This window comes from Lissotriton vulgaris, chromosome 5 (assembly GCF_964263255.1).
Source record: "Lissotriton vulgaris chromosome 5, aLisVul1.2, whole genome shotgun sequence".
Classification (NCBI taxonomy): domain Eukaryota; kingdom Metazoa; phylum Chordata; class Amphibia; order Caudata; family Salamandridae; genus Lissotriton; species Lissotriton vulgaris.
This window is the reverse complement of record NC_141693.1, coordinates 1,197,335,235-1,197,406,896: the sequence shown is the minus strand read 5'-3', so window position 1 is coordinate 1,197,406,896 and position 71,662 is coordinate 1,197,335,235. Positions and strand designations below refer to the sequence as shown.

General features: G+C 48.4%; 1 protein-coding gene across 1 annotated transcript; it reads right to left on the bottom strand.

Moving 5' to 3' along the window:
* Positions 1 to 14,365: 14,365 nt before the first annotated feature.
* On the bottom strand, positions 14,366 to 22,337 carry HMX2 (H6 family homeobox 2). The gene is made up of 2 exons (XM_086920304.1): positions 21,788 to 22,337; positions 14,366 to 16,397 (listed from the first exon to the last, which is right to left on the bottom strand). The coding sequence occupies exons 1-2, from the start codon at positions 22,041 to 22,043 to the stop codon at positions 15,880 to 15,882; spliced, it is 774 nt and encodes a 257-aa protein (XP_086776430.1). The 5' UTR covers positions 22,044 to 22,337; the 3' UTR covers positions 14,366 to 15,879.
* Between the last annotated feature and the right edge of the window lie 49,325 nt (positions 22,338 to 71,662).

Here is a 71,662-nt window from a genome sequence, read left to right as displayed (position 1 = left end):
TTTGGGGGATTTGGTGTGCCATGCAGTTTCATCTAGGGCATTCCTGATGACCTTGAAAGAAAGGGCTGATCCTCCCCTGAATAATCTATATCAACAACAAGAACGGGCTTGAGAAAGTCAACTGCATCCAAAAGCAATTGTGTGGAGAAAACCATTAGGTTTTTGAAAGGAACCCTTACCCACTAACCCAGTTGGTGACATGCTACATTATTGGGTTCCTACCTAAGGTGCCAAGTGCCTCCTAGGTGTGCTTAGACGCCTGATTACAGCGGGGTTATACTGTGTGTGTGGGTGTGTGTATAACCCATGCTGTGAGGACCGGATCGGTTCTCATAGCGTGGGTAAACACCGACAGAAGCAGACAAACACTATCTTTGTGAGGACCAGTGCATTAGGAGGACCGGTCCCAGTAGTGTGCTGAGCTACTTTGGAGTAAGTGTATCAAAAAAACTAAAAGTGCAGTTATATTTGTCTCAGTCAGCATTATAACCTACCCATCTAGCAAAGCTCACTTTGTGTGTGTGTGTGTGTGTGTGTGCGCTGATGATGTGACTCTCCCAGAGACACAGTAGAATGTCCAGGGTGGTTAATTCTAGTTCCTTAAGAGGAAAGTCAGTCAAGGGGAGGAAGAAAGGCGGCAGAAAAGGCTCTCCTATAAGAAGTCCCTGAAGAAAGACCTTCTTCCAGAATAGTGTCTTAACACACTACCCGAGGCACTTTTCATGTTAGGCATGGTAGGGGTTGCAGGATCCTGAAATCAAGTCCGACCTAGTTGAGTCTCCACTTGGGATTGTCAATCACTTTTTGTGAGGAGTGGACCTTAGAAGCGTGAGCTTTTTCTGGGCCGCCAAGAACCTAAGATGTGACACAGAGTCAAGGAGGTCCCTGTCGCAGGCGGGTGACTGGGGCACGTAATGTAAAGTGGATGAAAAAAGGTTTTCCATTTGGGAAGTCAAAGGAGAGCATGAAGAGGCCCCCTGGACCACTATCTGCGTTTCCCAAAGCCGCTCAGTGTGGTTCCCCTTTCTGAAGCAAATCTTGCCCCAGCTCTGTGTTGGGATCTGATCAATGGTTTGCGAACATTGATACAAATCTTTGCAAATTGCAGAAGCAACATCTAAATTGCGATGAGTCTCAGAACACCTTTTGTGAGTTGGAAACATTTTTCTAACTTGCAGAATGTAGCACAAAATACTCGTTTGCTATGGCAAGCATGTCATTTTGAAAATCACTGGATTTGTGACCCAAAAGTGCTTTGCACCTCAGGCCCTTAGCGCTTTAGCAGGGCACCTCGCACGTGGCTCATGTAGAACCAGGGCACATGTCGTAAAAAAAGAAGTGGGGGAACGCTGTCATCGGAAGTGACATCACAACAAGAAGTGACGTCACGAAAGTTGCCGAGCTCCTCGTCCCAGAGAGGCCAAAGAGTGAAGTCCAACTGTTTGGAATGGAGGAGGGTGTCCCACCAGTAAAATAAATGGGGGGACGCCGTTCACCCGCGTGGTACCCCTACTCGAGCCCTGCGTAGAACGCTGTTTATCGTTGGGTGGCTCTCTTTTAATATAACTCCTGCCTTCTATGTTGTCTTGCTTACAACATGCCCCCATCTGCTAGCCCAGGAGCCGCGTCCGTCTGAGCTGCGCCCCTCTGCACCGCTCCGCAGCAGCATGGGCACGAGCCTTGCTCGGCAGGGAGACCGCGGCCTCCAGGAGTGCGACGCCATATACAAGATTAATGAGTGTGTAGATGGAAGGCAAATGAACACTGAGGCAGAGATTGCATCGAGATTGTTATTTTTGAGAGCGTTTGTAATTTTTGATGAAGAGGATAGACGAGTATGTCAGATAATGACAGCTCGAAACAGCAGCCCGGGAATACATCACAGTGACATCTATTGCTAGCAGCGCGCGCGGCTCTGGGAGCTCAATGAGCTGCAGGAGAGGGCGCGCGCAGCCAAGAGGAGTCGAGTAAGCTGGCATTTCAAACGATGCATTTCAACTGCCGGTGGCTCTAAACGAAGGAATGGATACCGAAAGGGAAGGTCTGTGACCAGAGCCGGGGCGGCCTTAAGCATGTGTGAGCTGGGCCTACGCCCAGGGCGGCGCAGACTTCCAGAGGGGGGCAGAGGGGGCTGCAGAAGTCTCACTGCGACCTGGGACACAAAGATAATTAACGAGGACGAGTGGGAGGGGGCGCAAAGTTTGGTGCCAGAACCGACCAGGGGCCAACTCGCCTTCCATGCAAGAAGAGACAGAATTTGAAATCCAACAGCAATGGTTTCTTCTGTGTTCATGTGGATGAATCAAGACTTGTGTTGTGTTTAGTTGTGCTCAGGAGGGCTCCGCGCTGGAACGTTGGCGAGCAGAGCTCCACCCAACGGTTATGTGGAGACAGTTGGTCATAGGGGCCCAGAAGGAGGTTGTGCTGTTCGTTGTCTCCAGCATCATTGTATCTTACCATTTATTGATGAATACATTTTACACGGAAGACTTACCTGCTTCCCTCGTCTTTCATCAAGGTTTTTCCTCCTTTTCTTTACGGTTTTTCTCTCAGTGGGGAAGGGCGCTGAAGCGGAATAGACTCTGGCTCCCGGGAAGATGTTGGTTGTAGTTGCTGGGTTGCAGTTGCGGCTGCAGCCCTCTTCGGAAGTGGAATAACCAGTTTAGACATCTGAACGGACCCATTTAGCCATATCAACAAACACAAGACTCATACACCATAAGGGGATCCAACAAATCTTTACCACAGTTACTGTAAGATACTAGCACCCCAGAGGCACTAGAAAAACTTGCCCGTGACTCCTCTGTTGTCATTATAGCAGGATAACAAGGACAACATAGCAAGGCATCACGGACAATGGGAGGGAGGGGCGGACAAGCCAATACAAAAAATGGGAGGGAGGTTGGGGCAAGACCACACTGACAATAGATGGAAGGGTTGGGTGCATGTCAATATGGACAATGGGAACAGGGAGAGCAAGAGGGTGTGAGCCAACATGGGCAGGGAAGGAATGAGGAGGGGAGAAGAAGTACACAAGGAGTCAGCTGAAAAAGATGTAACCTGTTAGAGTGCATAAACACAAAGAAAAAAGTAGAGCCTAAAAAATTTGCAGTGGAAGGGCACAAGTAATGCGTCCATGCTCCAGGGGATGAACAAACACACAAAGAGGAAGTAAGTCTAAAGCAGCTGACCAATAAGAAGCTAGCAAATGAGTATGACAATAAAGCCAACTAATGGTAATCAATGGGAGGAATCTAAGACAACTGATCGAGCCCTAAAAAGAAAAGACCACCTTCTTTTCGTAGATATTCCAGTGCTTCTGTCAGCAACACTCAAGTTCCACTTCATAGTCATGAGAATAAGGAAACATATAAATGGCTGTTAGGAAAGTACTACTATATTTCCGAATAGTCTGTAAATATCCTGCTCAGTCATATTTGGAAAGGTTCTAACATTTCAAAGGATTTTGTTCACAACACCTGTAAGTAACATACAGCAGTAGACACACATTGTGTACAAAAGCAAATGAAAGACAGTGATGATAAAAATATGTTAAAAAAGGGAGCATCTTAAAAGTTTAAGAGGATCAAGGATTATAAGTAGAAATGTTAGAATTATTTCCACAGAACTCTCTCACACATCACCTTAAAACAGTGCTAGTACATTGCATCTGTATGGTTATATTAGCAGTGGCCAATTACCTAGAAGAAAACTCCAACAACATTGTTTATTGCCACTGAATCACATAATAACAGAACATAATGATTACTTTCAAGGCACTCATTTTATCCAACGGCGTAGTTTGACTTATTGAAATTTAAGGCTTGTGGGCTACATGAAATTGTTCGTAGCAGATGCATAACCCCTCAAACGAGTAACGATGATCAGATTTCTTGACCTGCAGCCTACACAGGAATCTTTACACCAAACTTTTGAACACATTGAGCTATCTTAAGAGAGTTGGAACCAGTGACAGTACTTAATATGCAATCCTATTTTATATAGCATGTCACTTTTCCATGTGCAGTGATTTGAGTCTGGAATTTACATTGGTACATACTGTCAGGAACGGAATGGATTGTAACAGATGATTGTGTTTCCATCCCCATCACTAGCTGCTTACACTACTCAGGTCATGCTGCCCTCACATAAGTCTCCTGCCTTCACTTGTAGCTTCCTGCAGACCAAGTTCCAAGTTATCGGTGTTGTGCATGAGTTAAGCCTGTATTGCTGCTCCTCAAGCAGTATTTGTATTGTGGGTGACAAAAGCTACCTCTGTGTTCGCTGTATGAGAGAAAAGCATATGATGAGAGAGAGGGGAACAGTCGGAACACCGCGGTCTTTTCCATGAGTGTTCTGACTCTGCAAGCTCTACTACGCATGCCTTAACCGCGCATATGCCTTAACCACGCATGTGCGTGGTTAAGGCAGTGCACAGTAGAGCTTGCAGATGGACAGAAGCAGGGAAAAAGCCACATGGAGGTAAGGGAGTCTGGGGAGTCGGTCGGGGTATATTTGTGGGATGGGGTCGGGTTGTTTCGTGAGCTCGGGGTTGGTCGGGTTATTTTAAGTGAGGGAGAGTCGGGGGACTAATATGGGATGGGGGTCGAGGGTTGTTTTGTGGGCTGGGGTGGGTCTGGGTTCTTTTAAATGGGTCTGGGGGTGTGTCGGGGTACTTTTGTGGGCTATGGGTTGGGATTGTTTTGTGGTCTGCGGGGAGAATTGGGAATGTTTTGTGGGCTGGGTAGGTTGGGGGTAGATTTGTTATGTTATGTTATAAGTTGATTTGTAGAGCGAACAGCTACTCAATTGAGTGTCCTGGCGCTTGAAGCAGGATGAAGTCAAAACCCTAAAATGGAGTCACGCACCTAGGTCTATCGCTGGAACAGCCACGTTTTTAGAGATTTCCTGAACCCCAGGTGATCCTGAGTTAACCTTAGGTCGATGGGTAGATTGTTCCACAATTTGGCAGCTTGCACCTGGAAAGAGCGACCCCTGATATGTGCCCGAAAGTATCTGGGGGACCGAGCCAGTTGCAATGCTAGTGACCTGAGGGCACGATGAGGGTGATAAAATTGAACTCTTTTTGTGATGTACCCTGCACCTAAGTCGTGGAGGGCCTTAAAAGCCAGGACCATAGCTTTAGAATGAATTATCTTGCGGACAGGGAGCCAATGATGAGACTTCAGCTAAGCAGCCATACGGGTTCTGGGACCCAGCATGAGTATGGCTCTGGCCGCGGCGTTCTGAGTCACCTGAAGTCTAGTCAGTAGATACTCAGGTAGACCCAGATAGAGTACATTCACGTAATCCAGCCTGGACATTATCAAAGCCTGGACCACTGTTTTTCTGTGGGTGATGGACAAGAGGGGCAGAAACAGTTTCAGCATCTTAAGCAGGCCAAAACATGACCCAGTCACAGATTGGATCTGTGCCTGCATGGAGAGATTTTCATCAAGCTTCACCCCCAGGTTTTTCACTGTCTTAACAGGAGACGTGGGAGGGGACATGTCAGCGGGCCACTAACTGCGCCAGAGGTTGCTAGGGCGGTGCCCAAAGAAAATAATCTCCGATTTACCAGTGTTGCATTTGAGCTGGTTGTGCTGGAGCCAGGAGAATACCTTTGTAAGGCAGTTGTTAATCATGTCGCCCCTGAAGTCTATGTCTTTGCCACTGGTGAAGAGCAGTTGCGTATCATTGGCATATGATACGATCTTTGAACCGTAGTTCTCAGCCAGAGTTGCTAGGGGTGTCATGTACAGATTAAAGAGGATGGGGCTCAGAATTTGTGGGCTGGGGTGGGTCAGGGCAGTCTACCTTCTGACGGACGAAAGCAGGGAGAGATTCACTGTGAGGTAAGTGCTGCTGAGGGGGTAGGTTGGGGTACTTTTGTGGGCTGGGCAGTCGGGGTTGTTTTGTGGGCTAGGGTGGGTTGGGGGTAGTTGTAAGTGGGGTTGGGGTGGATTGAGGTATTTTTTTGGGCTGGAGGTGGGTGGGGGTAGTTTGGTGGGCTGGGGGTTGGTGATGGGTAGTTTTGTGTGCTTGGGTTTCGTCGGGGTAGTTTTGTAAGCTGGGGGGCCAGGTAGTTTTCTGGGCTCTGAGGTGGGTCAGGGTAGTTTTCTGGGCTGGAGGGTGGGTCAGGGCTAGTTTGGTGAGCTGGAGGGTGGGCCAGAGCTAGTTTAGTGGGCTGGGTGAGTCGGGTAGTTTTCTGGGCTGGGGGGTTGATCGGGGTAGTTTTCTGGGCTGGGGGTTTGGGCTAGTTTTTAGGGCTGGAAGGGATTGAGGCTAGTTTTCAGAGTTGGAGCATGGGGCAAGTTTTCAGGGCTGGGGTCAGGGGCAGTTTTTAGGGCTGGGGTAGTTTTTTTTTAACTTAGGGGTTAGGGAAATAGTCCTCGGGGGAAGGGGAATGGGTAGTCTGGGTCGTTTTTATGGTGTAGGGGAGGGCGGGGCAGTTCTTAGGGCTGGGTCATGGCTGGCCAGGGCCTGGTTAAAGGACAGGATTGAGGAAGAGGGTTTTAGGCATTAGGGCAGGGTAAGGGCACAGCATGGGAGTTGGGAGGGGGTAGGAGTATTTGCAACTCAGGTCGGGAGAGCGGTGTGGGAGTTTGTGCCTTAGTGCGGTGAGGAGAGGAGGGGAGTGGTGAGCTTAGTTCCACATACCCCTTTACGATGCATGCCTTTACCATGAAAATTCATGGTAAAGGCATGCGTGGTAAAGCAATGCATGGTTAAGACGCAGTCGTTATTAAGACTGCGTTGTTTAAGCATGCGGGGTTAGGGATGTCGCTGTTCCATCACACAACTAAGAGAGAGATAAGGAGAGAGCAATTACTTAACTTCTTGTGATATGCTGCAAAGTTTTTTTCAAATTTCACCATTATTTGAACATTGTAAAAGGTTACATCGCATGGAGTAACAGGACCATTCCATTTTTTGCTTACTGTTATGACGTGGCATAAAAGGTTTGAAGACAACTACCTAAGGATCATAACTATAATGATGTCCTTGAACTAAGGAAAGACACATTAGTGTCACTGTCACCATTTCCACTTTTCCGCTTCAAAAAAGATTAATTGAACACTACTGCATGAATTTTGTTTGAAAGTGAACAGTACTAACCTGCATAGCTGTGCTGTGATAAACAGCCGCCTGAAACTGAACTCAGACAAGATGGAAGTCCTCATCCATGGACCATCACCCTCTGCCTGGGACGACTCCTGGTGGCCCCCGGCCCTGGGCAGCGCACCTAAACCAACGGACCATGCACGCAACCTGGGCTTCATCCTGGACTCCTCCCTCACGATGACCAAACAAGTCAACGCCGTCTCATCATCCTGTTTCAACACCCTGCGCATGCTCCGAAAGATCTTCCGTTGGATCCCCACCGAAATCAGGAAGACGGTCACCCAGGCACTCGTCACCAGCTGACTGGACTACGGTACCACCCTCTACGCCGGAACCACAGCCAAACTTCAGAAAAGACTCCAACACATCCAGAACGCCTCCGCACGACTCGTCCTGGACATCCCCCGACACAGCCACATATCCGGCCACCTTAGAGACCTGCACAGGCTCCCCGTCAGCAAGAGGATCACGTTCAGACTCCTCACCCACGCACACAAGGCCCTCCACGACCTGGGCCCCAAGTACCTCAACAACCGCCTGACCTTCTACACGCCTACCCGCCAGCTACGATCAACCAGCCTCACCCTCACTGCCATTCCACGCATCCGCAGAGCCACCGCCGGAGGAAGATCCTTCTCCTACCTGGCAGCCAAGACATGGAACTCCCTCCCCATCCACCTTCGGCTAACCCAGGACCATCTCTCCTTCAGGAAGCAACTCAAGACCTGGCTTTTCGAGCAGTAACGGACCCCTCTCCCCCAGCGCCTTGAGACCCTTCCGGGTGAGTAGCGTGCTATACAAATGTCATGATTGATTGATTGATTTCCAAACTGCACATATTATAAGGATTTGCAGGGCTTGGGTACCACCAATATTTTATAAGTGCCTACGGGTCGGGTCATAACCTTTCACATTGTTATTGAATGAACTGTGCAAGGCTTATGTATTGCCAGACGTCTTCTTTCAGAAAGACAAGGGGAGAAAGAGTGATCAATATCTATAAAGGGAACCTAGGATTGTGGAAAAAAGTAAAATCTAGTAATTGGAGGGAATTCCTCTTATCGGAACTAGGACCCTCACACAGCCAGCCTGCTAGGTGTCATGCTTCATCATTGGGTCTGCTCCTCGTCCGGTCGGTGCTGCAATACCCGAGTGGCATCCATTATGGGGCTCTTTGGCAGAGATATTTTGTTCCTTCCGTAAGGTGCAGTGCATGTGAGGGGCCTGGTGAGTCTAGATGTATAGGAAAGTTAGGTTAAAATAGGAGGTAGGAGTCCAGCCAGACTAATTTTGATGAGCGTGGTTCCTCTCCTAGTTAAATATAAGTGTGGCGCGCCCCTGAAATTATGTTACAGGGTACCGCGTATGTTGGTCAACATGTTTCTTGCCTAATTGTCTTGTGGACCGCAAGTGGTCAGGACCAGTATTAGTTAATTCTACAATATCAGTAGTAGTCGATATAAGAGTGTGAGACCACAAACAGTACCCTAAACAGTGTGGTACCTGTCACTTTAAACAAGGAACCTGTAAGAAATTAGAAGAGAGAGTAACAACATCAATTTAATGGTACCCATCAGACAGTTAAAAACATGCCCGTGCAGCACTCAACGGTGAAGTTAGCATGCTACAGGTTGGTGTGCTGTGACAGAAATGTAAGGCGACAGTTTACAATAAAACAAGTGGCGAAAGGATCTTGAACTCACTCCATTGTGGTCATTACTACTCAACTATGTGTTTCAGCAGGGGATGACACTGTAAAGACTAGTGTCCTGTAAGTATGAAAAAGAAGAGTAAATCTTTGGGGACCTGTTTCATGACGGTAGTGTGAACATTGTCTTACCACCTGTCACAATGGTCCATGGTTCAGGGGGGCATGGATAGTGTGAGGTGTCAAGGCGTGGAGGGAATGTGTCCCACTGTCAGGGTATCGATAGAGGTTTTGCAAAAGAAACGCTCACGCATACCGGAGCGGCATGCAACAACTCAACGGCAGCGGCACAAAAGTAAGTGCACCGAAAAAGACTAACACGGAGCCTCATCAATGCACCCGCATTGGGTCGTAAGCAACCGTACGCTTCCGTAATGACATGGGGTTCCCGAATATCACCGTCTTTGGCCCGAAATTACAACAAGCACCTAAAGGATTCACCGATGAGCCTCATAAACCAAGGTATAGCTGACGAGTGGGAGGCAAAAATCTGTTAGCGGCTCGTTACTCACGCGTCTTCTCCGTGCATTCGCGGAGGACCTACCCCTCACGCTGCTGAAACCGTGCGGTAACTGCCAGCCCAGCCATGGCGGTTATGAGCTCCTGGTTTAGGAATACTAGAGTGATATCCCAAGTTCTTATTACAGAGTTGAGGTGCCAACCATAGCGTACGGGCATAACAAAACTGGGTGGTATTATAGACTCAGGATTTCTATGTTAGAGGACACAGATTGATAAAGGCAAGTGAAGTATCATTTAAAGAAATCTTAGGTGAAATTCAGTGTGTGACAAAGGGTAATAAGTAGTTCTCATTTTGTGAAGTGGTGCCAAGGAATTTCCTCATCAACCCTTCCTTGTTAGAGGCCAATCGTAAAACCCATCTTTGTTCAATACGGAACACTGTCTCCCCACTCATTCCGGGATGTGCTTCCAGAACTACCCACTGCAGGGCATCTGGTGTGCGGTTCATCATTTCAAAATGTGTAGTCATTTTGGTGTTAGTTGTGTGTCATCTGAAGTTACTTTTGTGTTCTGTAATGCGTGTCTTGATAGGCCTGGTGGTCATGCCTATTTACTGGAGTCCGCATGGCAGGTTAACATGTGGATACAGTTGATGGTGTTGCAATTAGTATGTCTCCTGAGTTGCAATCTGAATCCATTAGAGAAAACAACTTCTTTAGTGGGTTTTGTCAGTGGGCAGATTATACATGCCCCACATGGGTAGTGACCCACTACGGGTGGGAGGTCCCACAGGGATCTCTGTGTGTTGGTGTTAGAGATCCCGGACTAGTATGTATCAGCATGTCCTTCAGGTTCTGTGTGCGTTTAAATGCAAACCTTAGGACTGACAGATTAAGAGAGCCAGTGTTAAGAATATCCCAATTTTTTCACATGATGTTCCAGATTTTGTTGGAGTCTGGGGTATATGTAGTGACGCATGTGAGCACTGCACTGGAATCTTTTTGTCTTTTCTCCAGCAAGGCTTCTTGGTTATTGTTTCTGGCCCTTTTGAGTGAAAGTGCAACATTGCTTCTAGGATATTCTCTCCTATGTAAGTTAATTGCTAAGACATCTGCCTCTGTACTGAAGTCGGTGACGGAGCTGCAATTCCTCCGGATCCGGAGGAACTGACCGAAAGGTAAGTTTTCTTTCAGAGCTCTCGGGTGGTGGCTGCTGAATAACAGTAAACTGTTTCTGTTTGTCAGATGTCTATATAGTGCAGTACTAATCTGCCCTCCATCAAGCCGGATGAGGAGGTCCAGGAAGGGAATGTTGTTGTCAGAGATAGTGCTAGTGAATTTGAGATAAGGGTTCAATGTATTGATCTAGTGACAGAAGTTGTCTCATTCAGACCTGTTCCCTTTCAAAAAATGAGAATATTGTCAATGAATCTCTTCCATAGTACCACATTCGTGAGGTAGGGGTTGGACGGATTGTGAATTGCCCTTGCCTCAAATGCAGCCACATACAGACATGCCAGACATGGTGCGAACGTGCTGCCCATGGAAGTTCCCTGGGTCTGATGGTAGAGTTGTTTCTTATAAGCAAAGCAATTCTCAGTTAAAGCCAGTGTGGCACACTCAAGTACCAATGATGGGGGGTGGAAAACTCCCAATCCATTGATGTCAGCGCATCCTCTATCACGCTCAACGTCGCACATTGTGGGATGTTAGTGTAGAGGGCCTTAACATCCAGGGTGACCAAAAGGTCAATGTCTTCTGAATGTTGGACCCCCTCGATCATGCGGAGGACATCGGTGGTGTCTAGTAAGAATGATGGGATTTTTCTGACCAAGGGTTGAAGGAAATGGTCACAGAATCTGGACAACAGTTCTAGAATGGATCCGATCCCCGAAACTATTGGTCTACCAGGGGGAGGTGTGACCCTTTTGTGTATCTTTGGTAAGATATAGAAGTAAGGTGTTTTCGGGTCCTTGGTATAGAGGAAGTCAGCTTCCTTTTTTTTCCATCCCTCCGTCTCGCCCGTGTAAACCATTGTGGCGATTATGGTAGCTAGTCTGGGTGTCGGGTCATCTGTGATGGGAGTGTAGTATCTCCGATCACTGAGTTGTCTCTGATATTCTGTATCGTAATCAGTGGTTGTCAGGACAACCGCGGCCCCTCCCTTATCTGCTTGCTTTATGGTGAAGTCTGGGTCATCTGCCAGCTTCTTGACAGCCGTCAATTCAGCTGCAGGGAGATTGTGATATGTAGGTGATGAGGTATAGCTGTTAAGGTCCTTCGGTACAGCCTGTTCAAATGTTAATACCTCTGTCTGTACCATACTCCTGTCAGGAGTGAACGTAGATAGTTTGTGAAGCCCAGAGTCAATGGGGGGTGTTTAGTTTATACTGGAAGTAGGCTTTCAGGCGTATCTTGCGAAAAAAGCCTTGCACCTAACAGGTATCACGGAACTTGTCTGTTTTAGGGGTAGGTACCTAGCCCAGGCCTTTTTGTAGTACAGTCTCTTCAATGGGAGTGAGAGTCCTCAGGGAGAGATTAACAATCAGTTTCTCTTCCCTCTTGTCTGACTCGTCGTCTCTACTGAGAGGGTAGGTTGTCCCTGCCATTGTACCCTCTTCTGATGACCTCTTCTTCGACCTCTTCCTCAAACTCAAACTTCTCCTACCCGTGCGTATATCTGCCCTTCACGTTTCCCCTGGTGACCACAGGTGATTCTGTTCAAAGTGTGGTTACCTGCACAGACCGAATATGGAGCTCTGGTCTAGTTACCCACACCACTGGCACAAGGAGCACCCATTGACTATTTGACCAGCACTGCTGAGAGTCATTTTGAGTGGATTTGTTGTTACCATGGAATCTTAAAGACTATTAAAAAATATGTTTTTTTTTAACTGGTAAAAATGCTGAATAAATGCATTAAGAGTTTTCATTTAAAATATAAATGATTTCTTAGGGTGAAAGATATCATTGCCTGGCGCCTGCAACTGTTGAAGAATATGCCTGCTTACTAAATCAATAATTATTTTAAACATGCCATTATCATCTCCCCAGAAATTACTCTAATGACTATGACTGTCATGTTTTTCAAGATGTGCTAAAAATGAAATTCTCTATAGAGTGAGCATGGGTCAGCCACTCCTGCTACGCACAGTGGTATGCTGTGATTTACACCCCATAATGTTTGTAGCTCACCAGCGCTGGTTCTCGCAACACCGGCAATAGGTCCCCCTATACTGGGTCTCCCGCGCAATTTACCTCCCGCCTTAAGTGATTGAAGTGGGTGGGATCTGAGGAGCACATGGTGCCAATACTTTTTTTTATTCAATAAAAATAGTCCCTCTATTTTTAACTTTGTGGCTCTCTGGTTACAGACACAGGCCTCTGCTGCACATTAACTAGTAGAGGTTTCACAATTAATGATAGTGCATTTCCCACTGATGAACCTAATTTGCATTTATTTTAATTTAAGCTGTGCGGTATTTTATATGTAGACCTGAAGGTAAATAAACGAAAAAGTTACAAATATTGTTTTTTTTCAGCCACGTCTTTGAGCCCAACCCCACTCACCCCACCTCAATTACACGCTTCATAACAGTTCCCTTGCACGCTTCATCACAGTTCCCATACGTTTTTAATGCACATCAACCTCTGTCCTGCTTCCTTTACCCCAGTCCCTTCGTTCCTTAGCCAATGCTCTATTTCCCTACCTACCATCCCCCCTTCCCTCTGTCCATTCTGGAGCAGCGCCTACACAGGCTCCAGCCGAACCCGCAGTTCCACCAGACCGCTATAGAGGGCGCAACAGCCTTCCTCAACAACGAGCTTTAGGGAGAGCGAAAGCTGTGATTGTGTGCGACTTATTTATTTTACACTCTGTCCTTCTACTACACCCGGGGCGCCCCAACCTACCTGTCTCTCCCACCTAAAGCACCCCCTGAAAATTCCCAAAATTGCAGGATTCAAGACGGCGCAGTGGCTTAAGGGACCCCTGTGGCAATTTCATGTGAAAATAAGTGTGGTCCGGTGTGCGTCCTGCACTGAATGACGGCTCCGCGGTGCCCCAGCGTGCAGGTGGTGGAGGGGTTGGGGAGTTCGGGAACATCCCCCACCCCGTGTCCTTCGCTCGTCTCTACCGGACGGGGGGTACAGTGCCTTGGTGGGCACGGACCTCCAGCCGCCGTGCTCGTCTTTCAGACTGACCCGAAAGCCGACCGTTTTGCAGCAAAGAAAACTTATAAAATCACGCACTGGCGTGGAATGATAGTCCCTCCTGCGAGTTTAGTTCGGTAATGTGATACATAAATTAACGCATGGATGTGCAATATTATTTTAACGCGGAATAGCAAATAAAGTCAGATTCCCTTTTCATGTGTTTTTAAATAAGTCATCAAATCCAGAAAATCAAGTGCAAACACCTGTCAGATCCGTTAATTTCAGGAGCAAGTATATGACTAACAATTAATTATAATTACCGTGTTTAATATATAAAATAAAATAAAAGGTGCTAAACGTGATAAGAGCTATGTGTTTTAATGGAGGTTTTGCGATCATGCCACTTCGATTATTTTTTAATAATACTGTTGTTGTTTGAACTTTTCTCATGCAAAACTGAGGACAACAGCCACATATTTATAAGAAATAAACCCTTAAAATGTTCAGCTTTTCCAACAGTCCACGCCCCCGACTACCGCTCGGTGTTCGTCAGCATTCATACAAATCTGAAATAAAATAGATAACATACATTTCACAATTTTAGGCTTGGTTTTCGTTATTTTTTGCTTAATTTCGTAAGCCCCTCTTTTTCGTCATGCGAACAAATTTGTGGTGAGATTAAGCGTTGCATAAACCATAACTTTATTTGAAAAAAATATTTACATAATTACATTCGGAACTAGTCCGATCCATTTGGCTGCCTCTGGAATGAAATACTTAAATATACAACTTTAAGGTCCGTTTAAATCGGGCCGCCTCGTGAGCCCCGCATATACATCTACATAGGCGTGGGTACAGTTTGCACGTTGTGCCGCAGCACAGCCCCGGTCAGCGGCACAGTAGGGGGGGGGGAGGGGGTTATAAATAAGGACGAAGGATACACACGGTGTAGAGCGGTTTCAGAAGCACACTGTCTTCATAATATGCGTGCACGCGGGAGGTGGACGGCGCTGCTTTGCTTCCCACGAGCTGCAGGGGTGGAGTGCTGAAGCCAGACTCGAAGTGGGGGTTGGGGAGGCACACCGGAAGTGTCAGGGACCTGGTTTGTTTGTATTGGTTTCAGGAGTGTCCCAGGGACTTCTGGATATTTTGGAAGATGGTAGTGGCTAAAAAGTGAGATAAAACCCGAGCATTTGGAGGTGGGCAGGAGAGGGTTGGCACTTGTTGTGGCCTTTGGAAAAAATCGTGGGTGGTGTAACTAATGGGTGAGGGGGCATATGGGCGGTAGAGCTTGTGGGCGCTGCCATCTGTGCACGAAACATATGGTTTGCAGGAACTGTGGCTGATGTGGTGTGATTTGGTGGTGAAGTTTGAGGTTGACTTGCGGTGGAACTGTATGTGTGTTGGAGCTTGTGAGTGATACAGCCTATGTATGATGTCACTAGTGTGATATGCAGTTTATTGGGGGGGGGGGGTGGAGTTTATTGAAGGCAGTGGGGCCTGTGTTTGATGTAAAAAAGGTGAACTTTATTGTGGTTGGTGAAGCATGCTGTGGATGATGGGTCTGTTGTCAGTGGTGGAACCCTTGTGTGGTGAAGCTTGTTGTGCAAAGTGTTATGGGTGATGAAGCTTGTTTGTGTGCCTTTAACTTGTTAGTAGTATAGTTTATTGTTGAGGTGGAATTTGTGGTGGAACTCGTAGGTTGTGAACAAGTTGTAGTTGGTTGGACTTCTGTATTTCTTGTAGGTGGTGGAATGTGATGGATGAATGAATTAATGAAACCCGACTTATATTGCGCTACTTAGCCCGTAGGGCGTCAAGGCGCGGGGTGAAGTTTGTTGTGAGTGGTGGAGCATATTGGTAAAGAGTAGGAGGTTGTTAGTGGTGATCTATGATTCTAAGCTGAGAGATGGAGACATTGCAGATGATGCATTGGCGTATTAAGGGGTGTAGTAGTGTGGTGGGGCTGGTTAAGCAGCAGATGCATAGGTGAATAGTGCCTTTGGGTGTGGAGGCTAGAGAAGATCCCTCAAGTGTCCCCTGATGTTGGGGTAGTTGGTCAGTTAAGACTCCATTTGAGTGGAGGTTGCAAATTGTTAGTGTAGACTCCGGTTGGCTTTTGGAGTTGTTGCTGGTTGGCCTCAGCTGCAGTTGGTGCTGGAGGATGCAGATGTGTGGCTTGGCCCCATCTGTTTGTGAGGGAAGCAGACACCTCAACAGGCTTGGTGGAGAGTCAACCTTACTGTAGAGGCGCCTGATGATGTCCCGAATCATACATAAGGTCACATCTGTCTTAGTCAGGCATGTCCCTGCTTTTGCCCAGCAAGTCCCCTAGAAGTCCAGCTTTTGTAGAGGTCATAGAGGGACCCACAGCTACCTAGCTTCATAAATAATGAAATCTCTGGCCAAGTTTTTGACAGACATGCTCCCTCAGTAGTCCAGCTTGTTGTAGAGATTGTACAGGGGCAGGGGCATGCTGCTACCCGGGTAGTACAGGGGCGTTGGGAAGGCGATGGACCGGGGCACTGGCACCCTCAGAAGAGAACTGTCCCTGAACACCAGTGGCATGCCCACCAAAGTCTGTGCCGAGGCATGGGCCATGTTGGCCGCCTCGAGCTCCGCGGACAGCTGCCGCTTCCACTTGTTCCTGCGGTTCTGGAACCAGGTCTTGACCTGGGTCTCGGTGAGCTGCAGGCTGGAGGCCAGGCAGGCCCGCTCGGAGCTGCTCAGGTAGCGCTTCATGTCAAACGTGGACTCCAGCTGGTAGACCTGGCTGCGGGAGAAGACGGTCCTGGTCTTCTTCTTGGAGCCGCCTTGCCTGTCCCCTCCATCCCTTTGCCGGTCCCCAGGGGAGCCTGGGCTGGAGTGCCTCTCGCTCTCCTCCTTAAAGTGCTGGTGGCTTCTCTCAGAACCGGAAGACAGGACAGCGAGGCCCACTTTCACATTACCTTCGAGGGAAAAGAAAGAAGATCACGTTATCACCAACAAGGGCATCTTTTATCACCATCAAACCACCTCAGTGATAGAGTGGTTCAAAAAAAAAATCAGGCAAACACAACCAAAGTAATCATAACCCGAAATGTTTAAATGTTATTGAATATGTACACAGAACAAAGCCCTTACAATAAGGCAAGGCGTGTAGGCATGAGTGAGGTCCAAGTGGAAGGTGTGATTATGCAGATTTTATGTGTCACCCTCTTGGGGCAGGGCCCAGAGACATTTCCAAAAGATGTTTAACAGTCTCCTACATGAAGCTTGTCAGTGTCACTGAGCAGTCCGGTTTTGAAAAAAAAGGAATATATAGGGGTAAAAAAGAAAATTATAAATGACATGAAATTAAATAATATAGGGATACAAAAGTGCCAAATCGTCATTTGTAATTTGTAGCAAAAGGAGCTACTGCTACAGTGCAGAATATCAGGAGGGAAGTATTTGTATTAGTTAAAACAAGTAATTAAGACAATTGTAAATGAATGGCAAATCATTTGCTACATTTAAAACAGAATTAAGTTTATGGCGCACTCCCCAAAAATCCATGGCTACCCGTTCAAGTGTCATTAGTTGTATCTCTGTTTTTACGGGTGATTCTTGGACATATTTTTTTCATCACATTCCATGTGAGACTTTTTTGGGATTCGTTTTATTTTAATTAATTAAATTAATATATTGGGCTGGGGACCGCTGGAGACTGAAGACATTTCTTAATTCTGTCTCCTACAAACTGGAGAATCTTAGGGAGTTAATACTCGTGATGCATGTTTTTTTTTAAACACGTGTCGTGTTAACCAGTTCTAGCACATGCTGTTGTTATGGGTGAAGCAGTGTTTGTCCGGCTAACCGCGCGCTCGGGCCTCGGTGTGCACGGGGAGCGCAGCGCCTAGAAACGGACGAGGAGCTCATTGTGAATCTGGACCTCGGTTGCGCGTACAAGACACACTATGAGCACGACACATACAAGGTGTCGGAGATCACGACGGGGGCCGGAAGCACCGCAAGGGCAGGAAGCACGGCGAGGGCACGGTGCATAAGGAGCTCCGTGTGAACGGGACGTGCAGTGTATTCTCTCCGCGCACAAGAATTACAGGCGCTCAGTGTGACCCACGTCCAGCGAGCGCGGAGCATAGAGGATGCATAGAGAGCTCAGTGGGCACGGCGAGTCCAGCACGTGAAAGGTGCTCGCTGTGCACCTGCGGGCACAGGCCAGGGTCAGCAATGTGCACAGGGATGGTAGTGTGAAGGGAGATGCTGATTTTGCGTAGAAGGGCGGGCGGCTCAGGGTGGCAGGAGATGGGCACGGTAGGCGGAAAGAGGGCAAATGGGGGTTAATAAGTATCAGGGGCGGGCTTAAGGGCAGGGAGCAGAGAAAGGGCCCGGGGTCCAGAAACATGACTCGGTTAAAAGGGCCGGAGGAAAGCCGAGGGCCCAGGGACAAGGGCTCGAGAACACGGTACGGGGCAGGGCTCGGGCGATGCTTGTGATTAGAGCGCAGGATGGGCCCAGGGATCGGCTCCCGAATCCGGAATCACGTGGAGGGCAGGGGATATAGGACCCAGGCCATAGCTCACGGATTGGGAGGCCATAGGCAGAAATCACTGGATGGTGTTTATCGACAAGGCTCGGCACAGGGCTGACGGACAGGGCCCACAATCAGACATTCTGGGCAGAGTCGACAAACGAAGCTCAGGGCTCAGAGGCAGGGCCCAGGAGCAGGCCTCAGCAGGCCTCAGCAGGCCTCAGGGAAAGGGCTCGTGTGCTTGGCTCGGGTGCAGGTCTCGGGGACAGGCTCAGATGCAGGCCTCATGAGCAGACATCAGAGGTAGGGCTCGTGGGCTTGACTCAAGAGCAGAGCTCAGGAGTAGGCCTCATGGGCAGGAATCACCGGATGGTGTTTATTTGCAATGCTCATTACAGGGCTGAGCTATAGGGCCCAAAAGCAGGCATTCTGAGCAGGGCCGAGAACCAGAGATTAGGGCCTCACGAGCAGGGTTCAGGTGGAGGCTTCCAGAGCAGGCCTCTCAGGGGCGGGACTCAAGGAAAAAGGGTCATGGGATTGGATCAGATGGAAGGCCCATGAACAGGCCTCAGGGAAACAGGACAGGAAAAGGCCTCAGGGGCAATGTTCTGGAGCAGGCCTCAGGGTCCGAAATCAGGCTGGGGGTCTCAGGGAGAGGACCCGTGATGAGCAAGGGTAACACACCCACAAGCATTACAAGGGCCTGCTCCTCACGCTTCCTGACCGGACTGGCCATTACTGGTAGAGGCGTGCACCTCTCACCCACAATTTGTATTATATCAGTGTGCTGAAGGTTGGTCTAGCACTGATGTCCCGGCGTAGTTTTATATACTAGATTTACAAATGCCAGTGGGGATTCATGTGGACCAATAACACATATTATTATCTGGCCCAAGTGTACTGAATTACACTGATTCGGTCTTTATTGTAACCGCTCAAATGCCACCTTTCATTTTGTTCCCATCGTCCAGCATAACAGAGTAGTAAAACAGTGCTTACTGCCTCCAAGGCTCCCTTCTAGATTCAGTTTACAGGGCCTGCTTATTGTGGCCTATCGGGCAGCAGGGATTGCACTCCCTGCGCTCTGGTTATGGCGAAACTACTTTGTTTATAAGAACCGCACATAAAAAAGAGAGCTCAGCATGCAACATGCAAGCAGGCAGGGGCACAGAGTGTAATGTGCTGTGTATCACCGATGCCTCGCAAGTGGCTTCAGCGCTTATGAGTCATGACCCCTCCTTCACATTTCTCTCGGTGGGTCTGTCTGTCTGTTTTATGCCATCTTTTCGTGTGCAGAAAATGTAATCGATGCTCTTTAATCAGAACCAGAGCGCAAGGAGTTAAATCTGTGCAATGAGACATCTCATTAAACAGGCATCGTAAGCTTGGGGTTGCTAAGTGTGTGTATATATATATACATATATATATACATACATATATATATATATCTATATGTACATATATATATATATATATATATATATATATATATATATATATATATATATATATATATATATATGTGTGTGTGTGTGTGTATATATGTATATATATACATACACACACACCCATACATATATATGTGTGTGTGTATATATATATATTTTTTTTATTTTTTGATCAACCGTGTATTGACATATTAATAAACCACCATGGCCAAAGAAGGGGTATTTTCTAAAAGTGACCAGGGGTGATAAATATAATAGCATGCTTTTACTTGGCGCTTTCCAATAGAGATGGTCATTTCTAAGTGCCTTGAATAGCAGGCCTCACTATTACTTTTTTAATGGCATACAATGTGCCAACCTTGAGGGGCTGAAACTTGTGGCATGCAGATCACGCAGATGCCAGGCGAGGGCACTTAGCTCCTACCAGCTCTAAAAGGCATTCTTTTACTATAACACACATACCGTACACTCGTCTCTTTGAATTTCATGGTTTAGTTGGTATTAAAAGATTCCTTTATAAACAATAAAATGGCTACTGAAAGTAGCAAGTGGAATGATAATCGCTGGATGCCTGTTCTCTGCTGTCATTTACATAAGAATTGATATTTTTTCTGAGCTGTTTCGAAGCAGTTTTTGCAGTATTCAGGTAATAAATACTGAACGCGAATTTAAACAGTTATTAGAGTGTGTTTCCTTTCAAGAGAGGATGGTCTCTTCCATTTCAAATTAACACTGCGCGTGCGTGCACGTGTGTCTTATATGTAATTACCGTTTTAACTCACATGGTCTGTGATTTTAAAACCCCTAACACGTATATCCTAAATCGTTATAATTTTAAAATGTTAAATATTCGCCCGAATCGAAAATATTCGTGGATTACAGATTGCTCCGATTGCTGCCAACGAACACCGTAGCTACTGGGGTTCTAGTCTGGTCTCCTTACCGTTTGTACGTTACATGCGTTTGTTGTGTGCGCACACATACACATATTATATAGAAAACGAAAAATCTGTGTGCGCGTGTTTAAAATTGTGAAAACGAGCATTAAATGCACTGGGTTAAAATGTGGTTTGCAATGGGAGATTTACTTCCAGCGTGCCAGTGAGATTTTCCCACTAGAAATAATAATAATGAATGAATTTCGCTGCTGTGGTGCAGGCTCTCAGGGGGCGCGCGCACCTGCGCCCTCCCGGGATCCCTGACAGTGGTATGGCTGGAGCGGCACACAGAGGGGCCATGGGGCGCAACCATTGGTGCACGCAGGGGGAGCAGAGGGCAATGACAAGCAAAAGGACAGGGCCAATGAGGGGCAATGGGCATTTCAAAGCGTGTGCACAATGAGGGGTACACGCCGTGAGAGCAGTGGGCATGCGGCCATGGGGCATGAGAGTGAACAGAAGAGACATAGGCGACCATTACAAGCACGTGGAGGGGGCAGGGAGAGGCACAGGCGGGCATGGAAGAGGGACACAGGGAGGCTTCCAAACACTATGAGGCGAGGCAATGAGAATTAGGAGGCGCACACATGATGCAGGCAGATATGTATGTGACAGGACAGTGACAGGTGCGGGCTGAGCGGAGACCGGAAGAAGTTCAGGCCGCAAGAGGGGAATGACAGGTTCAGGCAGAAAATGGACAGTGAAAGGTTCGGGAAGAAATCGGACAGTGACAGGTTAGGGGGCAACGGGGACAATGAGAGGTTCCTACAGAAACGGGGAAGGGGCAGGTTGAGGCAGAAAAGTGACAGTGTGAGATTCGGGCAGAGCGTGTGGCAATGAGAGGTTCGCGCAGAAATAGGATAGTGAGAGGTTCGAGCAGAAAGAGGAAAGGGACAGTTTCCGGCAGAAATGTGACAATGTGAGATTCGGGCACAGGGGGCAATGAGAGGTTCACGCAGAAATGGGACAGTGGGAGGTACGGGCAGAAACGGGACAGTGAAAGATTCAGGCAGAAAGGGGAAGTGAGAGGGTCAGGCAGAAAGGGGACAGTGAGAGGTACGGGCAGAAATGGGACAGTGAAAGATTCAGGCAGAAAGGGGAAGTGAGAGGGTCAGGCAGAAAGGGGACAGTGAGAGGTTCGGGCAGAACGGTGGTTTTGGGTTGTTCAGGTAGTAATGGGCTGTGAAAGGTTCAGGCAAAGAAAGGGCGTAAGAAAAAAAGAGGCCGTCGGAAGTCTTCGAGTCAGTGCAGCAGTGGCCCCCGAGCGAGACGCGCACAGAGACGGGTGCAGAGAGTGAGGTGTGAGGGGAGAGGCAGGGGAGCAGAGGGCCCGAAGGGGAGACAGGCAGAAAAGTGCGCAGGCGGGGGTGCAGGCATATAAGGGCACAGTTAAGTACACACGCCGTGAGTAGGCATCACACAAAAGTAAGCACACTTACCTGGGCAGGTGAGGGGGCTGCAAGGCGAGGAGCTCCGGCCCCTGCCGCCCGCCTCGGGGCAGAGACAGCCTGCCCCCCTCCAGCCCTCGTCCGGGTCCTCGTCGTCCGAGGACAGCGAGGGGCTGCTGCAGCGGCCGGTGGTCCGGGCGGGGCCCTCCGCGTGGGGGGCGTTGGTGGTGCCCTGCAGGATGCTCTGGATGCTGAAGCTGGACAGCGGTCCGGAGGGGCACTTGATGACCTCTTCCTTGGTGCTCATCCTGGGGGCATAAGAGAGAAGCGGAGGTGTCAGTCCTGGGGGTCAGCTCAGCCCCCCGCGGCGGCCCTGCTTCCGCAGGTGGTCCCAGCGCGCCCTCCCTGGCTCTGCCCTGCCCGGAGAGAGCGGCGTCCCTGCCCTGGGTGCTCTGCGCTGTGCTGAAGACTCCCTCTGCTGACCAGAGACTCCCCGGGGCTGGCAGCTCGTTGCCTGGCCTGGGGAGGTTTGTGGGTCCGACCCTAGTCGTGCCTCCACAGCAGTTTTCCCGGAAATGCCTGCTCGTTTCTTTGCTGGAGGTTTCTGTCCTGAGCGTGCAGGGCCAGCAGGTCGCCCCCTGAGCTGCAGGTCTCCTGCCCGGGCCGGCTGCGGGTTGCCTGGGCGGCCGGCTCTGCTTGTGACCCGGGCTGGCGGCTCTGCTCTGGGGCTGGCTGCTCTGCCTGCTCGGTCAGGTGTTGCCTAGTTCGGGAGGTCGGTGCCTGGGCTGGCAGGCTACGCACACTGCATGTTTCCCCTTCACATCCCTCCTGATCTCAGGGCTGCTGCCTCGTCTCCTCATTTGCATGAGGTTTCGGCAGCGGAGGGCCAATCACAGGCCGCCGGCAGCCCGGAAACTTTAAAACTGCACAAAAATCCCTGGCCTGGGGCAACGCTGCGTGCGCAAGGAGGGTAACTTGATCTGGACACCACTGCTGGATTACCGGCTCCGACGAGAGAAGCCCAGCTGGGACCCACGCCCCACCCCCGCCCCCACCCCCACGCACCCCCAGGGCCAACAGCACCCCCTATGGGGGCGCGAGGTGACAGGGGCGCACGATGCGATGGGACCTTAGGTTAGCTTGGGAAATGCCCCCATCCCCTGTCTTGGCACTTAAAATCAGCCATTATTAGGGAGCAGTGGGGCCCTCATAACCCGGGAACCTGCCACTGAACCTGCTGCACAACTGATAACTACGTTCCTGGGTGGCGCATGACCAGAGCCCCGGTGGCAGCTTGTCTACATCGTGGAGTGGTGAGTTTTGACACAGACCTCCTAACTCGCCTCAGTAGCTACATTCAGCTATCCCTTACTGGGGGTAGAAAGGGGCTTAGCTCACCCACAGACCAATGGTAGCCCCGCCCACCGCAGGCAGTTTATTCCCCCAAACAACTCCCCTCTTTCCTCGCTGTGTATTCCGCATTGACAACTCCCTCCTGTGTATTCTTTAATAGAGCTCCTCTTAGCTGTGAGTACCCCTCTACAGACCACCACACCCAGCTGCGCAGTCCCCAGAGCTCCCCCCCCCCCCCGTTTAACCCCAGTGCTGTTCCCCCACCTCTGTATATTCCACCCACAGCCACTCCCAGGGCAGCGCCTCCCACTGGCTGAGCTTTGTCCACGGCAGTTCCTTATACGAGTCGTGTACCCTCCTGTTGAGTTCCTCCTCCTGGCGTGTTGACCACTTTGCCCCCACCCCCCTGTGTTTGCCCCAGGGTAGCTCCCCCTTCTGGCAGACCTGCCCCCTGTATGCGCGTTCCTGGTTCCGCACTCACGCAAGGCTGCGTGTCCCTCGCTCGCCCTTCCCTTTAGTGTATTCCCAAGGACAGCTCCTCCTCCCGCTGTGTATTCCCCTGGCGGCTCCCCCAATGCCCCCCAGCCCAATATGAAGCGCCGTGAGTTCCCCAGTGTAGCTCCTCATCCCAGCGGTGGATTTTTAGGGGAGGTCCTCCTCGCGCTGTGCTTTCCCCGGGCAGCTACAGGCCTCGGGCTCTGTATGTTACTGGATTTGCTCTTTTCATGTACATTTCCTTCCGCGTTTTCAAATGAGGTAGTACCAGAAGCTACGCACAAACCGTTGTTGACGTATTGTACAGCGCCTTGACGCTCACGGAATACGCAACCCGATTTGTAAGCGCTCACTCGCTGCTGCTCCGTTCAGGGGCTCTCTGCCGGCCGCCTTCGTAGCAGGGTGCCCGCTGCTCCCTCTCCGTCCCGGCTGCTCGGATCGAGGAAGTCTTTGCGTCTTGGGACTTGCCGGGGACATGAGAAGCCCACACGCTGCTGGCGCCGGGAATCCTGGGCCGAGGCATTAGCGAAGGTATCGGTGACCTCTGAGTCCCCAACCTCCCCTCTCCTCCGCACACAGGGGCGAGAGAACCCGGCTCCTGCAGCCTCCCCACAAAGGGGGTATGACAACTCGGCTCATGCAGTCTCCCCCACAGAGGGGGTGCAGAGGGCCCAGATCCTGCAGTCTCCCCCATACAGAGGTATAGAGGGCCCGGCTCCTGCAGTCTCCCCCACAGAGGGGTGCAGAGGGCCCAGTTCCTGCAGTCCCCAACACAGAGGGGTGCAGTGGGCCCAGCTCCTGCAGTCTCCCCCACAGAGGGGTGCAGAGGGCCCAGTTCCTGCAGTCCCCCCCACAGAGGGGTGCAGAGGGCCCAGTTCCTACCGTCTCCCCCACAGAGGGGGTGCAGAGGGCCCAGTTCCTGCAGTCTCCCCCACAGAGGGGTGCAGAGGGCCCAGTTCCTGCAGTCTCCCCCACAGAGGGGTGCAGAGGGCCCAGCTCCTGCAGTCTCCCCCACAGAGGGGGTGCAGAGGGCCCAGTTCCTGCAGTCTCCCCCACAGAGGGGTGCAGAGGGCCCAGTTCCTGCCGTCTCGCCCACAGAGGGGTGTAGAGGGCCCAGCTCCTGCAGTCTCCCCCACAGAGGGGGTGCAGAGGGCCCAGTTCCTGCCGTCTCGCCCACAGAGGGGTGTAGAGGGCCCAGCTCCTGCAGTCTCCCCCACAGAGGGGGTGCAGAGGGCCCAGTTCCTGCAGTCTCCCCCACAGAGGGGTGCAGAGGGCCCGGCTCCTGCCGTCTCCCTCACAGAGGGGGTGCAGAGGGCCCAGCTCCTGCAGTCTCCCCCACAGAGAGGTGCAGAGGGCCCAGCTCCTGCAGTCTCCCCCACAGAGGGGTGCAGAGGGCCCGCTCCTGCAGTCTCCCCCACAGAGGGGGTGCAGAGGGCCCAGCTCCTGCAGTCTCCCCCACAGAGGGGGTGCAGAGGGCCCAGCTCCTGCAGTCTCCCCCACAGAGGGGGTGCAGAGGGCCCAGTTCCTGCAGTCTCCTCCACAGAGGGGTGCAGAGGGCCCAGTTCCTGCCGTCTCGCCCACAGAGGGGTGTAGAAGGCCCGGCTCCTGCAGTCTCCCCCACAGAGGGGTGCAGAGGGCCCAGCTCCTGCAGTCTCCCCCACAGAGGGGGTGCAGAGGGCCCAGCTCCTACAGTCTCCCCCACAGAGGGGTGCAGAGGGCCCAGTTCCTGCTGTCTCGCCCACAGAGGGGTGTAGAGGGCCCGGCTCCTGCAGTCTCCCCCACAGAGGGGTGCAGAGGGCCCAGCTCCTGCAGTCTCCCCCACAGAGGGGGTGCAGAGGGCCCAGTTCCTGCAGTCTCCCCCACAGAGGGGTGTAGAGGGCCCAGCTCCTACCGTCTCCCCCACAGAGGGGGTGCAGAGGGCCCAGCTCCTGCAGTCTCCCCCACAGAGGGGTGCAGAGGGCCCAGCTCCTGCAGTCTCCCCCACAGAGGGGGTGCAGAGGGCCCAGTTCCTGCAGTCTCCCCCACAGAGGGGTGTAGAGGGCCCAGCTCCTACCGTCTCCCCCACAGAGAGGTGTAGAGGGCCCAGCTCCTGCAGTCTCCCCCACAGAGGGGGTGCAGAGGGCCCAGCTCCTGCAGTCTCTCCCACAGAGGGGTGCAGAGGGCCCAGATCCTGCAGTCTCCCCCCACAGAGGGGTGCAGAGGGCCCGGCTCCTGCAGTCTCCCCCACAGAGGGGTGCAGAGGGCCCAGCTCCTGCAGTCTCCCCCACAGAGGTATAGAGGGCCCAGCTCCTGCAGTCTCCCCCACAGAGGAGTGTAGAGGGCCCGGCTCCTGCAGTCTCCCCCACAGAGGGGTGCAGAGGGCCAAGCTCCTGCAGTCTCTCCCACAGAGGGGTGCAGAGGGCCCAGCTCCTGCAGTCTACCCCACAGAGGGCCCGGCTCCTGCAGTCCCCCACACAGAGGGGTGCAGTGGGCCCAGCTCCTGCAGTCTCCCCCACAGAGGGGTGCAGAGGGCCCAGTTCCTGCAGTCCCCCCCACAGAGGGGTGCAGTGGGCCCAGCTCCTGCAGTCTCCCCCACAGAGGGGGTGCAGAGGGCCCAGTTCCTGCCGTCTCGCCCACAGAGGGGTGCAGAGGGCCCAGCTCCTGCAGTCTCCCCCACAGAGGGGGTGCAGAGGGCCCAGCTCCTGCACTCTCCCCCACAGAGGGGTGTAGAGGGCCCAGCTCCTGCAGTCTCCCCCACAGAGGGGTGCAGAGGGCCCAGTTCCTGCAGTCTCCCCCACAGAGGGGTGCAGAGGGCCCAGCTCCTGCAGTCTCCCCCACAGAGGGGGTGCAGAGGGCCCAGTTCCTGCAGTCTCCCCCACAGAGGGGTGCAGAGGGCCCAGTTCCTGCCGTCTCGCCCACAGAGGGGTGTAGAGGGCCCGGCTCCTGCAGTCTCCCCCACAGAGGGGTGCAGAGGGCCCAGCTCCTGCAGTCTCCCCCACAGAGGGGGTGCAGAGGGCCCAGTTCCTGCAGTCTCCCCCACAGAGGGGTGCAGAAGGCCCAGTTCCTGCCGTCTCGCCCACAGAGGGGTGTAGAGGGCCCGGCTCCTGCAGTCTCCCCCACAGAGGGGTGCAGAGGGCCCAGCTCCTGCAGTCTCCCCCACAGAGGGGGTGCAGAGGGCCCAGCTCCTGTAGTCTCCCCCACAGAGGGGGTGCAGAGGGCCCAGCTCCTGCAGTCTCCCCCACAGCGGGGGTGCAGAGGGCCCAGCTCCTGCAGTCTCCCCCACAGCGGGGGTGCAGAGGGCCCAGTTCCTGCCGTCTCGCCCACAGAGGGGTGCAGAGGGCCCAGCTCCTGCAGTCTCCCCCACAGAGGGGGTGCAGAGGGCCCAGCTCCTGCACTCTCCCCCACAGAGGGGGTGCAGAGGGCCCAGTTCCTGCAGTCTCCCCCACAGAGGGGGTGCAGAGGGCCCAGCTCCTGCAGTCTCCCCCACAGAGGGGGTGCAGAGGGCCCAGTTCCTGGCGTCTCGCCCACAGAGGGGTGCAGAGGGCCCAGCTCCTGCAGTCTCCCCCACAGAGGGGGTGCAGAGGGCCCAGCTCCTGCACTCTCCCCCACAGAGGGGTGTAGAGGGCCCAGCTCCTGCAGTCTCCCCCACAGAGGGGTGCAGAGGGCCCAGCTCCTGCAGTCTCCCCCACAGAGGGGGTGCAGAGGGCCCAGTTCCTGCAGTCTCCCCCACAGAGGGGTGCAGAGGGCCCAGTTCCTGCAGTCTCCCCCACAGAGGGGTGCAGAGGGCCCAGTTCCTGCAGTCTGCCCCACAGAGGGGGTGCAGAGGGCCCAGCTCCTGCAGTCTCCCCCACAGAGGGGTGCAGTGGGCCCAGCTCCTGCAGTCTCCCCCACAGAGGGGGTGCAGAGGGCCCAGTTCCTGCAGTCTCCCCCACAGAGGGGTGCAGAGGGCCCAGTTCCTGCAGTCTCCCCCACAGAGGGGTGCAGAGGGCCCAGCTCCTGCAGTCTCCCCCACAGAGGGGGTGCAGAGGGCCCAGTTCCTGCAGTCTCCCCCACAGAGAGGTGCAGAGGGCCCAGTTCCTGCCGTCTCGCCCACAGAGGGGTGTAGAGGGCCCGGCTCCTGCAGTCTCCCCCACAGAGGGGTGCAGAGGGCCCAGCTCCTGCAGTCTCCCCCACAGAGGGGGTGCAGAGGGCCCAGCTCCTGCAGTCTCCCCCACAGAGGGGTGCAGAGGGCCCAGTTCCTGCCGTCTCGCCCACAGAGGGGTGTAGAGGGCCCAGCTCCTGCAGTCTCCCCCACAGAGGGGTGCAGAGGGCCCAGCTCCTGCAGTCTCCCCCACAGAGGGGGTGCAGAGGGCCCAGTTCCTGCAGTCTCCCCCACAGAGGGGTGTAGAGGGCCCAGCTCCTACTGTCTCCCCCACAGAGGGGTGTAGAGGGCCCAGCTCCTGCAGTCTCCCCCCACAGAGGGGTGCAGAGGGCCCAGTTCCTGCTGTCACCCCCACAGAGGGGTGTAGAGGGCCCGGCTCCTGCCGTCTCCCTCACAGAGGGGGTGCAGAGGGCCCAGCTCCTGCAGTCTCCCCCACAGAGGGGGTGCAGAGGGCCCAGCTCCTGCAGTCTCCCCCACAGAGGGGGTGCAGAGGGCCCAGCTCCTGCAGTCTCCCCCACAGAGGGGTGCAGAGGGCCCAGTTCCTGCAGTCTCCCCACAGAGGGGTGTAGAGGGCCCAGTTCCTGCAGTCTGCCCCACAGAGGGGGTGCAGAGGGCCCAGCTCCTGCAGTCTCCCCCACAGAGGGGTGCAGAGGGCCCAGCTCCTGCTGTCTCCCCCACAGAGGAGTGTAGAGGGCCCAGCTCCTGCAGTCTCCCCCACAGAGGGGTGCAGAGGGCCCAGCTCCTGCAGTCTCTCCCACAGAGGGGTGCAGAGGGCCCAGCTCCTGCAGTCTACCCCACAGAGGGCCCGGCTCCTGCAGTCTCCCCCACAGAGGTATAGAGGGCCCAGCTCCTGCAGTCTCCCCCACAGAGGGGTGTAGAGGGCCCGGCTCCTGCAGTCTCACCCACAGAGGGGTGCAGAGGGCCCAGTTCCTGCAGTCTCTCCCACAGAGGGGTGCAGAGGGCCCCGCTCCTGCAGTCTACCCCACAGAGGGCCCGGCTCCTGCAGTCTCCCCCACAGAGGGGTGTAGAGGGCCCGGCTCCTGCAGTCTCCCCCACAGAGGGGTGTAGAGGGCCCGGCTCCTGCAGTCTCACCCACAGAGGGGTGTAGAGGGCCCAGTTCCTGCAGTCTCCCCCACAGAGGGGTGTAGAGGGCCCGGCTCCTGCAGTCTACCCCACAGAGGGCCCAGCTCCTGCAGTCTCAGTCTCCCCCACAGAGGGGTGAAGAGGGCCCAGCTCCTGCAGTCTCCCCCAGAGACGGGTGCAGTGGGCCCAGCTCCTGCAGTCTCAGTCTCCCCCACAGAGGGGTGTAGAGGGCCCGGCTCCTGCAGTCTCCCCCACAGAGGGGTGTAGAGGGCCCAGCTCCTGCAGTCTCCCCCACAGAGGGGTGTAGAGGGCCCGGCTCCTGCAGTCTCCCCCACAGAGCGGTGTAGAGGGCCCAGCTCCTACCGTCTCCACCACAAAGGGGTGCAGAGGGCCCTGGTGGGAGGTGGTGGCTTGTAATTCCGCCGCCACCAAACAATATCGGCCCCAGCAATTTGGCCGCGGGCGGTGAGCCAGGTGTGCTTTAACCCTTTTGGTTCACGCTGATCTAGTTTGCTCCCCTTCCCGCGCATAAAAGGCGCAATGGAGCAGTCTCTCCACTTCCAACTCCACCAACAGAATGCTGCTGGTCACCTCCTGCCGGGGTACCAGACAGGTTTAAGTTTTTGCCCCACCGACCATCCCCTTTGACAGCAGATTGTTGTATGGTTTCCGTTTTCCCTGTGTCTTGTGTGCATTATTTTCTATTTTAGCCTCATATTATGTAAGTTGGCGTTTTTGGTTATCTATTTGTTGTTCATTTGCATTAACTTTCTTTTGTAGCTGTTTTGGTGTTTTTGTGGTATTTATTGTAGTATCCTAGGTCGGCGGGTGAGGTTATGATGGGTGGGGCACTTGAGTCCATAGAAGGCACCCTTCTACTTGGGATAGGTCGGACAACCGTCTCACTGGGCCATTCTGGGGTGCCTGCTGCAAGTTGGCTAGCGGCTGAGGGGTGCTAGGGTGTGGGAGTACTTGCTGACAACAGGCATTTACGGCCAATCCACGCATGGGCCAGTGGACGCTAAGCTAGCACAGGCCCTTGGAGGGATTATGAGGGTGTAAGGAGATGTCCGGGGTAGGTAACCTGGCGGGCAGACGGGCATCCCACACAAATTACTCTGGGGAGGTATTCCCAGCGGGTGGGCTTCTCCTCTTAGGGAGGGGCTCTTACAGTTTAACCAGTCATGATCTCACTCGTAGGCTCAACACTAGATACACAGGGACAAATGTCGATATGGTTAGGAACGGCTATGTATTAGAGTCTATGTTAAGGTTAGCCATCAACTGAAATTGGAAATAATCCGTTCTCTGCTTTATGGTGTTTCTGCGTATAATTTAGTGAATTAATTTGAGTGCATTTTTTAACGTTTTATGGTTTGTTATATTAAATACGGCTGGGGTTTACGACTCCTAACCCAAAAAATTCAAAGTGATGTTTTGTGCTGTCTTTCGCAGTAGGCGATGCTGAAGGGTAGATGGGGGGGGGGGGGGGATACGGGTCACTCCATGGAAAGGACTGGCACTCGGCAATGCCTGGCCATAGTCCAGTGAACCAGGTTCCTGCACCAGCCCCTACCACCCAAGGATCTGTCTCCCACCCCCCCTCCCACTATAACACTCACAGCCTGACCAGGATCTGCTGCTATTTCTGTGCATTGGAAGAATGTAATATCAGAGGTATTTTAAGGCATGGGCAAATTTACTTCCGTGAGTTACCAGTTTGTGCCCTGAAGAAGGTAGGTGGTTGACTAATCACCTTTCAACGAAACGTGTGTCGAGACCAGCGCTATAGCCATCATGAAACCGAAAAAGATTGAAATGTAAATATATTATGTTCACCCTGAATGTATACAAAGTGCACAATATATTCAAAAATATGAAGTGTTGCTTTAAGTGAATTTTGAATGTATTTATGTGGTACATTGACATTAAGAAATCATACCATGATAGTTATTCCTCCTGGCCACATTTAGTATTGATGAGAAGGTTGTCTTGCTATGGCTTAATATGTGAGATGTTTTAATTGTCTTTGTTTGAGTATATTGTTATGGTATGAGTGGCATGGGTCGCACCTGAATGGTTGTCTTTTGGATTTATTCTACACTGTGGGGTCGGTAGGAGTTTTTCTCAAATTTGGATGGTTAAAATAATGTTTTTTACTTATTGACTATGCACACAAATAAAAATATGAAATAAAAAATATAGTGATATTTACAATTATTAGCCGTCCCTTGTGGTCAAATTACATTTAAATTAAATTAAATTATAGACTCTGTTTGTAAAACTCTATTGTGGTGAAAATGGACACAGAAATGTCCATGAAGTCCCAGGTCCAGGCGGTGTCGGCACGTTTTGGCCTACTGAAAATGTTGAGAATTTTTCTCCCATTGCTTCCAGTTTCCCACAGGAAAACAGTGGTCCAGGCTCTGATTTTGTCCCGGCTTGATTATGTGAATGTTCTTTATGTGGGTCTTCCTGACTATCTTCTTAACCATCTACAAGTAGTGCAATATGCCGCGGCTAGAGCCATGCTCATGGTGTACCTCAGGACACACACAACCCCCCTTCTGAGGTCTTTGCATTTGCTTTCGGTTCGGAAAAGGTCAAACTTCAAAGCCCTGGTGCTGGCTTATACGGCCTTTCACAATATCGGGGCCTTATATTTGAGATATAGTTGCCAACACTATTTTCCCTCCAGAAACCTGAGATCCTTGAACCAGCTGCTTTCGCGGACTCCCAGGTTCACACTCTCTCGCCAGGACGGGCGCTCATTTCAGGTGGTAGCCTCTCAGCTCTGGAACAACTTGCTTCGTCAAGCCCAGGACCTTATCAGCTTTAGACGGGATTAAAAACTTGGCTTTTCTCACAATAAGTCAACTGCCCTGGGTTGTAATGTTCTGCTCTGCTACTGGTTCTCTTTTTTTCTCCAGCGCCGGGACACTCCAGGGAGTAGCCGTGTGCTCTATAAGTACCCAGTAACATAGTAACATAGTAACATATGTGGATTTTTTTTGCTCTGGTTGTGCAAACTAGGAAAGTCCACTTTCTCTCGCTTTCACGTACCTCTATTTCTCTGTCTATCTTTCTGCCTACCTCTAACTCTCACTCTTTCTCGCTCTACCCACTGTCATCCTAAGGACTTAGGCATAGCTTGGTCAGTGAGACTGGGGGGGGTGAGCTTCAGATTTTCTGACAATCACACTGGCGTATCATTATTTGAGAAGCAGGGCATAAGGGGACTTAAAGGCCAGAGAAAAGGAGTGTGGATTGCGAGGGGTACTTACAACACAGTATTTTGTAAAATAACCATGTTTTAAGACCTTCAAAACAGGGACGAGTGTATATGTATGTGTGTTTTTGTCTGAGTATTTAAAAATCCAGGTATTGTATTGTATTGTATTGTGTTTTTGTATAGCGCTACTATCACCCTACGGGCATCCTGGCACTCAGACAAAATGTGGCAGTTGTACCTGCAGTTCGAGATCGATAACAGATGGATTAGCTTCTAGGAAACAATAGAGTCTTCAAGCCCTTTCTGAATTACGACAGGCAGTTGGCTGCCCTAAGGTTCTGTGGCAGTCCATTCCATAGTTGTCCGGCTGCCACACTGAACGCCCTACCGCCCATTCTAGACCGTTTAAATCTAGGAACCTGGATTAGGCCAGTGTTCGCAGACCGAAGGTGTCTAGGGGGCTCGTACCAGTTAAATTTATCATGTAGTGGTAATGGTCCATTACCATGGACCGCCCTAAAGACGATGCATAATGACTTAAAACTGATCAGTTCTTTTATTGGCAGCCAATGGAGATCCCTCAGCGCCAAAGTTGTGGAGGAGCTCCATGGTCTATTCAGAGCCACCTTAACTGCTGTCGACTGCACCCGTTTGAGCCCTTGAATGATGTACTGAGGGGCCCCCAAATACAGGGTGTTGCAGTAATCCAGCCTGCTTGGCACCAAACTCCTCACCACCAGAGTTCGAGAGTCATCCGGTAGTAACGGGAGGATCTTTATCAGCATGCGGATTAACGCAAAGCCAACTTGGATGGTTTTGTTGGCCTGCGACACCTTTTGAAGATTAGCGTCCATTTGCACTCCGAGATTTCATACGGTGTTAGTCGGACTCAGAGAATCTTCCTCCGGAGTGAGCCGGAAGTCTGGCATAGGGTACTTTGAGATTTTTGCAACTGAACAATACATCACCTCCGTTTTCCCCCCATTCAGTTGAAGCGAGTTGGCCCTGAGCCAGCCTGCTGTTTTCCGCATACACTCCTGGAAGGCCTCTAGTGAGGTCTCCTGCTTGCCCTCCAGGGAGAAAATCAGTTGAGTATCATCTGCGTAATTTATAACGCTGAAACCAAAAGATTTAATGATGGACAACAGGGGTTTGAGGTACACATTAAATAAGATGGGACTTACTGATGACCCCTGTGGGACTCCATGATGGACGGGGGAGGCTTCTGATGCGAACTGGACTAAAGTAACCATCTGTTGGCGATCCAGGAGGTAAGACTGTAAGCACTCAAAGGCTTTTCCTCTCACTCCATTATTCCATAGTCTTTGTAGCAGCACAGCATGACTCACAGTATCGAAAGCCGCCGACATATCTAAAAGGACGAGAATCAACGCGTCCCCTCTGTCGGCGCGCAGTCGAAGATTATCCATCACTGTGGTCAATGCCGTTTCGGTACCGTGTGCTGGTCGAAAACCAAACTGGAATGTGTCCAGCAACTGGTTATCCTCCAGATGTTTAGATAGGGTTCTGCTGACTGTGAAAACCAACAGACGTTATACCTGACTGAAAGCTCCTGTCCCCAACTATTTATTAAATAATACATTCACTATGGGAGGAGGGGGGGTGTAACACCCCTACCCTGAAGCTTCGCCCCTGTCTAAGGATCGTGGGACACTAGGCAAGACATATTTTATACCTGTAACCCCATTTCCAAAGGTTTAAGTATAATTCAACATTGTTTGGTATCATGCAGGTTTGAATTAACAGAAAATGTGTAATTTGAATTCAAAGTTGTTCCAAACAGAGGCCTCAAAAAATGTCTTGCCGGAGCACCAAAAATCCATAATATGATACTAACATAGAAACACGCCCATTTCACAGGCCCAGAAGATGTAAAATGGGGGATGGCAGTATTTTTAATTTAAGGGATTGGGTATTATAGTCAGTTGCTTGCATGCACCTCTCGACAGTGGCACTGGGAGACCTGCCTGTAACTTTGACAGGACAGGGCTGACAGAAGGAAAGAGCCCGAGAGGGAGGTTTTTTGCGTGGGAGAGACCTGGCCTGAGTGAGGGACCTGTGACAGCAAGAACCTCTATCCGCGGGAGATTCAGACCTGCCAACACACACAGTGCCACCATGTGACACACTCTATCAGCTTCCTTCACACATTCACCCAGTGAGGAGTCGACATCACATGGTGGCAGCAAAATTGAGCTGAAGACCCCAGAAAACAGGGGATTTCCAGCTTGTTTTCAGAGGTTTTGAACTGCCATTGTCCATCAAGGACTGTGAAAACACCCCAGCACATTAGCACCAGCCTCAGCAAATAATTTTACAACTTTTTAGAGGAGGAGGGGCAGGGCCCGGGAAAAAAGTGTCTCTTAGGTACTTTTAGCTTGAGGCCTCACACCCTCGAAGACCCTTCTCGTAAGGTCAAATTTGTGTTTTAGTTTTAGGTATGGAGATCACTCACTAGGGAGCTCTGGTGCTCACCCGTGCACTGAAAACTTCTGGGGTTCACTCCCTCGGTAGGAACATCTGCAGCCCAATTTCTCAGCTGGCTCTTCCAGTTCTCACTCCCTCACTGAGCCTGTCTGGTGCCCACTCCCTCAGTAAGAGCCCCAGTGAGCACTTCTGCTACTCACCCCCTCACTGATCCTCCCCTGAGTTCACTCCCTCAGTAAGAGCCTCTATGAGCCCTTTTGGTTCTCGCTCCCTCACTGCACTCCTCCTGTGCTCACTCCCTCAGCAAGAGCCTCTGCAGCCCAGTCTCTCCAAGTCTCGCTTTCGTTTCTCTCTCCCTTTCTGGCAGCCCCGCAGCTCACGCCCTCACTGGCAGGCTCTTGAAATCAGGGTCAGATTGGAAATGGCAGAAGGGTCGGTAGCCGAGTTCTAGCCGTGGGCTGCTTTTTGAGGCAAACTAGGGGCTGTCTGCGATACCACCAGGGGCCCAGGGGGTGCATGAGTTGCCTTTCTAGAAGCAGATGGGGCCTGAGTTGCCTTTCTAGAGGCAGATGGGCAGAAGCATTTCTCCCTTTCTCTCGCTGGGCCGGCCCATGAATGTATGCAGATTGAGCGGGGCAGGGATCCTGAGCAAAAATGGCCTCACTTGTTTTCAGGTGTGTTTCACCTGTGTGAACTAATCTGTGCATTGTTTTGCAGAAAGGCAATATGCAAATGTGGGCCACCTTTTTTTTGCGTGCCCGGGCTGGTTTTCAATCCCAATCCAACACTACTTGAAATTACGCTTTACTCGCCAAGAGGCCCTCACTCTGTCATCAGGGCTAACGTTTTGCAGAATTGCTATTAGCCTCTTTTCAGATTGCATGAAAACCAACCTTTTGTCTATTTGCACCCTACTAAAAATGCAGACACATTGAAGGTCACTTGTTAAAAGTACTGTGATCACATCCCAACCTTGACTCCTACTGGCCTGGGGTATGGCACATCATGAGCACCACTGGTGGGTTTCCATTTTGGCCCTCAATGGACAACCTCTCATTGACGTAGATTGATATCTACTTGGCTTTTCGCTGGAAGACGACACAGAGGAAGGCACTAGTGGTTTCCATCTACTCGCCATGCAGGAGTGGCTCGGATATCGTCTTCATGACGACTGATGACAGGCTTTTCTGTAGAATCAGGTCCTAATGCATGCTTTTGAACAAGCTTGGCCTCCTTGTTGATTCGTGTGGCATGGACTATAAGCTTCATGTAGGCTACGTGTAGCCCAAAAATGCAGCCCTAACATCACGGCTGGCGTGGAAACCCAAATCAATCCTGTCCATTTTGATAGGACCAACCCTGGGGGATGGGATGTTGTGGAGTGCAAGTGTGAAGCACTGCTGCTTTTGGTACTGGGGGATGATATTGCAGCACAGCTTCAAAACCACCCCCCAGTAACAAAAAAGCCCCTCACTGCTGCAAAACCGGCCCCCACCCTTCCAGCCTACTGGGAAAAACCTGATGCCCGCTACAGCCAGTCCGGCTCTGCCTAACATAATCAGCCTTCTGATAATCTACGTCAGGATAATCGTCTCCCATGTTACAGACAAAAAGCCTGTCTTCTTCATTTCTGCATCTTTATCATTATTAAGAATCCCAGTTATCCATTTTTACGATAAATACAGACAGAAAAACATCTATTTTCCTGTCTTTATTTTTAAATAAGGATAAATACAGAACATTATTTTTTTTCTGGACGATTCTCACTACTGTCAATCTTGAGTGCTTGGTCAATAGCAGCTCAGAAGGGCAGGGGAGCTATACAATTTAAAAAGAGTTTCTAATTAAGCTTAAATAACTGCTGGAGAAGAGCTGTCATTTTTCAAATGACTGTATTGTACTTAAATTAATAAAACCCATTAGACATTTAATATGACAACAATCGTTGGTTAAATAAATGTGGAAATATACCCATTGCAGTTTCATGTTTTTGCACTAAGCACAGAATAAATATAGGTCAATACAGATAAAATGAGCAAAAAATAAATATGGATAAATAGACATGAATGTAAAAAAAAAAGGAAATACCATAAACCGGTAGCCCTAATCATAATATATGCCATTTGCCCTTTCTTTACCTCCAGTGAGTTCATTTAATGATTTTATTGGTGCTTAGCTGTGAAAGTATGCATATTGCTGAATTATTGTCCAGCACTGCACCCCTTGCTCGTTTGATATATTTGACAATATACCCTCCACTGCCATGTTTTCCACCTCCCGCTCCCCGTGCCCCTCTTACCAATCTGCATTAATGGTTTTCTGTCTTCTGGATTTGGAATTCTCTGGACAATAAAGATTGATCCTGATTATGAACTGATTTTGTAGTGTATTGCCACGTTTTAACACGGAGAAGGTAGAGTTCCTTGATATCGAGATAAATGGAAAGAGCGGGAAGCTAGAAGTAAGTCTATATAGAAAACCCACCGCCAAAAACACTATATTACAGTTTGGCAGTTTCCATCCACACTGCCAAAAGGATTCCATTCCCTTTGGCGAATTCCTTCGGATTCGCAGGAATTGTACTAATTTAACAGAATACCAACGCCATGGAACAGACTTGAAAATCAGACTGCTCAATAGAGGTTACCCACATCGCCTAATTCGACAAGCCTTCAAAAGAGCTAAATATTTTGATCGCGACTCTCTACTTAGCGGTACAAAAAGACAATCGACAGATCGCATTACTTGTGTTATCAATCATTCCTCTCTAAATTATAAAATCAAAAATATAATTAATAAAAACTGGAGCATATTAGAAACAGAGGAAAGTGATAACTTTAGGACAAAACCCCTAGTAGCCTATAGGAGGAATAAAAATCTAAGAGACCGGCTGGTCCATACTAGGAATAAACAGAAAATAAGGAGTAATCAGAGTTCAATCACAGGACAAAACCCTGTACTAGGTAACCACAGATGTGGATCGTGTCACGCTTGTGAGGCAGCAATTACAACCAAACTGATTACTTATAATAACTTTGAAGTAACCCTGAGATCACTAACAAACTGCAGAAGTAGTAACGTTGTGTATGTAATCATGTGCCCTTGTGGCCTTGCCTACATTGGAGAAACAGGCAGGGAGTTTCGCCTCCGATTTAGCGAACACAAATCTGCAGTTAGATTGAAGAAAACATCAGCACCACTAGTACAACACTGTATAGACAAAAATCACAATGAAGGTGATTTGCGGTGGTGTATCCTTGAAAAAGTCCAACCCCGACTAGGTCAGACAATGGAATACACTCGGAGAAGACGCGAGTGTTTTTGGATTTATCACTTTGATAGTGTACGAAAAGGACTGAATGAAAACATCTCATGGCTTGTAACCAAACATACCTAGAACAATGGTTTCTATGGACGGTAGTGGTAAAAGCAGGCAATTCAGTATAAAAATAGAGAGTTTCTAAATAAGTCACCTTGATAACTTTATTGGATGTTACTGAAATATAAACTAATAACTTAGTTAATCCGGAGTAGCCTAAATAAATAAAAAGATGAGAAATGTGGAACCACGAGGTCTCCTTATTAGAAGCGGTATAATGTGTGGAAAAAACCATAAGATCCCTCACGGAGTTGTCATGAATATATAGAACACGTTAATACAGACCAATGTATTAATGACCCAACTAAGATGGCGCACACCAAAACACAAGAATATGACAAAGGAAGACCAGGAATCATTCGAGCCCTTTCCAAGATGGCGTAGACAAACCTAACCGGAAACTATGTCAATCTCTTCCGGGTCGGCAAAGGGGCGAAAGTGGTAGTAGCGGTAATGTGGGACAGTACTTAAGACCACACCGGCACTGGCGGGATTGCATGCCGTGTAAGGGGAGAATCGGCAGGAAGAATCCATTTAAGGAAGACCGCATCTCAGAGGAGGTAAGCGCTATGGACGGGCATTTAAAGAAAATACCGGAGACAGTTAGGACGTGCGGAGGGCTGGTAATTGTTAAACGCTAAGGGAGCTCACACGCCCAAGACGCGAGCGAGCAACACTACGGGTCACAAGGGGTGTAGGGAGATATAGCTGAACGCATTTAAAGAAAATACCGGAGTTAGTTAGGACGCGCGGAGGGCTGTTAATTGTTAATTGTTAATAGTAAAACGCTAAGGGAACTCATACGTCTAAGATGCGAGCGAGCGACACTACGGGTAACACGGGTTGCAGGGAGATATAGCGGAACGCCCTTGTGTGAAACCTAGAGATTTCCCCCTGTTTGCAAAAGGAGCAGAGATACGTATATGCTAGAAAACGGCCATTATCGAGAGTAGCTAAAGGTTAGAAAAGGGAACCTCTGTGATAACAATGGATGTATTTTTCTTTCATGTAGCGATTGCCACAACTCAGTCAGCAAAACGAAGCCATATGTATGAAAGGAGACACATAAGAAGATTCGGAAGGTAGCCCCTGTCCACAAAACACTAAGGTCAGTCAGCCATATCTATTTAAATCATCAGTCTAACCAAAGGGACAATAAAATAATAATAAAAAAACTGATCAGTTGTTATTGTCTCCCAGACTGGACAGAAATCAAAATCTAAAAGATATACCAAACCTGCGCCCCCTTTGCCGAAAAAACCGAAAATAAAAGCACAAGAAAAGGCCCATTCAAACGCTAAAGACAAGATACGCTGTGGTAAGAATGGTTATAATTTAGAATACCTTCATTCGAAACAACTAAGAAATATATGTACCAATGATAATATTATTTTTAAACCAGGGAGTCCACAAGAACGTACTGTAGTATTATCTAAGCCAGAAGGAAGAACCATATACAGGACACTTGCAGCGATATTAGTGGTAAGAGCATTAGCGGACAAATGCCATCAATCTATACTTAGAAGGAATTAAAACCAAAACATGACATTCCCTTTCCTCCGCAGGTGTTATATTGGGATCATTTACATCGACCACCAACGTAAATGTGTGGTAAAGGCTTTGCACGGATTTGATTGGAAGGTAAAATCAAAGAATATAATCCATATATAGACTAGATAATGTTAGGTCCAGTAAAAGCATAAGTAGGTAATATCACTAGGACCGGTACCCACGCACAATGAAAGGGACGATTATCGTCAGTGTCCCCTAGAACCTTGAGAGATAAAATACAACCTAGTGGACATGTAAAATTATTCCTCCGTAGATTTTTTATGTAACAGATAACACAAAATGTTTAGGATATAGGCTCATGGTGTCGCCAACTTCAGGTGTGAATTGATGTCTCCCATTTAATGTTTCAACGAACTGTATATAGGGTAATGATAAATACTTAAGTAGAGTTACACCTTGGTATAGGGATACAGGTATAGGAATATGATATTATATTTTTTTAAATTACAGATACCCTGCACACAAAGAAGAATGAAAGGATAAAACGATTTCTAAGCTGGTCCTGAGGAAGGTGGTCACATCCCACCGAAACGCGTAGACCTGGCGTTAGGAAACTTTTAAGATCTTTTGTTATTTCCAAACTTAGAGATTGTTTTAGAATTTGTAAGCGTGTGAAACTGTATGAATGTGATGTATGTGAGGTAGTTGTTATGTGTGTTAGGGGTATAATTGATCTTGTCGTATCTTTACACTTTGCACTTTGCACTTTTCAGAACAAACAAATACATGATTTGATTGCATAGATGATGATAACTGATGTTACATTGTATAAAGTATTTGGATTGTAACAAATGTCAATGAACTGATGAATTACACTTATATAATTAAAAAAAAGGATTCTGTAAAACGTTTAAAAAAAAGATAAATAAGATAATTGTTTTAAATAATTTTGATAAAATTGAAAAAAAGAAATAAAAGAGATTCAAATGAAAAATATGAGACTGTTATTCCTATACTAAATGTGAACTTTGATGGTTAAATTGTGAGAGCGAAGCCTGAAAAGAAATTATGATCTGACCATGGGGGAATTTTGATAAATTGTGATATACAGTGTATTCCTCTCTCTTCCCCGGTCACCAAAATATATATAGAGGGGGTCCCGACATTTACACTATTGTGTTCACGGTTTTTGAACTGTGGGATATAGAACTATAACTAAGATTGGAACTCTGTTCCATCCTAGTTTGTTCAACATTACTGAGAGACACTGTTGCACCGTGCATGGTGGCACCATTGAGATATAGACTGTTAAGTAGCAACTGATGCAGACCTGTTGAAAAATTAAACATAATAGTGACTAGGAGATCCTATACCAATATGGACAAACTGGAAACATTTGGATTCTCGGACGAAGAATTCAGCTCCCTATTGGGACTAGTAACCAACGAAAATAATCCTGCAGGTACAACATTAGGAGATAATAGTGAATGGCAAAACCTTCTAAATCTAAAAAAGAAAATGAAACGTATAGAATCACATGCATTCTATATGCTTGCATACTTGAAAGAGGGAGTTATTCCATCAGGCCTCAGGGTCCGCAATGCCCCAGCCCTATTCATCGAAGTTCGTAAATTCCTGGAGCGGTGGTCCCTGATTTCAAACCGCTGCTCCAGAGATTGGATGATGTTAATTATCGAGACTGTAAAAGATCTCTTAACATCACTTAGCAAAGAAATTGAGGAACTGGAAGGTAAGCTAAAAACATCAAACGCAGTTGAAGATGCAAGAAATAAACTTGAAAAGATTCAGTCAGAGATGAAGGATTTTGACACTTATCTAACCAATAAGAAAACTGAAAAATTAAAAAAGGATGTTCGCTGGTTTACAAAGGAAAAGATCTATCCATATTTAAACCCCAATTACTATCAAGGGGGGCACCAAGCCAGTCATAATCCAAATTATGACAACACCTACAAGAGAAACTATACTAATTTCTCAGATACGGGCTCCTCTGACTCAGATCCAGATTATTATCTGGACTCAGGGAGAGGACGTTACAACTCCAGACCTCCGTACAGAGGCAGACGGGGTTACCAGAACACTCAGTCTCGGGGTTTTTTATCGAGAGGCAACTACAGGGGGAGGAACGTACATTGGCAGCAGGACACAGGAGATCACCAAACGATGAGCCCTCAACCTCAACAAAGATATGTGAAGACGAGGAACCAGCAATATTGGTGGTAAACTCAGGAGAAAATAAAAACAGTGACAGAGTAGGAGATATAATGCCAATTTACAATCTATCGTCCTCCGATTTAAACAAAGAAGAGCTTTCTGTCCTAAGTCGTGGCCTATCATTTGTCCCCTGTGCCCCACTCAATAAATTTAAACTTCACGAAGACCTATTTGCGTTCTTCAGGAAAGTTAGGCTGAAAAAGTATTTTGAAGGTAGAACTAGAGAAGATGAGAATCTCAACCTATCAGGGTGTAAACCACCTTCCAGTTTCACACCAACTTTAGATACAATAGGACCGGAGGTCCAGATCTTTGAGCGAATGGTTCTAAAAGATATCACTCGCCTTCTCACAGGAGCAAATAAACCTAACTTTAACCTCACAAAACAGGAAAACTTGGCTCTCAACAACATCGAAAAAAATAATGCCTTGATTATAAAACCATGTGATAAAGGTGGGGGGATCACAGTCTTTGATAAGAATGTTTATGATACAAAGATGCAGGAAATGCTGAGTGTAGAAGAACACTACAGGCCGGCCCACCTTAGAGAATTACAACGACTTACTACAACAATAAGAGAAATGACTAATAATGCATTTGAAGAGGGATACATATGTGAGGATGAACTAATTTTCTTGAATAAAACCAATCCAGTAACCCCAGCTTTGTACGGTCTGCCAAAGACTCACAAAAATGAAGTCAACCCCCCAATGAGACCGATTATTTCTACCATAGGTTCGAGCACAGAACCTTTGTCGAAATATATAGATAAATTTCTGTGCCCCCTGACTCAAAAATACGAATCATTTGTCCGTGACACGGGTGATATGATTGCGAAGGTAGAGGGCACTGCCTTTGACGCTAGGAGGGACATACTGGTAACGCTTGACATTGAGGCGTTGTATACCAACATACCTCAATGTCAAGCGCTACAATCAGTGTCCTCGCTCTTGCAAAGATACCCCGACAACCGACCGGATAGATTTATCCTACAATGTCTGGAGGTTGTCCTCCTAAATAATTTCTTTGATTATGATGGTGCCCTTTACAAACAAGTGAAGGGCACCAGCATGGGGGCATCTTGTGCGCCGAGTATAGCGAATGCCTATATGGGCGAGTGGGAATTACAACATGTGTATAATGAAGTCGCCCCCTTCTTTGAGAATGTGCATCTATGGCGACGTTTCATAGATGACATTTTCTTCATATGGCATGGTACAGAAGAACAGTTGCAGGATTATATAGGCTGGTTGAACTCCAGTGACCCTAATTTGAAGTTTACATCCCACTACCACACGGAGAAGGTAGAGTTCCTTGATATCGAGATAAATGGAAAGAGCGGGAAGCTAGAAGTAAGTCTATATAGAAAACCCACCGCCAAAAACACTATATTACAGTTTGGCAGTTTCCATCCACACTGCCAAAAGGATTCCATTCCCTTTGGCGAATTCCTTCGGATTCGCAGGAATTGTACTAATTTAACAGAATACCAACGCCATGGAACAGACTTGAAAATCAGACTGCTCAATAGAGGTTACCCACATCGCCTAATTCGACAAGCCTTCAAAAGAGCTAAATATTTTGATCGCGACTCTCTACTTAGCGGTACAAAAAGACAATCGACAGATCGCATTACTTGTGTTATCAATCATTCCTCTCTAAATTATAAAATCAAAAATATAATTAATAAAAACTGGAGCATATTAGAAACAGAGGAAAGTGATAACTTTAGGACAAAACCCCTAGTAGCCTATAGGAGGAATAAAAATCTAAGAGACCGGCTGGTCCATACTAGGAATAAACAGAAAATAAGGAGTAATCAGAGTTCAATCACAGGACAAAACCCTGTACTAGGTAACCACAGATGTGGATCGTGTCACGCTTGTGAGGCAGCAATTACAACCAAACTGATTACTTATAATAACTTTGAAGTAACCCTGAGATCACTAACAAACTGCAGGAGTAGTAACGTTGTGTATGTAATCATGTGCCCTTGTGGCCTTGCCTACATTGGAGAAACAGGCAGGGAGTTTCGCCTCCGATTTAGCGAACACAAATCTGCAGTTAGATTGAAGAAAACATCAGCACCACTAGTACAACACTGTATAGACAAAAATCACAATGAAGGTGATTTGCGGTGGTGTATCCTTGAAAAAGTCCAACCCCGACTAGGTCAGACAATGGAATACACTCGGAGAAGACGCGAGTGTTTTTGGATTTATCACTTTGATAGTGTACGAAAAGGACTGAATGAAAACATCTCATGGCTTGTAACCAAACATACCTAGAACAATGGTTTCTATGGACGGTAGTGGTAAAAGCAGGCAATTCAGTATAAAAATAGAGAGTTTCTAAATAAGTCACCTTGATAACTTTATTGGATGTTACTGAAATATAAACTAATAACTTAGTTAATCCGGAGTAGCCTAAATAAATAAAAAGATGAGAAATGTGGAACCACGAGGTCTCCTTATTAGAAGCGGTATAATGTGTGGAAAAAACCATAAGATCCCTCACGGAGTTGTCATGAATATATAGAACACGTTAATACAGACCAATGTATTAATGACCCAACTAAGATGGCGCACACCAAAACACAAGAATATGACAAAGGAAGACCAGGAATCATTCGAGCCCTTTCCAAGATGGCGTAGACAAACCTAACCGGAAACTATGTCAATCTCTTCCGGGTCGGCAAAGGGGCGAAAGTGGTAGTAGCGGTAATGTGGGACAGTACTTAAGACCACACCGGCACTGGCGGGATTGCATGCCGTGTAAGGGGAGAATCGGCAGGAAGAATCCATTTAAGGAAGACCGCATCTCAGAGGAGGTAAGCGCTATGGACGGGCATTTAAAGAAAATACCGGAGACAGTTAGGACGTGCGGAGGGCTGTTAATTGTTAAACGCTAAGGGAGCTCACACGCCCAAGACGCGAGCGAGCAACACTACGGGTCACAAGGGGTGTAGGGAGATATAGCTGAACGCATTTAAAGAAAATACCGGAGTTAGTTAGGACGCGCGGAGGGCTGTTAATTGTTAATTGTTAATAGTAAAACGCTAAGGGAACTCATACGTCTAAGATGCGAGCGAGCGACACTACGGGTAACACGGGTTGCAGGGAGATATAGCGGAACGCCCTTGTGTGAAACCTAGAGATTTCCCCCTGTTTGCAAAAGGAGCAGAGATACGTATATGCTAGAAAACGGCCATTATCGAGAGTAGCTAAAGGTTAGAAAAGGGAACCTCTGTGATAACAATGGATGTATTTTTCTTTCATGTAGCGATTGCCACAACTCAGTCAGCAAAACGAAGCCATATGTATGAAAGGAGACACATAAGAAGATTCGGAAGGTAGCCCCTGTCCACAAAACACTAAGGTCAGTCAGCCATATCTATTTAAATCATCAGTCTAACCAAAGGGACAATAAAATAATAATAAAAAAACTGATCAGTTGTTATTGTCTCCCAGACTGGACAGAAATCAAAATCTAAAAGATATACCAAACCTGCGCCCCCTTTGCCGAAAAAACCGAAAATAAAAGCACAAGAAAAGGCCCATTCAAACGCTAAAGACAAGATACGCTGTGGTAAGAATGGTTATAATTTAGAATACCTTCATTCGAAACAACTAAGAAATATATGTACCAATGATAATATTATTTTTAAACCAGGGAGTCCACAAGAACGTACTGTAGTATTATCTAAGCCAGAAGGAAGAACCATATACAGGACACTTGCAGCGATATTAGTGGTAAGAGCATTAGCGGACAAATGCCATCAATCTATACTTAGAAGGAATTAAAACCAAAACATGACATTCCCTTTCCTCCGCAGGTGTTATATTGGGATCATTTACATCGACCACCAACGTAAATGTGTGGTAAAGGCTTTGCACGGATTTGATTGGAAGGTAAAATCAAAGAATATAATCCATATATAGACTAGATAATGTTAGGTCCAGTAAAAGCATAAGTAGGTAATATCACTAGGACCGGTACCCACGCACAATGAAAGGGACGATTATCGTCAGTGTCCCCTAGAACCTTGAGAGATAAAATACAACCTAGTGGACATGTAAAATTATTCCTCCGTAGATTTTTTATGTAACAGATAACACAAAATGTTTAGGATATAGGCTCATGGTGTCGCCAACTTCAGGTGTGAATTGATGTCTCCCATTTAATGTTTCAACGAACTGTATATAGGGTAATGATAAATACTTAAGTAGAGTTACACCTTGGTATAGGGATACAGGTATAGGAATATGATATTATATTTTTTTAAATTACAGATACCCTGCACACAAAGAAGAATGAAAGGATAAAACGATTTCTAAGCTGGTCCTGAGGAAGGTGGTCACATCCCACCGAAACGCGTAGACCTGGCGTTAGGAAACTTTTAAGATCTTTTGTTATTTCCAAACTTAGAGATTGTTTTAGAATTTGTAAGCGTGTGAAACTGTATGAATGTGATGTATGTGAGGTAGTTGTTATGTGTGTTAGGGGTATAATTGATCTTGTCGTATCTTTACACTTTGCACTTTGCACTTTTCAGAACAAACAAATACATGATTTGATTGCATAGATGATGATAACTGATGTTACATTGTATAAAGTATTTGGATTGTAACAAATGTCAATGAACTGATGAATTACACTTATATAATTAAAAAAAAGGATTCTGTAAAACGTTTAAAAAAAAGATAAATAAGATAATTGTTTTAAATAATTTTGATAAAATTGAAAAAAAGAAATAAAAGAGATTCAAATGAAAAATATGAGACTGTTATTCCTATACTAAATGTGAACTTTGATGGTTAAATTGTGAGAGCGAAGCCTGAAAAGAAATTATGATCTGACCATGGGGGAATTTTGATAAATTGCCACGTTTTAACGACACAAATGTATTTGAGTTCTATAGATTCAACGAAAGAGAAGCAACGTTTATTCGAATAACTTTAAAAAGGGCCTTTGGGGTTCACATTCCTACTGTGCACCTCTGGGGCCCACCCCTCATTCCCTCACTGTGTGCCCCCAGAGCGGCTCCCTCACTATCATTCTCTTGAGCGCCTTCCCTCATGGGTAGCCCCTGTAGCCCACCCCTTCGCATCCTCTTTGAGCACCTCGGGAGCTCACCTCTTCCTTGGTAGCATTAAATTGTAGCAAAAATGCCCTGAAAAGCCATTTGTGTTGTGTTCAGTGCCTTTTAGGTTTGGCTTAAAATGACAGGGAACGATCAGAGCATAGAACCAAAGTGCACTTTCAAATACCCAAGGTTACCGCAATCTGCAAGCTATCATGGAGAAACCATTCAGACAATGTCCTGGGGAAAGCACAGGCAGCATCCTGAGGCATTATTAGAACATTCACAAAATGCTACAGCAACATCAAACCCAACAGCCTGGAAACTGTAACCCAAGTCAAACATGGAGGCATTGTGAGCTACAGCACCGAAATCTTGGGAGGAACATTGGACCGGGCAACATTCGGGTGACTCAAGAGGAGTGTATGAAAAAAACACAACCAGCCTACCAAAGTCAACATCGTTGCACTAGAAACAGATTTAGTTTATGCTCCAATAGTAACACCCTCCCTTTTTTGCCATCAAGCGACAGTTCAGTTCATCAAATCACCTGATAAGCAGAGCATGGAAAGAAGCCTTAAACTCAAAGGATCAATTCACCCTCAGCATGCAGAAGCACCTACCTACATTAAACATGGAAATGTTACTGGAACCAAAACACACCAGTAACCTCAGCAGAATCTTCACAAATGTAATTTGCCTAGTTTGTACATGGAAAATTTATGGGTGGTCCAAGCGGATATCGATTAAAAGGGGCGGGGGTCCCCAAACACAAAATCCCCATGCATTTTTCATAGACATATTTGGAAAGCGATATTGCGAAAACTGCTGAACTGAGTTTCCCCTTATTTGGCAGGAATCTAGAGTTACAATTACCTTAGAACAGACCTTATAGATACAAGAGATAACTATAACTGGAGAATTTCTGTTTTTTTTTTAGTTTATAATGTTCCGTTTTAACTGACATTTTCACCTATCACTTTAACCGTTTTCTTTTTTCAGTGGAAAAAAAATGATATATATATATGCACACATTGAGCCAATTCCCATAGGCAGCCAACCCCACGCTGCACACAGAGTGGGGTTGGCCCTACGGGCAACCCATTAGCAAAGACCACCTTTCCAAGCCACATTGTGCCCCAGGGACCCCATCCACCTAGGCCTTTTTTTCTAAAGAGGAGGGGTGCGCAGCCCCCTCCCTGAGCCACTTCAGGCCGCTAAGACCCAACCCTCTGGCCTGATATCTGTAAAGTTGAGGGGCAGCAAGGTACCCCCTCCTTGAACTAAACAGGGACTGCAACTGCTGGGCTTTTTCTGATGGGCCTGGAAACCTGTGTTTGATCTCAGTTGGTGGAAGCACTTTCAAAACTCTTGCCAAGCGGGAGCAAAAACGATATCTGCTCCCAGTGGGTAGGAGCAGGAAACATTACTTCTGCCAACAGGGAACAGCATTTTTAGATTCTCCCTGTGGGCAGGAGCATTGCCAGCTCCTGCTGGAGGCTTGGAGCCATCTAGGGCTGCAGGGGCCTTGGGCCTCCCCCTATGGCCCCAAACCATAGGGTGTTGGGTGCCCTGGGTGGGCACCAGGGCACACATCCTTTGTTCACCAAGGGATGAGGTCCCGGGGCCCAAATCGGTCCAGAGAGGAAGGCTGCGTGCCCTTCTCCCCCTTTAGTATATGGCTTGGTCCCTGGGAGGGGGGCTGTGTGCCCCCACCCCTTAAAATTAGTGGTGGGCCCAGGGCAATAGGGTCACCAGGACCAAAAAGAGCCTGTGGAGAGGGGCCATGTACCCCTCCTCCCCCGCAAAATGTGCTGGCCCTGTGGGATGGAGCCCCCGGTGCTGAAATCGACCCAGGGAGGGGCTGCAGGCATTCTCCCCATGAAATATAGTGCAGAGCCCCAGGTCCCTGGGGCTGAAATCGGCCTGGGGAGGGGAGCCACGTGCCCCCCTCCCACTGAAGTATGCTGCCAGGCCATGGAGGATAGGGTCCGCTGGGCCAAAAGCAGCCTGGGCAGAGGGCCCCGCACCCTGTCTCCCTAAAAAATGCACTGGACTCCGGGGAGGAGGTATCCTCAGCCAAATGTGGTCCACAGGAGAGGTCCAGTGGGTTGGCTGTCTTTCGGGTTGGCCATAGGCTGGGCCTTGTGGCCAACCCCCGTTGCACATGGCCAGTCGGTGCATGGCGTGGGAATGGCTACATGTGGGGGTTATAAGCCATGCCCTGTGGCCAATCCCCAGCAGTGCATGTCTGAATACTGTGCGTGGCGTGGGGTTATATAGTTAGGTTCAGATTTTGCACACACAAAAACATAGAAATTCAGCAGTTATAGGAACAGGTAGCTCAATCAACTGTAACTTGTGCCCTAGGGTACATATAACTTGTGCCCTCGCCATGCACTGCTAATTACCCCACATAGTACACAACTCATAACATCTTCTCTGACAACCTTGATAATATCACTGCAACATTTGCTGTGAAATTATTGATGAGAAAACTGTGCATGGCGGGGGCGCGAGTAATAGTTACCTTAGGGAACAAGTTATAATTACTTGTACTACCTATAATTATAACGGCTGAATTTCTATGGTTGTGAGTGTGCAAAATGTTAACCTAACTAAAACGTCTCTGTAACCTTTGGTTTTTAGTGAATTTCTAAGGTTTTTTTCAATTCTATTTCTTAACTATTTCTTAACTATAACATCCCTGTAAATTTTTTTCAGAGAATTTCTAGGTTTTTATATAATATATATATACCAATATCATGCCAGTGAAAATAAGGGTGGCCCTGTTAAAATATCTTATATCTTATTTGGAGCACATTTAGCACTTAACACAAATTTATAAATGCAGATGGACTGCTGTTGAGGTCCATCACTTTTTATGTTGTTGGACCTATGTATCTAAGGGATGTTACTGTTTATATATAGGCTGTAGGCTGAGTGTTATATGAGCAGTCTAAACTCCCAAACAGTCCATGGATGTAGACCATGAACCCAAAAAACTGCAGTCTCAGCACTGAGAAATTCATTGTGTAGGATGAAACCTGTTGGTTGGGCTGATTTACATGTTTTAAATGAATTTTGGATGTCCAATATTCAATATAGAAGATTGCTGATGATATTTGGAATGGTGGTGGATCCCTTATGATTAGGATGTTGAAAGGTTGTATGAAGATCCTCTCCAAAATGATTCAGTCTACAAAGTGTTTTTGTTGATGGAATGATATATATTCTGATTGAAGGATATCTGTTGATAGGGGGTACAAACTTTTATACTGGATGCGATTGGGATTTGTGTAACCATGGTGTCTATTTCAGATGGGATGTATATAGTGCCGCCTCTCAAATGAACATGTGATGATTAAGGGATTTGGTTTATAGGCAACTAAACCCAGAAGAGAAAGAGACAACATTAATCACTATCTACTTATGGAGTATGTGTGATGTGTCAAAGTCATATTTGCCTTTGTAGATAAATGTACCATAAAGTGCAGTCTATGTTTCAAATATGAAACTGCACAATTTTTCCAGCCAAATTACTTACACTCTGGAGTATATGTCTAAAAGAAAATGCTCAATTCATGCCATCAATTGGCTGTGAAGGTGGACAAAAGGTGGATGAAGGTTGTTGTAGTGTGCTGTCGAATTGTTGTTTTATAGCTTTTTGTGTTGTGAGGTATTGTTACACAATTTTGGTGTAGTGTGTTATGATCTTTGATGGTGTTTGTGTGATTCTGGTGTGTTGCCGTGTAGTAGTATTAAGTAAAGTTGATTGTACTTTGATGTTGTTTTCTTAAATATTATTGTAGAGTTGGCTGTAGTGTTGTGGTATTATGATGTGCCTTTGCAGCTGCCATGTGATGTAATATTATGTCGTGCCGTGCTATTTATTGTGTTGTGTTTGCATTTTGTGTTCTTAGTATTTATGTGATGTTCCTCTGTGTTCGGTGTGTGTCGTCGTCATCTTGTTATTGTGTATTATTTTGTGTATTTGTATTAATTTGCTGAGGTGTTTTTCAAATGTGCTGTGTGTTAATATCTTGTGTGGTGTTGTTGTGGAGTTTTGTGATGTTGGTTTGAAATTAATGTTGTGTTGATTGGCTGTGAGTGACTGGCACCCATACTCTTAAAAGGCTGACTGTATCCATATGGACTGACTCGCGCGTGCGTAGGTACATACATCCATACATATGTGCTCCAGGCGACCGGGCCCCAGCGTGTGACAGAACCCCTGCGGACTCGGATAGCGCCTGCGGGCTGAGCTTCTCGGCGCGTCTGTCTCGAACCCTATTCCGTGCACACATGGCATCTGTACCAGCCCCGCTGGACGGGCTCGCGCTTCAAACACTCGGAATAACGCTGATTTATTAGCAGATTTCTGGGCCAGGCCTGTCCCACCCCCGCATCACCCCGACCATCTGTCCCGGTGCCCCCCAGCCCACCCCGCTCCCCCCACTGTTCACAGATTCGCGAGCCGCTCGGCACATTTCCATCGACGACACGATTTTTACCCAGAAAACTGTCATTTGATGAATTAAGCAGCGTTGCTGTTCCTTGAAGTCGCGCCCACGGCAGGTTATGAAAACACGGACTGAGCCGGTGATATCTCTGTGCCCTGGGGCGCTGCTGCTTTACCACAGCCGTGCGCTGTGTGTGTGTACAGCCCTCTCCGAGGAGCTACGGGGCTGTCTGGCGGTCCACAGTTCTTTTTATTAAGAAGACTCTTTTTCTTCATTTTTTATTTCTTTCCCTCTTTCTTCCTTCGGTGTTTCGTTGCCATTGGTTTCCGTTCCTTCTTACTTTTGTTTCATCCCTCCCTTTTCTTGTGTCTTTTGGGTTGTCATCCCTTATATGATTATTCTTTCCATTTTAGGTGTTTAGATGTATTTGTGTTAGTTTCATATGGTATATGTGTGCGTCGGTGTGTGTGCAAGCTTATATATATATATATATATATATATATATATATATATATATATATATATATATATATATATATATATATATATATATATATATATATATATATATATATATATACACACACACATAAATCAATGTCTGGTTATATTTCTTGCTGTGTGTATGCTTTTGTGAATTTGTGTATCTGCATTTGCGTGTATGTCTGGATGCGTTTATTTACATGTATGTTTTTTTTGCAATTGTGCGTATAACTAGGGTTGTATGTGATAATATGTGAGTGCCTACGTTTCTGGATGTGCCTCTCTGTACATTTGCAGGTGCAGACGTGTGTCTAGCTTTCCGTATTTCGTGGATGTCTGAATACGCTTCTGTATATGCATGCGTGTGCCTCTTTATGTGTGCCTCTTTATGTGTGTGTATGAATGATGTGTTTTTTCTGTATGAATTAATCTGCGTGTGTCTCTAACTGTGCTGTGTACGCGTGATGATTGAATACCTTCCTATACATTAATGTTTGTGTATTTGGGTCGGTTTCTGTATATGAACGTGCTTGTATGTATGTTTGAACACGTTTCTTAATGAATATATGCACTCATGCGTGTGTGACGGTCTCTCTATGCGTGTGCATAAATAGGTTTCCTTATATGAATGAATGTGTATATTTTTGTGTGTGCTCGTGTGCATGGATGAATACACTTCTTAATGAATGTTTGTGTGTTTTTGTTTATGTGTGGGGTTGTACATAGACCCGTTTCTTTGCATGAAAAAAGTGTGCATATTTGTGCTTGCGAAAATGTTGACACGTTTCTGTGCGTGAACGTGTATGTGCGTGCGTGCGTCCAGCCGTCGGCGCAGAGAGGGGGGCCCTCTCTGGCTCTGCTGCCGCAGCGCGGGGCCCCTGTGAACGAACCGCAGCCCCAGGGCCCTTGTAATCCACTGACAGAGCCGGCTGCCTTTGACTCCTTCTGTTTTTAATAGGGCTGCTTGTCCAAAAATGAAATTCAAATCAAATCAAATCATATGTAGAGAGCGAGGAAGAAAGAATTACAGTACATGGCACTATAGAAATCAATACAGAAAAATGTCAGGACGTTTTAAAATGACATTTTCATTAACTCGGAAGCAGCAGATTCTGTCTGCGATATTGAATAAAGTACTTATAATATAATTAGGTATTGGTCACGTGCCGGCTGTTCCCCTGGCCAGGGGGCTAATCTTTAACTACTTAACGGCTTGATAGACTCGGTAAATGGACTAATTGATTGGAAAAAAGGACACAGCGCTCTCGCTCTCTCGCTCTCTCGCTCTCTCTCACACACACACACACACTCTTTACTTCTCCTTCTGACCCTCCTGTTTCTGAATCTCCTTTTTCTATCCCTTTCTTCCTCTTTTCTGCCTCCCCTTCTCCCCTCTCACTCTAGTTCTCCTCTCTCCCGCTCCACCCTTCTCCCCTCTCCCTCGCTGTCTCTTCCTCTTTCCCACTCTCTTTCCGTGTAGATTTCCATTTCCCCTTCCTCTCACACTTTCCTTGTTTCAGTCTCTGCCTCTGCGCTCTCTCATTCTTTCCCTCAGTCTCTGCTTCTCTTTAACTTACCTCTCACTTTTTGTATCTGCCTCCTTCTCGTTTTACCCCGCGCTCTCGTATATTTCTGATTTCTGTCTCCCTCTTTGCCCCTTCACACCTTCCTTACGCACCTCTCTGTCTAACCGCCTCTCGCCCACTCTTTCTTTCCCCTTCTCTCTGTCGTCCGGTCTCTTTACTCTTCCTGCCTGTACACCTTCTGCCTCTTACTCTCCCTGTCTCGATCTTTATCCCCGCTGTGGTCTCTGAGACTGCCACGCCGTCGTCTCCCCTCCCATCCTCCCTGGCTCGGTTTCTCATCTGTTTTCCATTTGTCATTTTCTTTCCTTCTCCGCCCCACGCTCCTCGGCTTTACGCTCCTCCACCCTTCTTCGCCGCTTTCTTTTTGTCGAACGTTTCTCTCCCTTTCTTCCTGCTCGTCGCTTCTTTCCAATCATGTCTCGCTCTTCATTCTTCTCTCACTCTCTCCCTCTCCACCCACTCCCCTCACTCTCTCCCTCTCCACCCTCTTGCCTCGCTCTTTGCCCTCCTCTCCCGTGAGAGGGCAGGTGCAGGGGTGGGAGTCAGGGGCAGGCGTCTTTAGCACATTAACCTTTTCCGGGTTGTGCACAGGGGTCCAGACACATTACAAATGGTCAGCTTTAATCATGATGTCAGCTCATTAACCCGCAGAGACCCCTCACTGCAAAACCATTTCAGAGCCAGTCCTTCGTCGCCCGGCTCGGCCGCGCCTACGGCCCTGCCTGCACTGCCCTGCCTGTCCAAACAGACCCGCCTGTCCAAGTCGACCTGCTTGCCCCCAGCCCTGCCTTCCCGCGTGCCTCGCAGTCCTGCCTCTGCCATCAACCCTGTCTGTGCCTTCATCTCTGCCTGTCCATATATACCTGATTGTCCCCAGCCCTGCCTGCCCCGGCTGGACAGGCCATAGCGGGCACCGGGCAATCCCCCAGGGCGCCGCATGGGTGGGGGCCGGTCTTGGGTCCCTGGGGGCCGTTTTTGTTACAGGGCCGGCCCAGTACCAAAATCGGCCAAAAACCGGCCCGGCAAAGAGCTTGGCGGCACCTCCACACCCCTGAGTGAGGAGGGGGGGGGGAGGCCGAGCACTTTGCCAGGGCCGGTTGTGGTTCCCAGTCGTCCACCCACCCCTGCCTCTGCCTTCAGCTGGCCTGTGTCTTCATCCTGCTTGCCCCATCGCTGCCCGCCCGCCTGTTTACCCAGCCCTGCCTGTTCCTTCAGCCCTCCCTGTCAAACCTCATCTGTCTGCCCGCAGCCCTCTAGCTCAGCCCTGCCTGTCTGTCTCACACACTCCCTCGTCCTGCCTGGCCACAGTGCTGCTTCCTTCGCCTGTGTTTTCATACCTGCTGTCCACCCAGACCTGCCTGTCTCCTGCTATGTCTTTCCACCAGTCCTGCCTGTCCACCAACCTTGCCTGTGCTCCATGACCACATATCCTCGGTCTTGGCTGTTTAGCGCCCCCTGCTGGTTCTCTATCACTGATTGAACGTCAGACATCAGTACAGACCTTCATGCACCAGGTCTGTGGTTTACCATGCTCTGCTTGTCTCCGTGGTACTCGGCATCCACAGGCCTGACAACGCCCCCCATCACCTGCCCCCCACCATCACCAGCCCACCTAGCCTTGCCTGAGTTCAAGTCCCCCAGGGCTGCCTCTACCTCAGCACCACATGCCCCACAGACCTACTTCTCCCTAGCTCTGCCTGTCCCATCTCCCGCACAGTGGGTCTGCCTGACCTGACCTGTCTCCTCACCGCTGCGTGGGCATTTTTAGGGCAGCCGAAACAGCAGCGTGTTCACGTGCCAGCAAATGCACACCTGTTTCTATATTCACTCTATTATTTGTACGAATGGTATGTCCACAAAAAATAAAAGCCACATGCAATGTGAGCGACTGCACAAACATACCTGGCAGTAAGTACACCGTCATGGTTTTATGTGCACACCTCCAGCGGGTGTTAGTGCACACAACAGAATGGGTTGAGATTAATGAAAGTGAAAGCCCAGATCTGCTGTCTTCCTGAAACTCTTCGGATAGTTGCATTAGATGTAGGCTGCGTAACCCATTAGCCTGGTATTTTTATTAGGGGTCTGCGAAATGCACCTTTCTTTTCCATAATTACTCCAATGATTGGAAAAAGATGCCCTATTACATGACATTTTGTCAAATGTAGAGTTAAAATTTTGCGCGTTTTTAATGAACGTGATGATACACTTCGCGGTAAAAAATAGCGCAGAGTGGACAGAGCGTCCATCCCCAAAATGGGGAATGGAGGCGGCGCTTAGGACCCGGGCCCCCGTGGTCAGGGACTCGTGCGATCCGGCAGCATACCGGCCTTGGTCAGCCAAAACCAGATCTGGCATTCACGCTTCCGGCGCCGCTCCTCACGATTGGCGGGCGCCCAGAAGTGCGTCATTGCTGTACGCCGCCGCCGGGATGGCCAGAGTGGGGTATAAAAACCCAGAACCCTTTTGCCTTGGCCTTTTCTGACCCGCAAATATTTTAAACAAAAATGGAAGGAGATGGAGGTAGACTTTAGGTTCATCCTCCAGACTGTGTATAGTTATTAACGAATCTGTAAATGACAGATCAGAGAACCTAACCAAAGGGAAGGGCTTCCGTTAAATGTGCGAAATAACGCCCCAAATCTAAGTAGAGAAAATTCTCTTCTTGAGTCCCCTTACTCACCGAGGTTTGTCCCTAGGTGACATGCTTCATCATTGGGGCCATCTCAGACAGCTACTGTCTGGGGCGTGCTGTAACTTGCGGAACTACGTAGGAGCACGTTTTGTGAAAAAATATGTAGTGCAGTATTTGGGAGAGTGGTGATGGTGATGCTAAAAATACCTAGCTAGAGTGCGACTAATTTATTCCTGCTCCTAGTTGGTATGGATAAAAAAGGGGGTTAATAGTAGGGAGGAAGAGGGGACTCAAGAAGAGAATTTAATCTTCTTAGATTCGGCGCGTTGTTTCGTGCATTTAGCGGAAGCCCTTCCCTTTGGTTAGGTTCTCTGATCTGTCATTTACAGATTCTTTAATAACTTTTTTCACCTGACCATCCCTATGGACTAGCAGACTAGCGCGGTCGTGCGGGTGATCGGTCACTCCTTTGTTCACCGGGCGGCCTACAGGTTGCAACTGCTCCGTGGACCAAAGCCCTTTTCCCTGGTATCGTGGCATTCCGATGGTTTGGGATCCGTGTTTTGCACATCTCACAGCTGCAATGGTTAATTCAGGTGGTTACAGGTTGTGGGGGACTCCAGTCCCTGGATCTCATCGTGGTTCAACTTGGAGGTAATGATTTGGTGAAGTTGGACTGTAAAAGCCTCAGGGAGGCCATTTTGTTGGAATTTGCACAACTAGGTAGAGACTTTCCTGGGGCTGCCATTGCATGGTCACACATGGTGCAATGCCGGAACTGGGGGAAGAACATAAAATCCAGGACAATCAATGTGTCAGTGAGACGTTTGAACTCTGAGATGTCAAGACTGTGCCCGGGCCCAGGCCGCCTTTGGAATATACCACACAATCTCCTCAGGGTTGGTGACATGTTCCACGAGGATGGTGTTCATCTTTCGGACGTTGGGACGGATGTCTTCATCAGGGCCATTTGGACATTTGCTCAGTGGATTTTTTGTGGTGGAGAAGGCGAAGGACCTAGGGCCCCTGGTCGCCTTCGTGGCAGGGTCTAAAATACATAAGTCACTCCCAGCAGTTAGCAAGGGGGAAGAGTCCTTCGGAAGCAGTCCCCCTCCCCTTCAGGGCAGTACCAAGGGGGAAGGTTAGGCAGTCCTGAACCAACCAGAAGATGTACACCAGCCTGCGGGCTAGGGCGCACAGTTAGATCTCAGGGGTCGGCACAAGGTACCCTGCACCTGCCCACCTTTTCCGCAGCCCCTGGGGAGCTTGGGGTTCGGGGAGCGGTGCCCATGGTGAAGACAAGGGTACAGGGGCATGGGACAGCACCTCGCGGTTGCAGGTGGTTGCACCTTGTGTTGTCCAGTGGTGTTCAGGATTGCGAGTTGCCCCCTTGGGGTAATAGTCTGGATATTCTTCTTTAATTTTCACATGAAGTTATTGTATTGACAGTTTGTTTCCTCATGACTTTGACATTTTGTATATTAATGATTTACATATAATTCTTATGATTTTATGCACCTTTTTTCTCATGTTGAATTTATCATTTTGCACAAATTTTGCTATGTTAATGTTGAATAAAATGATCTACAAATTAAGCTTATCTTGTGTCCTGTTGGTAACTCATTTGGGTGGTGATGGGGTCCGGTCCTATCGGGGGTTCTGGGTCCTATGGACAGAGTGTCCACCCCCCAAAATGGAGGAATGGACTTGGCGCTTAGGAAATGCGCCCCAGTTCGGCTGGGACTCGCGTGATCCGGCAGGATGCTGGCCTTGGGCAACCAAAACCAGATCCGTCATTCACGCCTTCCGGCGCAGCGCTCATGATTGGTGGGCAGCCGGAAGTGCGTCATTGCTGGGTGCCAACGCCGGGATGGCCTGGGTGAGGTATAAAGACCCCATGCCCTTTGTCCTTTGCCTTTTCTCACCTGACCATCCTGATGGCACAGCGGACCGGCGCTGCATCTTCTCCCTCCCACCCGCCCCTAATTGTAGGCTTACTGTGGGTCAGCGGGGTCTAGAATACATAAATCACCCCCACCAGTTAGGGCTACCTACCAGAGGATGTACACCAGCTTGCAGGCTAGGGTGCACAGTTAGATCTCGGGGTCGGCACAGGGTGCCCTGCTCCTGCCCACCTTTTCTCCAGCCCCTGGGGAGCTTTGTGTTCGGGGGCGGTGCCCAGTGTGAGTACAAGGGTACAGGGGCATGGGACCTCCCCTCACGGATGCAGGTAGTTGCACCTTATGTGGTCCAATGGGGTTCATTTGGGTGGTGTTGTGGTCCGGTCCTATCGGGGGTTCCGGGTCCTATGCAGGCCTGGGAGTAGTTTGCAGAGTTTTGCTACGCGAAACTCGCAAAGTTACAAAAAAACCTCAGCTAAGTTCTGCGAGTGTTTGAGTGCAGTGCGAACTGCAGTTTGTGCTGGTATTCCTGTGCGGCAGCTCGCGTGTTTGCGATCGCGTACTTACCGTTCGCGATCACGAGCGGGGAAAACACTCCGCTGCACATTGCAAAGCTGAGTTTTCTGCACAATTCCGCGAGCTCTGCAGAGTGCGGATTGCAGAAAAGTCTGCGAATGGAGCGAAGTTCAACGCCCAGGCCTAGTCCTATGGACAGAGCGTCCACCCCCCAAAATGGGGGAATGGACGCAGCGTTTAGGACCTGGGCCCTCGTGAGCAGGGACTTGTGTGATTCAGCGGGATGCCGGCCTTGGGCAGCCAAAATTGGATCTGGCGCTGCGCCTCACATTTGGCAGGCGGCCGGAAGTGCGTCATTGCTGGACGCTGCCGCTGGAATGGCCAAGGTGGGGTATAAAGACCCCGTGCCCTTTGGCCTAGGCCTTTTCTCACCTGGTCATCCCAACGGCGTAGCGTACCGGCGCTGCATCTTCTCCCTCCCACGGGTCCCTAACTTTAGGTTTACTGTGGGTCAGCGGGGTCTAGAATACATAAGTCACCCCACCAGGGGGGGAGAGTCCTTCGGAAGCAGTTCCCCCCCCCCCTCAGGACAGTACCAAGGGAGAAAGTTATGCAGTTCTGGGTCAACCAGAGGATGTACACCAGCTTGTGGGCTATGGCGCACAGTTAAATCGGGGGTCAGCACGGGGTGCCCTGCTCCTGCCCACCTTTTCTGCAGCCCGTGGGGAGCTTGGTGTTGGGGGGCGCTGCCCATTGTGAGGGCATGGGACCACCCCTCGCGGATGCAGGTGGTTGCACCTTGTGTGGTCCAAGGGTGTTCAGGATTGCGAGTTGCCCACATGGGTAATAGTCTTGATATTCTTCTTCAATTTACACAAGAAGTTATTGTATTCACAATTTGTTTCCTCATTACTTTGACATTTTATATATTAGTGATTTACATATAATTCTTATGAATTTATGCACCTTTTTTCTCGTGTTAAATTTATAATTTTGCACAAATTGTGCTATGTTAATGTTGAATAAAACGATCCACAAATTAAGCTTATCTTGTGTCCTGTTGGTAACTCGTTTGGGTGGTGTTGGGGTCTGGTCATATCGGGGGTTCCGGGTCCTATTGACATTGTGTGTTCCAACGATATGACCAGAGAGGACTGGCATTGGGAATGTTAGTGGTGCTGAAGTAGTGTGTTTCTGGTAGTGGTGCTCAAGTGGTGCATCCATGATAGTGGTGCTGAAGTAGTTTGTTCCTGGTAGAGGTGCTCAAGCGGTGCATCCATGATAGTGGTGCTGAAGTAGTGTTTTCCTGGTAGGGGTGCTCAAGCAGTGCATCCCTAGTAGTGGTGCTGAAGTAGTGTGTTCCTGGTAGTGGTACTCAAGCGGTGCATCCATGATAGTGGTCCTGAAATAGTGTGTTTCAGGTAGTGGTGCTCAAGCAGTGCATCCGTAGTAGTGGTGCTGAAGTAGTCTGTTCCTGGTAGTGGTGCTCAAGCGGTGAATCCATGATAGTGGTGCTGAAGTACTGTGTTCCTGGTAGCGGTGCTCAAGTGGTGCATCCACGATGGTGGTGCTGAAGTAGTGTGCTCCTGGTAGTGGTGCTCAAGCGGTGCATCCATGATAGCGATGCTGAAGTAGTGTGTTCCTGGTAGTGGGGCTCATGCAGTGCATCCCTAGTAGTGGTGCTGAAGTAGTGTGTTCCTGGTAGCGGTGCTCAAGCGGTGCATCCATGATAGTGGTGCTGAACTAGTGTGTTTCTGGTAGTGGTGCTCAAGCAGTGCATCCCCAGTAGTGGTGCTGAAGTAGTGTGCTCCTGGTAGTGGTGCTCAAGCGGTGCATCCATGATAGTGGTGCTGAAGTACTGTGTTCCTGGTAGCGGTGCTCAAGTGATGCATCCATGATGGTGGTGCTGAAGTAGTGTGCTCCTGGTAGTGGTGCTCAAGCGGTGCATCCATGATAGCGATGCTGAAGTAGTGTGTTCCTGGTAGTGGGGCTCATGCAGTGCATCCCTAGTAGTGGTGCTGAAGTAGTGTGTTCCTGGTAGCGGTGCTCAAGCGGTGCATCCATGATAGTGGTGCTGAAGTAGTGTGTTCCTGGTAGTGGTGCTCAAGCGGTGCATCCATGATAGTGGTGCTGAAGTAGTGTGTTCCTGGTAGCGGTGCATCCATGATGGTAGTGCTGAAGTAGTGTCTTCCTGGTAGTGGTGCTCAAGTGGTGCATCCATGATAGTGGAGATGAAGTAGTGTGTTCCTGGTAGCGGTGCTCAAGCAGTGCATCCCTAGTAGTGGTGCTGAAGTAGTGTGTTCCTGGTAGTGGTGCTTAAGCGGTGCATCCATGATAGTGGTGCTGAAGTAGTGTGTTCCTGGTAGCGGTGCTCAAGTGGTGCATCCATGATGGTGGTGCTGAAGTAGTGTGTTCCTGGTAGTGGTGCTCAAGCGGTGCATCCATGATAGTGGTGCTGAAGTAGTGTTTTCCTGGTAGGGGTGCTCAAGCAGTGCATCCCTAGTAGTGGTGCTGAAGTAGTGTGTTCCTGGTAGTGGTGGTCAAGCGGTGCATCCATGATAGTGGTCCTGAAGTAGTGTGTTTCAGGTAGTGGTGCTCAAGCAGTGCATCCCTAGTAGTGGTGCTGAAGTAGTCTGTTCCTGGTAGTGGTGCTCAAGCGGTGCATCCATGATAGTGGTGCTGAAGTAGTGTGTTCCTGGTAGTGGTGCTCAAGCGGTGCATCCATGATAGTGGTGCTGAAGTAGTGTGTTCCTGGTAGCGGTGCTCAAGCGGTGCATCCATGATGGTAGTGCTGAAGTAGTGTCTTCCTGGTAGTGGTGCTCAAGTGGTGCATCCATGATAGTGGAGCTGAAGTAGTGTGTTCCTGGTAGCGGTGCTCAAGCAGTGCATCCCTAGTAGTGGTGCTGAAGTAGTGTGTTCCTGGTAGTGGTGCTTAAGCGGTGCATCCATGATAGTGGTGCTGAAGTAGTGTGTTCCTGGTAGCGGTGCTCAAGTGGTGCATCCATGATGGTGGTGCTGAAGTAGTGTGTTCCTGGTAGTGGTGCTCAAGCGGTGCATCCATGATAGTGGTGCTGAAGTAGTGTGTTTCAGGTAGTGGTGCTCAAGCAGTGCATCCCTAGTAGTGGTGCTGAAGTAGTCTGTTCCTGGTAGTGGTGCTCAAGCAGTGCATCCCTAGTAGTGGTGCTGAAGTAGTGTGTTCCTGGTAGTGGTGGTCAAGCGGTGCATCCATGATAGTGGTCCTGAAGTAGTGTGTTTCAGGTAGTGGTGCTCAAGCAGTGCATCCCTAGTAGTGGTGCTGAAGTAGTCTGTTCCTGGTAGTGGTGCTCAAGCGGTGCATCCATGATAGTGGTGCTGAAGTACTGTGTTCCTGGTAGCGGTGCTCAAGTGGTGCATCCATGATGGTGGTGCTGAAGTACTGTGTTCCTTGTAGTGGTGCTCAAGCGGTGCATCCATGATAGCGATGCTGAAGTAGTGTGTTCCTGGTAGTGGGGCTCATGCAGTGCATCCCTAGTAGTGGTGCTGAAGTAGTGTGTTCCTGGTAGCGGTGCTCAAGCGGTGCATCCATGATAGTGGTGCTGAACTAGTGTGTTTCTGGTAGTGGTGCTCAAGCAGTGCATCCCTAGTAGTGGTGCTGAAGTAGTGTGTTCCTGGTAGTGGTGCTCAAGCGGTGCATCTATGATAGTGGTGCTGAAGTACTGTGTTCCTTTTAGCGGTGCTCAAGTGGTGCATCCATGATGGTGGTGCTGAAGTAGTGTGTTCCTGGTAGTGGTGCTCAAGCGGTGCACCCATGATAGCGATGCTGAAGTAGTGTGTTCCTGGTAGTGGGGCTCATGCAGTGCATCCCTAGTAGTGGTGCTGAAGTAGTGTGTTCCTGGTAGCGGTGCTCAAGCGGTGCATCCATGATAGTGGTGTTGAAGTAGTGTGTTCCTGGTAGTGGTGCTCAAGCGGTGCATCCATGATAGTGGTGCTGAAGTAGTGTGTTCCTGGTAGCGGTGCTCAAGTGGTGCATCCATGATGGTGGTGCTGAAGTAGTGTGTTCCTGGTAGTGGTGCTCAAGCAGTGCATCCATGATAGCGATGCTGAAGTAGTGTGTTCCTGGTAGTGGGGCTCATGCAGTGCATCCCTAGTAGTGGTGCTGAAGTAGTGTGTTCCTGGTAGCGGTGCTCAAGCGGTGCATCCATCATAGTGGTGCTGAAGTAGTGTGTTCCTGGTAGTGGTGCTCAAGCGGTGCATGCATGATAGTGGTGCTGAAGTAGTGTGTTCCTGGTAGCAGTGCTCAGGCGGTGCATCCATGATGGTAGTGCTGAAGTAGTGTCTTTCTGGTAGTGGTGCTCAAGTGGTGCATCCATGATAGTGGAGCTGAAGTAGTGTGTTCCTGGTAGCGGTGCTCAAGCAGTGCATCCCTAGTAGTGGTGCTGAAGTAGTGTGTTTCTAGTAGCGGTGCTCCAGCGGTGCAGCCATGACAGTGGTGCTGAACTAGTGTGTTTCTGGTAGTGGTGCTCAAGCAGTGCATCCATAGAAGTGGTGCTGAAGTAGTGTGTTCCTGGTAGTGGTGCTCAAGCAGGGCATCCCTAGTAGCGGTGCTGAAGTAGTGTGTTTCTGGTAGTGGTGCTCAAGCAGTGCATCCATAGAAGTGGTGCTGAAGTAGTGTGTTCCTGGTAGTGGTGCTCAAGCGGTGCATCCATGATAGTGGTGCTGAAGTAGTGTGTTTCTGGTAGCGGTGCTCAAGCGGTGCATCCATGATAGTGGTGCTGAAGTAGTTTGTTTCTGGTAGTGGTGCTCAAGCAAGTCCATCCATAGAAGTGGTGCTGAAGTAGTGTGTTCCTGGTAGTGCTGCTCAAGGGGTGTATCCATGATAGTGGTGCTGAAGTAGTGTGTTCCTGGTAGTGGTGCTCAAGCGGTGCACCCATGACAGTAGTGTTGAAGTAGTGTGTTCCTGGCAGCAGTGCTCAAGCGGTGCATCCCTAGTAGTGGTGCTGAAGTAGTGTGTTCCCAATAGTGGTGCTCAAGCAGTGTATCCCTGGTAATGGTGCTGAAGTAGGGTGTTTCTGGAAGGTGCTCAAGCGGTGCATCCCTAGTAGTGGTGCTGAAGTAGGGTGTTACTGGTAGGGGTGCTCAAGCAGTGCTTCCCTAGTAGTGGTGCTGAAGTAGTGTGGTACTGGTAGGGGTGCTCAAGCAGTGCATCCCTAGTAGTGGTACTGAAGTAGTGTGTTCCTGGTAGCGGTGCTCAAGCGGGGCATCCATGATAGTGCTGCTGAAGTAGTGTGCTCCTGGTAGTGGTGCTCAAGCGGTGCATCCATGATAGTGGTGCTGAAGTAGTGTGTTTCTAGTAGCGGTGCTCCAGTGGTGCAGCCATGACAGTGGTGCTGAACTAGTGTGTTTCTGGTAGTGGTGCTCAAGCAGTGCATCCATAGAAGTGGTGCTAAAGTAGTGTGCTCCTGGTAGTGGTGCTCAAGCAGGGCATCCATAGAAGTGGTGCTGAAGTAGTGTGTTTCTGGTAGCGCTGCTCCAGCGGTGCAGCCATGACAGTGGTGCTGAACTAGTGTGTTTCTGGTAGTGGTGCTCAAGCAGTGCATCCATAGGCGTGGTGCTGAAGTAGTGTGTTCCTGGTAGTGGTGCTCAAGCGGTGCACCCATGATAGTAGTGCTGAAGTAGTGTGTTCCTGGTAGCAGTGCTCAAGCGGTGCATCCCTAGTAGTGGTGCTGAAGTAGTGTGTTCCCAATAGTGGTGCTCAAGCAGTGTATCCCTGGTAATGGTGCTGAAGTAGGGTGTTTCTGGAAGGTGCTCAAGCGGTGCATCCCTAGTAGTGGTGCTGAAGTAGTGTGTTACTGGTAGGGGTGCTCAAGCAGTGCATCCCTAGTAGTGGTACTGAAGTAGTGTGTTCCTGGTAGCGGTGCTCAAGCGGGGCATCCATGATAGTGGTGCTGAAGTAGTGTGTTCCTGGTAGTGGTGCTCAAGCGGTGCATCCATGATAGTGGTGCTGAAGTAGTGTGTTTCTAGTAGCGGTGCTCCAGCGGTGCAGCCATGACAGTGGTGCTGAACTAGTGTGTTTCTGGTAGTGGTGCTCAAGCAGTGCATCCATAGAAGTGGTGCTGAAGTAGTGTGTTCCTGGTAGTGGTGCTCAAGCAGGGCATCCATAGAAGTGGTGCTGAAGTAGTGTGTTTCTGGTAGTGGTGCTCCAGCGGTGCAGCCATGACAGTGGTGCTGAACTAGTGTGTTTCTGGTAGTGATGCTCAAGCAGTGCATCCATAGAAGTGGTGCTGAAGTAGTGTGTTCCTGGTAGTGGTGCTCAAGCGGTGTACCCATGATAGTAGTGCTGAAGTAGTGTGTTCCTGGTAGCAGTGCTCAAGCGGTGCATCCCTAGTAGCGGTGCTGAAGTAGTATGTTTCTGGTAGTGGTGCTCAAGCAGTGCATCCATAGAAGTGGTGCTGAAGTAGTGTGCTCCTGGTAGTGGTGCTCAAGCAGGGCATCCATAGAAGTGGTGCTGAAGTAGTGTGTTTCTGGTAGCGGTGCTCCAGCGGTGCAGCCATGACAGTGGTGCTGAACTAGTGTGTTTCTGGTAGTGGTGCTCAAGCAGTTCATCCATAGAAGTGGTGCTGAAGTAGTGTGTTCCTGGTAGTGGTGCTCAAGCGGTGCACCCATGATAGTAGTGCTGAAGTAGTGTGTTCCTGGTAGCAGTGCTCAAGCGGTGCATCCCTAGTAGTGGTGCTGAAGTAGTGTGTTCCCAATAGTGGTGCTCAAGCAGTGTATCCCTGGTAATGGTGCTGAAGTAGGGTGTTTCTGGAAGGTGCTCAAGCGGTGCATCCCTAGTAGTGGTGCTGAAGTAGTGTGGTACTGGCAGTGGTGTTCAAGCTGTACATCCCTCGAAAACACTGGAAACCAAATTTCAGCTGATGCCTTTGTCCTAAAAAATACGTAATCGCTCACCTCGCAATCGCTCAGGACTGATGTGTGCAGCACCGCAACTTTACTCTAAGTTAAGATCTTATTAATATGGCCTCATTGCCCCTTATTATCACAAACAATGTTTCCAGTTCTGGCCTTTCACCTACTGATCATTTTTGTTGGGTGATACCGTCTAATTACCTCAGTGGAAGTAAGGCCAGCTTACAACACCCAAGAGGCGTTATGTTATCACACAAAAGCCCCAGACCAGAAAGTGTTCACGGTGACATAGAGTGAGGGGGCCATCCCTGTCCTTGGGGACAACCCTGGGTAGAATCTGTTTCAATGGAATAGCAAGTTAAAGTTTGTTGGGACTGAAATGTCCTTGGCATGGCTTTGGAGAGTGTGTTCTCCTGCCCTATCATACTTCCATGTGTGCAGTTTTTGATTTATACCTTTGTGAACACAACAGTCATGACATAGGGTGAAATCCCACAGAATGACATAGACTGGAATCCCACAGAATGACCCTGAGGCCTGGGGAATGGAGGAGCACCAAGAGTGCACCATCTTGTAGAGAGTGGCTACTGCCCTCTCCACAAGAAGAAAGAAAATATATCTTAATTTCAGTGATCTCAGTGTCTAGGCTATCGGACCAACTTTAGTCCCCATCATGGTTGTGGACTCCTGTGTTGTGCCCCTTCTGACTCCCTCTTATATGTGGAGAATCAGCACTTCTTCATGGGAGGGCTCTTCGGCCCTATTTCAGGTGGCAGGGTGAGTTTGGGCCAGCGGTGCAGCACATGGACGTACCCTCTCTATGTGTGTGACCATCATCACTCCTGTGGAACGAGCTACCACATCTCAAAGCAAACTGTGCCCGGATGTGCGTTAAAGTGGTGGGGAATACAAAGAGGTTTGCGAAGGTCATGGTGCTTGGTAGCACAGTTGAATTACTTAATAGTGAAACACTGGACCAATTGTAGGAAGACCTAGATGAAGTGCTTCCAGGTGTATGAAAAAAGTTGTGAGTCTCTAAAAGGTGTGTGGCCAAAGATGAGAAACTAGGAATATTTTCTAACAGGAGTGGCTTGTGTAAATAAGCGTGTGGCTTAAAATTTGGGAATTAAAATCCTGTGCTTTACACAGCATGCCACCTGAACAGTATTTGGGTGTCTGTGAGTCTTCTTTTATTGTCCTGCATCCAAGCATATAAAACAACAATGGCCATAAGGTTAAAACTATCCAGACCTTTTGACTTTGGCAATGTTTGTTAGCAGTATCAAATAAATGAGTAACAAAAATAATTGTGTGGTGAGTAATTAGGATTAAAAAAAATTAAATTGTGAAAATATGAACCTGTGAATTTAACGTTACTGAGCTCTTGAGAAGTGGTAGTGGGCTTTTAGATGTGTCAGTCACTCTCGTTCTCTCCTTCACATCACCTTACTCTGCTGTTGTGCACTCTGTAAGACTCCTATCTCATTTTACTTCCCAAATCTTTCTGAAATCTTTAACCTACATATTAAACCTACTATATTACATTTCACACCTCCTCTCTTTTGCTCTTCAGCACTGTCTTTTTTGCCGCCCCGCGACGGCCGCAGGTAAGAGCGGGGGTCAGCCCCCCAAAACTCATGCCACCCATGGCAGACCGCTCTCTCCTTGCTACGCCACTACGTTTTTTCCCTTTCTCCTTCTGCACATACTTCATTTCATCTCCACTTTTGTCCATGCCCTGATACACACTACCCACCCACTCACATGCAAGCTCTGCATTTTGACTTTGGCACTTCCAGTGTTTCACCAGCCGTGGACCTCCTTCACACGCTTTCTCTCGGAATCACCTTTACAACTGGCACATGTATTGTATTGTATTGTAATTGAATTTATATAGCGCTTACTACCCCTGACGAGGCGTCAAAGCGCTTTTTCGGCGGGTAGCACACTACTCCGGGACCCACAGAGGATTAGTGTTGAATTAGTATAGTGAAACACGCAAGTACATTTTAAGTGGTGGCTAGGTTAATCAGTTATTTGGATTTGGAATGATAGCAGAAGGATAGAGGAGGACAAAGGTTTGTATTTATTTATCGCTCGCTTGTTGACGCATGCTATTCAGGGCGCCTATAAAGGATTAGTGGTGAATTAATATGGTGAAATATGAGGTAATTTCAGTGGTGGATATTAGTCTGTTACTTGGAGTGAGAAGGATAGCGGATGGAAAAAAGGGGGAGAAAGATTTGCATTTATATAGCACTTGTTACCCCTGATGGGTGTTGAAGCGCTTTTCTGGCGAGTAGCACGCCACTCCAGAACCCATAAAGGATTAGTGTTGAAAATTTGTATAGTATAAATATGAAGTAATTTGAATAACACATTTATGTCCAAATGACAGGCATTGTGAGAAATTCGCTCTATCTTCAGCCTGAGCCTAATAGCTCTCAACCGTGTCTCATCATTACACCCACTGAGAAACTAAACTTACCAAGGCCTTAGAGGTTAGTCAGTTCACAGTATGCAATGCACTAGAATCATATGTTGCATAACATAGAACTACAGAAACACAGCATCTATAATATCATGTTTAACCCCTTTTGTTCTTTTTTCTTAGCAGTCCATGTATCGCATTCTCTTGAATTGTCGTGTTTAAGATGGGCGGGTGAGGTCAAGATTGGGGGGGGACACACCATGGGCCTCTTCAAGGCATCCTTTTTTTATACCAAATTTAACATCGGCATCCCTGGACCCTCCAAGGGGTGCTGCCACCAAGTCGAAAAGATGTGTCAGGGGTGCGGTAGGTTGTAGGCGGTCGCTGGCATGCTGTCCTTACCTATCAACCACCTGCGCAGGTGCATTTGAGCACAACCTAGCACTGGCCCTTGGGGGACGAAGAACCTTGGTGTTGGGGGTGCCAGTGGTAGGTTTCTTAAGGGCAGCCGGGCCCCTGCAGAAGAATGTCCGAGGCAGGAGAGCGCCCAGTATGGATGGGAGAGGGAAGGTGGGATGGAGGAGGTGTAAAAAGAAGGGGCACAGAACCAGTCTTCATCTCACTTGGAATGGTTATGGAATATTTTGCTCGTTGCACAAGAGCAGACTAGTTATGGTTAGGTGATTCCCATGTACTAGAGTCTTTGTTAAGGCTAGGTCTCACTTGTAAACAAGATGTAAATAATATGGTTACTGTGTAAAATGTTATGACAAAAATGTTTGTTATGTGAAAAATAATAAAAACGGCTAGGGATCTATCGACCCCCTAACCCAAAGAAATAAGAAATGTGCTCATTACGTCTTTCTGACATTGATGTTGGTTAGGTAATGGTAAGTACTCATGGGACATCGGTGACTCACTGGCCATATTGCAAGATTAAGTCAATTCATTGAAATATCAACATACACTGCTTCACTGTAATTAGCTACGACAAGAGTTTTACGGTCATTGTTGAGAAACGTAATTGTGTTTGTGCCTGTAAAGTTAAGGACATAAAATATGCACCTGGTAGTGGCCCATTTCAAAGTCCATTTTTAATCCATGCTAGGCCCAAGACCTCACAGGACCAGGCCCCTTGAAGCCCTACCTAGACATTATTGTACTTTTTTTAACAGTGTTAAAGACATGAAGGCTGCCAAAGAAGTCCTGGAGGGAGCTGCATTTTTGTATTAATTGTGCATCGGGTAATAGTGCAACATTGCTATCACACCCCAATCAGTCCTGGATGTGACTGAACTTTGTATTCCATAATTCTAGATATATTTTGGCCCAGGACCCCAGTAAGGAAATGACTTGAAGCATGTTTTTCACTTTACTGACCTGTACTTTTATGTGCAGAGTGTTCAATGTGTGCATTAAAGTGCTTTTTATTTTTAAAAGTTAAAGCACTGAACTGTAGCGTTATTGGGTGATATTACAGTTTCTGCTAAGCTATGATATTTTAGCCCACATCTCCTCCCTGAGAATGCATTGGATTATCACTTCAAAGCACTCCTGAGAGTGCAGCCTGCCTTGTGGCTACCGATGCAAGAACAAGAATTGGTTCATGACGGGCCTACTGAAATGCCCAATGCAATGAATGCCTAAAATATTCAGCAGACAGGGCTCTGCAGAGGACCCCAAAGTGCTGCCTTATATAAGTAACTTAATGCCAACTTCACTTTCTTCCAGATACCAGCACATGCTGTTCAAGACAGCCAAACGTGTGCCCACCGGAATTTGAAAGAAGTATTCATGATGTACACAGGCCAGGTAGAACAATAAAGCCTACCTCGAAAGAAACACTTGTCCGGCCCAGATTCAATATTGAAACAATGGGTTGAAGGTCTTTGGCAGTCCTGGGCACTTATGTGCTGAAAGATTTACTAATGAATTTGTATCTGGAGACAAATTTGTTTGCAGGGGGTGGGATCTGGGGTTGGTATAACCTTATACAATATTTTTCACTTAGGCATCTGAACCTGAGACCACCCAGCTGCGAGCTCTGGTGCACTGCTTGCAGAATTATGCTGCATAGTCAAGGAGTACCCCTCCTCAGGGAATAATGTCCCTAGAGGACGGTGGATAAAAGCACATTTGATGGCAGTGTGATTCGATAGCCATGGTACAGGTTTCTTCTTTACCCCTGGTGTTGAGATGTATCGGCTCTCTGTTATGTGAAATCCAAGGTGACCGCTGCATGGTACAGCATCTCTCTCTTTACAATGTTAGATGCACTCTCGAGGCCCTTGCTGGTAGAGATAGAAGCATGTGAGCATTCAGGCAGACTAACTCTCATGCATGCCCAAACCACTACCAACTCTAACAGAGCAGGAATGCTACTTGTACGCAAAGCACATCAGCGCCTCGTCAGAGATAGTAAATGTCATACCGTACCATACCATACCATACCATACCATACCATACCATACTTTTCCTTACTTTTCCATTCTGTGCCTTACCTTTCTTCACCATGCCAGTGCTAGAAACTAAAGTGATTTGGATTGAGGCTGCTTAAGAAGTGCTTTATTCCAACACGGAAGGAGGGAGACGTGATACAGGGTTCGCTCTTCTTCCAAAACATCTAACCATTCAAAAACAACAGAAGGGAACCCCTACTGGCCTATCTCTCTGTACCCGCCAAGGAGGTCAACCTGTGATTAAGAAATGCTCCTGTGTCTGAAAAATGCTCTTAATTCGCTCATGCTCTCAAATGACCTCTTAACTGTGGGCAGAAATTCCACAGCTGTGGGATGTTCAAAGCTCCCTCTATTTTATGTTCACATTATCCCTACCTTTGTGTGCCTAGTCTCCCTCTTTTATCATAGGGGCAATGACAGTTCTGGAGGTTTGATTTGGAAGGCGATACTGCTGCTGGCCAGCAAATAAATAAATGTGACAACAAGAATTGTAGGTTCTTTGTTTAATCGCAGCAGGGTTATATAATTTTTAAGCTCTGTGATAAATGTATGAAGTTTATCCCTAAAAAGTTACAAGCTACAAAGAAGTATTGTTATTTAACATACTTTTGTTGAAAAAATGAATTAAAAAGTGACGTTAGGATTTATTTGACTTGTTTTGTAATGGGGATTTCGTAATGTGCAGCTGTTACCCTCCCAAAGGTTACCCTGACTGTAGTCCAGGAGAGAAACACAAAGCAACACCAGACATTGCAAATACAAAATAAACGATCAGAGCTAAGCCAGAGTTATGGATAAAACAGCCATGTTTCTACTTGATGACTAAAGATGCTTTGGTCCTTTTGTATTCAAAGATAGAGATAGGAAGGGCTATATGTTTTAGGTTTAAGGTAGGATCTATACATTCTGACTGTTTTTCAATGTCATATTTTGGTACAACAAGGGATACCAAATTAGGGGAGGGCAGAAATTGAGTTGGAAGATAACAAAGACATTTAGCCTGGAGAAAAGGAAGGTGTTGTGCCATGAATGGCTTTGTCTGTCATACATGCTGCCTAAAATACAACTCCCTTTGCAATTGCCAGTCAACGGAGAGCTGTGAGATGGCTGGAGTAATGCTCATGATATCAGAGCCCCAGATGAGGTGATCAGTCTGGAGATGAGCTATGAAAAATATTACAGAGATCAAAGTTGAGTGTGTTGCCCTAGTCTAGGTGAGAAGAGGCAGCTTCATTAAAAACACACCTGACTAGAAGGGTGCAAACAGGAATAACCTTCTCAAGAGTTGAAAATGAACTGATCTTCCTATTTGAGGAGCTACAGTGAATTTGGCCTTAAAGTTGAAGCCAAGATTACACACACAGATCAGAGGAGATGGACTAGGACCCATTTCAAAGGGCCTCCTGGACAAAGCCCATGTGAAGAGTCCCTGCTTTGCCTGAGTTTGATTTAGTAGTTTCATCAACATCCATCTGGATACATTCCTTGAACCCGACAGCAGTGGCCCTTCCGTCACCCACAAATTGGATGCTAATTTAAGGGTCAGTCTTAAAAGAACCGATAAGATTAGCACGAAGAACTGTAAAGATAATAAATAGTCCATTGGGTGAGAGAAGTAACAGGAATG

Excerpts from the sequence above, each read along its gene's own strand:
- HMX2 (XM_086920304.1), bottom strand. The coding sequence starts at position 22,043 with ATGAGCACCAAGGAAGAGGTCATCAAGTGCCCCTCCGGACCGCTGTCC. Across the intron at positions 16,398-21,787 it reads CAGCCCCCTCACCTGCCCAG|GTAATGTGAAAGTGGGCCTC; the intron begins GTAAGTGTGCTT and ends TTTCCCTCGAAG.